The sequence below is a fragment of the Dipodomys merriami genome, unplaced genomic scaffold (genome assembly GCF_024711535.1).
Source record: "Dipodomys merriami isolate MVZ:Mamm:240054 unplaced genomic scaffold, mDipMer1.0.p SCAF_845, whole genome shotgun sequence".
Taxonomy (NCBI): domain Eukaryota; kingdom Metazoa; phylum Chordata; class Mammalia; order Rodentia; family Heteromyidae; genus Dipodomys; species Dipodomys merriami.
Window position 1 is genome coordinate 211,834 of NW_027206452.1, and position 66,111 is coordinate 277,944.

Below are 66,111 nucleotides of genomic sequence, written 5' to 3' on the forward strand. Positions count from 1 at the left end.
CCGCTGTGTCCCCCGCTCTGTCCCCCCCTGTGTCCAGCTCTCTCCCCCGCTGTGTCCCTCTGTGTCCCGTTGTGTCACCCGCTGTGTCCCACTGTGTCCAGCTGTGTTCCCCGCTGTGTCCCGCTGTGTCGCCGCTATCCCCCGCTATGTCCCCGCTGTGTAATGCTGTGTCCCGCTGTGTCGCCGCTGTGTCCCACCTGTGTCCCGCTGTGTCCTGCTGTGTCCCCCGCTGTGTCCCCGGCTGTGTCTCCGCTGAGTCCCACTGTGTCCCGCTGTGTCCCCTCTGTGTCCCGCTGAGTCCCGCTATGTCCCCGCTGTGTCCCGCTGTGTCCCCCGCTGTGTCACGCTGTGTCCCGTTGTGTCCTCGCTGTTTCCCCCGCTGTGTCCCACTGTGTCCCCTCGGTGTCCCACTGTGTCCTCGCTGTGTTCCGCTGTGTCCCGCTGTGTCCTCGCTGTGTTTGCCGCTGTGTAGCGCTGTGTCCCCCGCTGTGTCCCGCTGTGTCCCGCTGTGTCCACGATGTGTCACACAGTGTCCTGCTGTGTCCCCGCTGTTTCCCTTTGTGTCCCCAGCTGTATACCCCGTTGTGTCCCGCTGTGTCCATGCTGTATCGACGCAGTGTCCCGCTGTGTCCCCGCTGTGTCCCTCTGTGTCCCGCTGTGTCCCTGCTGTGTCACGCTGTGTCCCTGCTGTGTCCCGCTGTGTCCCTCTGTGTCCCCCGCTGTGTCCCGCTGTGTGCCGCTGTGTCCACGCTGTTTCCCCCGCTGTGTCCCGCTGTGTTCCCCGCTGTGTAGCGCTGTGTCCCCCACTGTGTCCCGCTGTGTCCCACTGTGTCCTCGCTGTGTCCTGCACTGTGTCCCCCGCTGTGTCCCGCTGTGTCCCGCTTTGTCCCGATGTGTCCCCGATGTGGCACGCAGTGTCCTGTGTGTCCCCGCTGTGTCCCCGCTGTGTCACCCTGTATAACCCGCTGTGTCCAGCTGAGTCCCCGCTGTGTCCCGCTGTGTCCCCCGATCTATCCCCCACTGTGTTCCGTTGTGTTCATCGATGAGTCCCATCTCTGTCCCCACTGTGTCCCGCTGTATCCTCGCTGTGACCCCGCTCTCTCCCGCTTTTTCCTCCGCTGTGTCCCGCTGTGTCCCGCTGTGTCCTCGCTGTGTCCCCCGCTGTGTCCCGTGGTGTGCTGCTTTATCCCCCGCTGTATCCTCCAATGAGTCCCCGCTTTGTCCCCGCTGTGTCCTACCTTTGTCCCCTGCTGTGTCCCGCTGTGTCCCCCGCTGTGTCCCCCGCTCTGTCACCGCTGTGTCCCCCTGTGTTCCGCTGTGTCCTCGCTGTGTCCCGCTGTGTCCCGCTGTGTCCCACTTTGTCCCGTGGTGTCCTGCTTTGTCCCCCACTGTGTCCCCCGCTGAGTCCCATCTCTGTCCCCACTGTGTCCCGCTGTATCCTCGCTGTGACCCCGCTCTCTCCCGCTTTTTCCTCCGCTGTGTCCCGCTGTGTCCCGCTGTGTCCTCGCTGTGTCCCCCGCTGTGTCCCGTGGTGTGCTGCTTTATCCCCCGCTGTATCCTCCAATGAGTCCCCGCTTTGTCCCCGCTGTGTCCTACCTTTGTCCCCTGCTGTGTCCTGCTCTGTCCCCCGCTGTGTCCCCCGCTTTGTCCCTGCTGTGTCCCGCTGTGTTCCGCTGTGTCCCGTGGTGTCCTGCTTTGTCCCCCGCTGTGTCCCCCGCTGAGTCCCCGCTGTGTCCCGCTGTGTCGCCCACTGTGTCCCGCTCTATCCCACGCTGTGATTCCCGCTTTGTCACCGCTGTGATTCCCGCTTTGTCACCGCTGTGTCCCGCTGTGTCCCCCACTGTGTCCCGCTGTGTCCCCGCTGTGTGCCGCTGTGTTCCCGCAGTTTTCCCACTGTGTCCCGCTGTGTTCAGCTGTGACCTGTGGTGTCCTGCTTTGTCCCCGCTGTGTCCCACTGTGTCCCACTGTGTCCCCCACTGTGTCCTGAGCTATCCCCCGCTTTGATACCCGCTGTGTCCCCGCTGTGTCCCGCTGTGTCCCTGCTGTGTCCCGCTGTGTCCCCGCAGTTTCCCCACTGTGTCCCGCTGTGTTCTGCTGTGTCCCATGGTGTCCTGCTTTGTCCCCCGCTGTGTCCCCCGCTGAGTCCCCGCTGTGTCCCGCTGTGTCCCCCACTGTGTCCTGAGCTATCCCCCGCTTTGATACCCGCTTTGTCACCGCTGTGTCCCGCTGTGTCCCCCACTGTGTCCCGCTGTGTCCCCGCTGTGTCCTGCTTTGTACCCGCTGTGTCCTACTGTGTCCCGTTGTGTCCCGCTGTGTCCTGCTTTGTCCCGCTGTGTCCCTGCTGTGTCCCTGCTGTGTCCCGTGCTGTGTCCCGTTGTGTCCCCGCTGTGTCTCCTGCTGTATCCCGCTGTGTCCAGCTGTGTCCCCGCTGTGTCTCGCTGTGTCTGCTGTGTTCTCGAGTTGTCCCCCGCTTTGTCACGCTGTGTCCTGGCTGTGTCCCCAGCTATGTCCCGCTGTGTCCCCACAGTGTCCAGGCTGTGTCCCGCTGTGTCCCGTGGTGTCCCGCTTTGTCCCCCGCTGTATCCACCGCTGAGTCCCCACTTTGTCCGTGCTGTGTCCTGCTGTGTCCCGCTGTGTCCCGCAGTGTCCCGCTGTGTCCCCTCTCTGTCCCGCTCTACCCCCCGCTGTGATTACCGCTTTGTCACCGCTGTGTCCCGCTGTGTCCCGCTGTGTCCCCCACTGTGTCCCGCTGTGTCCCCTCTGTGTGTCCCCCGCTGTGTCCCCCGCTGTGTTCCTCTGTGTCCCGCTGTGTCCCCGCTTAGTCCCCCGCTGTGTCCCGATGTGTCCTCGTTGTGTCCCGCAGTGTCCCACGCTGTGTCCCGCTGTGTCCAGCTGTGTCCCCCGCTGTGTCCCTGCTGTGTCCCCCCTGTGTCCCGCTGTGTCCCCTCTGTGTCCCCGCTGTGTCCCGCTCTGTCCCGCTGTGTCCCCTGCTGTGTCCCGCTGTGTCCCGCTGTTTCCCCACTGTGTCCTGCTGTGTCCTCCCCTCTCTCCCGCTTTGTCCCCCGCTGTGTCCCGCTGTGTCCCGCTGTGTCCTCGCTGTGTCCCCTGCTGTGTCCCCGCTGTGTCCCCTGCTCTATCCCCCGCTGTGTCTCCGCTGTGTATCCCGCTGTGTCTCTCGCTGTGTCCCGCTGTGTCCCCGATGTGTCCCGCTGTGTCCCGCTATGTCCCTGCTCTGTCCCCGCTGTGTCCCGCTGTGTCTGCTGTGTTCTCGAGTTGTCCCCCGCTTTGTCCCGCTGTGTCCTGGCTGTGTCCCCAGCTGTGTCCCGCTGTGTCCCCACAGTGTCCAGGCTGTGTCCCGCTGTGTCCCGTGGTGTCCCGCTTTGTCCCCCGCTGTATCCACCGCTGAGTCCCCGCTTTGTCCATGCTGTGTCCCGCTGTTTCCTCGCTGTGTCCCGCAGTGTCCCGCTGTGTCCCCTCTCTGTCCCGCTCTACCCCCCGCTGTGATTACCGCTTTGTCACCGCTGTGTCCCGCTGTGTCCCGCTGTGTCACCCACTGTGTCCCGCTGTGTCCCCTCTGTGTCCTGCTTTGTCCCCGCTGTATCCTACTGTGTCCCGTTGTGTCCCGCTGTGTCCTGCTGTGTCCCGCTGTGTCCCCGCTGTGTCCCGCTGTTTCCCCGCTGTGTCCCGCTGTGTCCTCTCTGTGTCCCCCGCTGTGTCCCGCTGTGTCCCTCGCTGTGTCCCGCTCTATCCACCGCTGTGATTCCCGCTTTGTCCCTGCTGTGTCCCGCTGTGTCCCCCTCGTTGTCCCCTTGTGTCCCTCTGCGTCCTCGCTGTATCCCCCACTGTGTCCCTCTGTGTCCCCAGCTGTTACCCCTGCTGTGTCCCGCTGTGTCCCGCTATGTCCCGAGGTGTGCCCCGCTGTGTCCTGCTGTGTCCCTGCTCTGTCCCGCTGTGTCCCCCTGTGTACCCACTGTGTCTTGCTCTGTCCCCGCTGTGTCCTGCTGTGTCCGCGCTGTTCCCCGGTGTGTCCCTGCTGTTCCCCGCTATGTACCCCATGTGTCCCGCTGTGTCCCGTTGTGTCCTCGCTGGGTCCCCTTCTATGTCCCCGCTGTGTAGCGCTGTGTCCCGCTGTGACCCCGCTGTGTCACGCTGTGTCACCCGCTATGTCCAGCTGAGTCCCCATTGTGTCCCGCTCTGTCCCCCGCTCTGTCCCCCGCTCTGTTCCGCTGTGTTCCCCGCTGAGTCCCGCTGTGTCCCGCTGTGTCCTCCGCTGTGTCCCGCTGTGACCCCGCAGTTTCACCACTGTGTCCCGCTGTGTTCCGCTATGTCCCGTGGTGTCCTGCTTTGTCCCCCGATGTGTCCCCCGCTGTGACCTCCCTGTGTCCCCCGCTTTGTCCCGCTCTATCCCCCGCTGTGATTCCCGCTTTGTCCTCGCTGTGTCCCGCTGTGTCGCGCTGTGTCCCCCACTGTGTCCCGCTGTGTCCCCGCTGTGTCGTGCTGTGTCCCCGCTGTGTCCCACTGTGTCCCCGCTCTGTCCTGTTGTGTCCCGCTGTGGCCCCACTGTGTCCCCCTGTGTCCCCGTTCTGTCCCCGTTCTGTCCCCCGCTGAGTCCCCGCTGTGTCCACGCTCTGTCCCGCTGTGTCCTCCCTGTGTCCCCTGCTGCTTCCCCCTCTATCCCCCATTGTGATCCCCGCTTTGTGCCTGCTGTTTCCCGCTGTGTCCCGCTGTGTCCCCCTCTGTGTCCCGTTTTGTCCCCAGCTGTGTACCCCGCTGTGTCCCGCTGTGTCCCCGCTGTATCGACGCTGTGGTCTGCTGGGTTCCGCATTGTCCTCGCTGTGTCCCCCGCTGGGTCCCACTGTGTCCCCCGCTGTGTCCCCCTTTGTGACCCCCGCTGTGTCCCTCTGTGTCCCGCTGTGTCCCCGCTTTGTCCCCCGCTGTGTCCAGATGTGTCCTCGCTGTGTTCCGCTGTGTCTCCCGCTGTGCCCCGCTGTGTCCCGCTGTGTCCCCCACTGTGTCCCTGCTGTGTCCCCCCTGTGTCCCGCTGTTTCCCGCTGTGTCCCCTCTGTATCCCCACTGTATCCCCTCTGTGTCCCGCTCTGTCCCGCTGTGTCCTCTGTTGTGTCCCGTTTGTCCCGCTGTGTCCCCGCTGAGTCCTTCTGTGTCCCCCGCTCTCTCCCGCTTTGTCACCCGCTGTGTCCCGCTGTGTCCCGCTGTGTCCTCGCTGTGTCCCCCGCTGTGTACCGCTTTGACCCCACTGTGTCCCTCTGTGTCCCAGCTGTGTCCCTGCTATGTCCCCCACTGTGTCCCGATGTGCACCCCGCTTTGTCCCCGCTGTGTGCCCGCTGTGTCCCGCTGTGTCACGCTGTTTCCCGCTGTGTCCCCCGCTGTGTCCCGCTGTGTCCCGCTGTGTCACCCACTGTGTCCCCCTGTGTCCCCGCTGTGTCCCGCTGTGTCTCTGCTGTGTCCCCGCTGTTTCCCGCTGATTCCCTGCTGTGTCCCGATGTGTCCCGCGCTGTGTCCCGTTGTGTCCCCGCTGTGTCTCCTGCTGTATCCCGCTGTGTCCAGCTGTGTCCCCGCTGTGTCCCGCTGTGTCCGCTGTGTCCTCGTTGTGTCCCTGCTTTGTCCCGGCTGTGTCCCCGCGCTGTCCCGCTCTGTCCCCGGCTGTGTCCCAGCTGTGTCCCCGATGTGTACCGCTGTGTCCTCGCTATGATCCCCGCTGTGTCCCGCTGTGTCTCCGGCTGTGTCATGCTGTGTCCCCCGCTGTGTCCCTCTGTGTCCCGCTATGTCCCGCCCTGTCCTCGCTCTGTCCCCGCTGTATCCCGCTGAGTACCCTGCTGTGTCCCGCTGTGTCCCTGCTGTGTCTCGCAGTGTCCGGCTGTGTCACTCTGTGTCCTCGCTGTGTAACCGCTTGTCCCGCTGTTTATCCCGCTGTGTCCAGATGGGTCCCCGCTGTGTCCCCGCTCTGTCCCCGCTGTGGCCCAGGTTGTGTCACCGCTGTGTCCCCGATGTGTCCCTCTGTGTCCCGCTGTTCCTCGCTGTGTCCCTGCTGTATCCCGGCTGTGTCCCGCTGTGTCCCGCTGTTTCCCTTGGTGTCCCGGTATGTCCCCTGCAGTGTCCCCCGCTGAGTCCCCGCTGTGTCTCTGCTGTGTCCCGCTGTGTCCTCGCTGTGTCCCACGTTGTGTCCCGCTGTGTCCCCCACTGTGTCCCCCGCTGTGTCCCCGCTGTGTCCCGCTGTGTCCTCGCTGTGTCCCACGTTGTGTCCCGCTGTGTCCCCCACTGTGTCCCCCGCTGTGTCCCCGCTGTGTCCCGCTGTGTCCCCGCTGTGTCCCGTTGTGTTGCACGCTGTGAACCCGCTGTGTCCCCCTGTGTCCTGCTGTGTCCTCGCTGTGTTCCCCGCTGTGTCCCGCTGTCCCGATGTGTCCCGCTGTGTCCTCACTGTGGCCCCGCTGTGGCCCGCTCTGTATCAGCCTTTGTCCAGCTGTGTCCCTGCTGTGTACCCGCTGTGTCCCTGCTTTGTCCCTCTGTGTCCCCCCATGTGTGCCCGTGTGTCCCCGATGTGTCCCGCTGTGTCCCGCTGAGTCTTCGCTGTGTCCCCCACTGTGTCCCGCTGTGTCCCCCGCTGTGTCCTGCTTTGTCCCCCCTTCTGTCCCACTGTGTCCCCTGCTGTGTCCTCCGCTGTGTCCTGCTGTGTCCTCGTTGTGTCCCCACTGTGTCCTGCTTTGTCCCCGCTGTGTCCCGTTGTGTACGCCGCTGTGTCCAGCTGTGTCCCTGCTGTCCACCCGTGTGTCCCCCTGTCCCCAGCAGTGTCCCCCGCTGTGTCGCGCTGTCCCCGCTGTGTCCCCGATGTGTCCCGCTGTGTCCCCCGTTGTGTCCCAATGTGACACCCGCTCTGTCCCCCGCTGTTTCCCTTTGTGTCCACAGCTCTGTGGAGGCTGTGCCTCCTGCAGTGTCCTGCTGTGTCCTCGCTGTGTCCCCCGCTGTGTCCCGCTGTGTCCCCGCTGTGTCCCACTGAGTCCCGCTGTGTCCCGCTGTGTCCCCGCTGTGACCAACTGTGTCCAGCTGTGTCCCCGCTGAGTCCCACTGTGTTCTAGCTGTGACCCCCGCTGTGTCCCCCGCTGTGTCCCGCTGTGTATCAAGCTGTGTCCAGCTGTGTTCCCGCTGTGTCCTGCTCTGTCCCGCTGTGTCCCGCTGTGTCCCGCTGTGTACCCGCTGTGTCCCAGCTGTGTCCCGCTGTGTACCCGCTGTGTCCCACGCTGTGTCCCCGCTTTGTCACGCTGTGTCCCGCTGTGTCCCGCTGTGTCCCCCGTTGTGTTCCACTGTGTCTCCCGCTGTTTCCCCCGCTGTGTCACCCGCTGTGGCCGCCGCTGTGTCCCCAATGTGTCACCGCTGTGTCCCGTTGTATCCCGCTGTGTCCCCTCTGCCCACCTTTGTGTCTCTGCTGTGTCCCGCGGTGTCCCCGCTGTCCCTTGCTGTATCCCTGCTGTATCCCGCTGTGTCAAGCTGTGTCCTGCTGTGTACCCACTGTCCCCCGCTGTGTCACGATGTGTCCCCGCTGTGTCCCCCGCTGTGTCCCACCGTGTCCCCGCTATCCCCCGCTGTTTCCCGCTGTGTACTGCTGTGACCTGCTGTGTCCCTGCTGTCTCCCGCTGAGTCCTGTTATGTTCCCGTTGTCCCCTGGATTGTTCTTGCTGTTTCCCCGATGTGTCCCGCTGTGTATCCCGCTGTGTCCATCTGTGTCCCTGCTATGTCCCGCTGAGTCCCCGCTGTGTCCCCGCCGTGTCCCGCTGTGTCCCCTGGTGTGACCATGCTGTGTCCCCGATATGTCCCGCTGTGTCCCATTGTGTCCCCGCTGTCCCCCACTGTGTCCCCGCTATGTCCCGCTGTGTCCCTACTGTCCCCCGCTGTGTTCCGTTGTGTCCCGCTGTGACCCGCTGTGTCCCTGCTGTCCCCCACTGTGTCCCGCTGTGTCCCCGCTGTCCCCTGGAGTGTCCCCGCAGTGTCCCCGCAGTGTCTCGCTGTGTCCTCCTGTGTCCCGCTGTGTCTTCACTGTGTCCCCCGCTGTGTCCCCGCTGTGTACCGCTGTGTCACCCTGTGTCCTGCTGTGTACCCGCTTTGTTCCAGCTGTGTCCCGCTGTGTCCCCGGCTGTGTCCTGCTGTGTCCCCCGCTGTGTCCCGCTGTGTCCCGCGCTCTATCCCTCTGTGTCCCGCTGTGTCCCGCGGTGTCCTCACTCTATCCCCGCTGTGTCCCGCTGTGTATCCTGCTGTGTCCAGCTGTGTTCCCTCTGTGTCGCCGCTGTGTCCCTCTGTGTCCCGCTGTGTCCCGCTGTGTCCCGCTGTGTCCTCACTCTGTCCCCGCTGTGTCCCGCTGTGTATCCCGCTGGGTCCAGCTGTGTTCCCTCTGTGTCGCCACTGTGTCCTGCTGTGTCCCCGCTGTGTCCCGTTGTGTCCCCCGCTCTGTCCCGACGTGTCCCGCTGTGTCCTCGCTGTGTCCCCCTCTGTGTCCCGCTGTGTATCCCTCTGTGTCCAGCTGTGTCCCTGCTGTGTCCCTGCTGTGTCCCCGCTGTTTCCCGCTGTGTCCCCTGCTGTGTCCCAGCTCTTTCCCCGATGTGTCCCGCTGTGTCCTCACTATTTCCCCCTCTGTGTCCCTCTGTGTGCCCCGCTGTGTCCCTTTGTTTCCCGGGGTGTGTCCCCGCTGTGTCCCCAATGTGTCCCCCAGATTGTCCCCGATGTGTCCCGCTCTGTACCCCGCTGTGTCCAACTGTGTCCCCGCTGTGTCCAGCTGTGTTCCCTACTTTTTCCCCAGCTGTGTCCCACGCTGTGTCCCCGCTATGCCCAGCTATGGACCCACTGTTTCCCCGCTGTGTCCGGCTGTGTCCCCCGCTGTGACCCCTCTGTGTCCCCGATGTGTCTCTCTATGTACCGTTGTGTCCACGCTGTCCCCCGCTGTGTCCCTCTGTGTCCTGCTATGATCCGCTGTGTCCCTGCTGTCCCCCACTGTGTCCCGCTGTGTCCCAGCTGTCCCCTGGAGTGTCCCCGCTTTTTCCCTGCTGTGTCCTCGCTGTGTCCCCCGCTGTGTCCCCACTGTGTCCCGCTGTGTCCTGCTGTGTCCTCGCTGTGTCCACGCTGTGTCCCCACTGTGTCCCGCTGTGTGCCCCGCTGTGTCCCCGATGTGTTCCACTGTGTCTCGCTGTGTCCTCGCTGTTTCCCCCACTGTGGGCCGCTGTGTCCCCTGTTGTGTTCCACTGTGTCCCCCGCTCTGTCCCGCTGTGTCCCTCTGTGTCTGGCTGTGTCCCCCGCTTTGTCCCACTGTGTCCCCTGCTGTGTCATGCTGTGTACCCGCTGTGTTCCGCTGTGTCCTGCTGTGTCCTGATGTGTCCGGCTGTGTCCTCGCTGTGTCCCCGCCATGGCCACGCTGTATCCTGCTGTGTCTCCGCTTAGTCCCCACTGTGTCCTGCTGTGTCCCTGTTGTGTCCCCGCTGTATTCCACCGTGTATCCCGCTGTGTCCAACTATGGACCCCGCTGTGTCCCCTGCTGTGTCCCCCGCTGTGTCCCCCGCTGTGTCCCCGATATGTCCCGCTGTGTATCCCGCTGTGTCCAACTGTGTCCATGTTGTGTCCCGCTGTGTTCCCCACTGATTCCCCTGCTGTGTACCCTCTGTGTCCAACTCTGTCCCCACTGTGTCCTGCTTTGTCCCCAATGTGTCCCTCTCTGTGCCCCGCTGTGTCCTCCGCTGTGTCCCGCTGTGTCCCGCTGTGTCACTGCTGTGTCTCTCTCTATGTCCCCGCTGTGGTCAGCTGTGTCCCGCTGTGTCCCGCTGTGTCCCCTGCTGTGTCCCTGCTGTGTCCCGCTGTATCCCGCTGGGTCCTCGCTGTGTCCCCGCTGTGTACCGGTGATTATCCCGCTGTGTCCAGCTGTGTCCCCGCTGTGTCCCCGCTGTTTCCAGCTATTTCCCCCGCTGGGTCCCCTCTGCGTCTCCTATGTGTCCTGCTGTGTCCCGCTGTGTCCCCTGCTGTGTCCCCCATTGTGTTCCACTGTGTCCCCCACTGTGTCCTGCTGTTTCCCACGCTGTGTCCCGCTGGCTGCCTGTTGTGTCCCGCTGTGTCCCGCTTTGACCTCCGCTCTATCCTGCTGTGTCACGCTGTGTCCCCCACTGTGTCCCACTGTGTCCCCCGCAGTGTCCCTGCTGTGTCCCGCAGTTTCCCTGCAGTGTCCCCGCTGTATCCCGCTGTGTCCCGCTGTGTCCCCCACTGTGTCCCTCTTTGTCTCCCGCTGTGTCCCGCTGTGTCCCCCGCTGTGTCCGCGGTGTGTCCCCACTGTGTCCCCACTGTGTCCCCGCTATGTCCCCTGCTGTGTCACGCTGTGTCCCCTGCTGTGTCCCCACTGTGTCCCCGCTGTTTCCCGCTGTGTCCCGCTGTGTCCTGCTGTGTCCTCGCTGTGTCCCCGCTGTGTCCCCGCTGTGTCCCGATGTCTCCCCCGCTGTGTTCCCGCTGTGTCCCCGCTCTGTCCCGCTTAGTCCCAATATTTCCCGTGGTGTCCCGCTTTGTCCCCCGCTGTGTCCCCATCTGAGTGCCTGTGTGTCCCCGCTGTGTCCCGCTGTGTCCTCTCTGTGTCCCCCGCTGTTACCCGCTGTGTCCCCCGCTGTGTCACGCTCTGTCCCTGCTGTGTCCAGCTGTGTCCCGTTGTGTCCCCCGCACTGTCCCCGCTGTGTCCTGCTGTGTCCCCGCTCTGTCCCAGCTGTGTTCCCGTTGTGTCCCCGCTGTGTCCCGCTGTGTCCTGCTGTGTCCTCGCTGTGTCCCCGCTGTGTCCCTGCTGTGTCCCCGAAATGTCCCGCTGTGTATCCCACTGTGTCCAGCTGTGTCCCTGCTTTGTCCCACGCTATGTCCCCCGCTGTGTCCCTGCTGTGTCCCGCTGTGTCCCTGATATGTCCCGATTTGTCCCGCTATGTACTCGCAGTGTCCCCCGCTGTGTCCCGCTGTTTCTTGCTGTGTCCACGCTTATCCCGCTGGGTCCCCGATGTGTCCCTGCTGTGTCCCCTCTGTGTCAACCCTGTGTCCCTCTCTGTACCACGCTGTGTCCACGGTGTGTCCCGCTGTGTCCCCGATGTGTCTCGCTGTGTCCCGCTGTGTCCCGCTGTGTACTCGCTGTGTCCCCCGATGTGTCCCATTGTGTCCCTGCTGTGTCCCCGGTGTGTCCCGCTGTGTATTGCGCTGTGTCCAGCTGTGTCGCTGCTGTGTCCCCGCTATGTCCCACGCCTTGTCCCGCTTTGTACCCACTGTGTCGCGCTGTGTACCCGCTGTGTCCCGCTGTGTCCAGCTGTGTCCTCCGCTGTACCCTGTTGTGTCCCCGCTGTGTCCCGTTGTGTCCCGCTGTGTCCCACTGTGTCCCCCGCTGTGTCCCCGCTCTTTCCCCCCCTGTGTCCACGATGTGTCCTGCTGTGTCCCGCTATGTGTCCCGCTGTGTCCCCGCTGTGTCCCACTGTGTCCCCGCTGTGTCCCGCTGTGTACCCTCTGTGTCCCCGCTGTTTCCCCAACTCTGTCCCCCCCTGTGTCCCGCTGTATCCCTCTGTGTCCTGGCTGTGTCCCCCGCTGTGTCCCGCTGGGTCCACACTGTGTCCCCTGCTATGTCCTCGCTGTGTCCCACTCTTTCCCCCGCTGTGTCCTGCTGTGTCCCGCTGTGTCCTCGCTGTGTTTCCCGCTGTGAAGCGCTGTATCCCCCGCTGTGTCCCGCTGTGTCCCGTTGTGTCCCGCTTTGTCCCCCGCTGTGTCCGCTGCTGAGTTCCGCTGTGTCCCAGCTGTGTCCCGCTGTGTCCTCGCTTGTCCCCCGCTGTGTTTTGCTCTGTCCTCTTCTGTGTCCCCCGCTTTGTCCCGCTGTGTCCCGCTTTGTCCCCCACTGTGTCCCGTTGTGTCCCACTGTGTCCCCTGCTGTGTCCCCCGCTTTGTCCCGTTGTGTCTCGCTGTGTCCCCGGCTGTGTCCCCGGCTGTGTCCCGCTGTGTCCCCAGCTGTGTCCCACTGTGTCCTGCTGTGTCCCCCGCTGTGTCCCTGCTATGTCCCCGCTGTGTCCCGCTGTGTCCCGCTGTGTCCCACTGTGTCCCCTGCTGAGTCCCGCTGTGTCCTGCTGTGTCCCACTGTGTCCTCTCTGTGTCCTGTGTCCTGCTGTGTCCCCCGCTGTGTCCCTGCTGTGTCCCCGCTGTGTCCCGCTGTGTCCCCCTGTATCCCTCTGTGTCCTCGCTGTGTCCCCCGCTGTGTCCCACTGTGTCCTGCTGTGTCCCCCGCTGTGTCCCGCTGTGTAGCCCCTGTGTCCCCCGCTGTGTCCCGCTGTGTCCTCGCTGTGTTTCCTGCTGTGAAGCGCTGTATCCTCCGCTGTGTCCCGCTGTGTCCCGTTGTGTCCCGCTTTGTCCCCCGCTGTGTCCGCTGCTGAGTTCCGCTGTGTCCCAGCTGTGTCCCGCTGTGTCCTCGCTTGTCCCCCGCTGTGTTTCGCTCTGTCCTCTGCTGTGTACCCGCTTTGTCCCGCTGTGTCCCGCTTTGTCCCCCACTGTGTCCCGTTGTGTCCCACTGTGTCCCCTGCTGTGTCCCCCGCTTTGTCCCGTTGTGTCTCGCTGTGTCCCCGGCTGTGTCCCCGGCTGTGTCCCGCTGTGTCCCCCGCTGTGTCCCACTGTGTCCTGCTGTGTCCCCCGCTGTGTCCCTGCTATGTCCCCGCTGTGTCCCGCTGTGTCCCGCTATGTCCCACTGTGTCCCCTGCTGAGTCCCGCTGTGTCCTGCTGTGTCCCACTGTGTCTTTGCTGTGTCCTGTGTCCTGCTGTGTCCCCCGCTGTGTCCCCCGCTGTGTCCCACTGTGTCCTGCTGTTTCCCCCGCTGTGTCCCTGCTGTGTCCCCGCTGTGTCCCGCTGTGTCCCGCTGTGTCCTGCTGTGTCCCCTGCTGAGTCCCGCTGTGTCCTGCTGTGTCCCACTGTGTCCTCGCTGTGTCCTGTGTCCTGCTGTGTCCCCCCCTGTGTCCCTGCTGTGTCCCCGCTGTGTCCCGCTGTGTCCCGCTGTGTCCCCAGCTGAGTCCCGCTGTGTCCTGCTGTGTCCCACTGTGTCCCGTTGTGTCCCTCTGTGTCCTCGCTGTGTCTCCCGCTGTGTCCCGCTGTGTCCTCGCTGTGTCCCTCGCTGTGTCCCGCTGTGTCCCCCGCTGTGTCCCGCTGTGTCCCGCTGTGTCCCGCTCCGTCCTCACTGTGTCCGCCGCTTTCTCCAGGCTGAGACACGATGTGTCTCGCTGTGTCCCATTGTGTCCCCTGCCGTGTCCCGTTGTGTCCCCAGCTGTGTCTCTCGCTGTGTCCCTCTGTGTCCTCGCTGTTTCGACGCTGTGTCCCGCTGGGTCCTGCTGGGTAATCGCTGTGTCCCCCGCTGTATCCCGCTGTGTCCCCCGCTGTGTCCCGCTGTGTCCCCGCTATGTCCCACGCTGTGTCCCGCTTTGTACCCACTGTGTCGCCCTGTGTACCTGCTGTGTCCCGCTGTGTCCAGCTGTGTCCTCCGCTGTACCCTGTTGTGTCCCCGCTATGTCCCGTTGTGTCCCGCTGTGTCCCACTGTGTCCTGCTGTGTCCCTGCTTTGTCCCCGCTGTGTCCCGCTTTGTACCCACTGTGTCCCGTTGTGTCCCCCGCTCTCTCCCCGCTGTGTCCCGCTGTGTCCCCGCGCTGTCCCCTGCTGTCTCACAGCTGTGTCCCCAGGTGTGTCCCGGTGTGTCCCTGCTGTGTCCCACGCTATGTACCCGCTGTGTGCCCGCTGTGTCCCGCTGTGTCCCCCGCTGTGTCCCGCTGTTTCCCCGATGTCTCCCGCTGTGTCCCCGCTGTGTCCCACTGTGTCTCCGCTGTCCCCTGCTATGTCCACCTGTGTCCCGCTGTGTCTCCGCTGTCCCCTGCTATGTCCACCTGTGTCCCCCGCTGTGTCCCCCTGTTTCCCCAATGTCCCCTGCTGTGTCGCCGCTGTCCCCCTGTGAAGCTGCTGTTTCCCCTCTGTGTAATGCTGTGTCCCCCGCTGTGTCCCCCACTGTGTCCCACGCTGTGTCCCACTGTGTCCCCGCTGTCCCCTGCTGTGTCCCGCTGTGTCCACGTTGTCCCCCGGTGTGTCACCACTGTCCCCCTCTGTGTCCCCCGCTGTGTCCCATTGTGTCCCGCTGTGTCCCACTTTGTCCCCCGCTGTATCCCCCGCTGTGTCCCCGCTGTTTCCCACCCTGTGTCCATGATGTGTCCCGCTGTGGCCCCCTATGTGTCTCGCTGTGTCCCCAGCGTTGTCCCCAGCAGTGTCACGCTGTGTACCCCGTGGTGTCCCGCTGTGTCCCCCGCTGTTTCCCTATGTGTCCGCAGCTGTATATCCCGCTGTGTCCCTCTGTGTCCCGCTGTGTCCCGCTGTGTCCTCGCTTCGTCCCCCACTGTGTCACGCTGTGTCCCCAGCGATGTCCCCAGCTGTGTCACGCTGTGTCCCACGCGGTGTCCCGCTGTGTCCCAGTGTGTCCCCCTCTGTGTCCCCGCTGTGTCCTGTTGTGTCCCCGCTGTGTCCTGTTGTGTCCCGCTGTGTCGCCGCTCAGTCCCCCTGTGTCCCGCTGTGTCCTGCTGTGTCCACCGCTGTGTCCCCCGCTGTGTTTCCGCTGTGTCCCTGCTGTGTCCCGCTGTGTCCCCCACTGTGTCCCGCTGTGTCCCGCTGTGTCCCCCTCTGTGTTCCCCGCTGTGTCCCGCTGTGTCCTCGCTGTGTCCTGCTGTGTCCCGCTGTGTCGCCGCTCTGTCCCCCCTGTGTCCCGCTGTGTCCTGCTGTGTCCCCCGCTGTTTCCCCCGCTGTGTCTCCGCTGTGTCCCCGCTGTGTCCCGCTGTGTCCCCCACTGTGTCCCTGCTGTTTCCCCCCCTGTGTCCCGATGTGTCATCGCGCTGTCCCTCGCTGTGTCCCGCTGTGTCCCCGCTGTGTCCCGCTGTGTCCCCGCTGTGTCCTGCTTTGTACCCGCTGTGTCCCGTTGTGTCCCCCGCTGTCTCCCTGATGTGTCCCGCTGTGTCGCCGCGCTGTCCCCTGCTGTGTCCTCGCTGTGTCCCCAGCTGTGTCCCGGTGTGTCCCTGCTGTGTCCCATGCTATGTACCCGCTGTGTCCCCGCTTTGTCCCCCTGTGTCCCCGCTGTCCCCCGCTATGTCCACCTGTGTCCCCTGCTGTGTCCCCCTGTTTCCCCAATGTCCCCCGCTGTGTCGCCGCTGTGTCCCCTGTGAAGCTGCTGTTTCCCCGCTGTGTAACGCTGTGTCCCACGCTGTGTCCCACTCTGTGTCCAGTTTTGTCCCCAGCTGTGTACACCGCTCTGTAGCGTTGTGTCCCCGCTGTGTCCCGCTGTGTCCCGCTGTGTCCCGCTGTGTCCCCCGCTTTGCCCCGCTGTGTCCTGCTATGTCCCGCGGTGTCCACCGCTGTGTCCCTCTGTGACCCCGCTGTGTCCCGCTGTGTCCCGCTGTGTCCCCCGCTGTGTCCCCCGCTGTGTCACCGCTGTGTCCCCCTGTGTTCCGCTGTGTCCTCGCTGTGTCGCGCTGTGTACCTCGCTGTGTCCCCCACTGTGTTCCGCTGTGTTCCGCTGTGTCCCGTGGTATCTTGCTTTGTCCTCCGCAATGTCCCTGGCTGAGTCCCCGCTGTGTCCCTGCTGTGTCCCGCTGTGTCCTCCCTGTGTCCCCCGATGTGTCCCCTGCTCTGTCCCTCAGTGTCCCCCGCAGTGTCCCACTGTGTCCCGCTGTTTCCCTGCTGTGTCGTCCGCTGTGTCCCGCTGTGTCCTCGCTGTGTCCCAGCTGTGTCCCCCGTGTGTCCCGCTGTGTCCCCAGCTGTGTCCCCTGCTTGTCCCACTGTGTTCCGCTTGTCCCGCTGTGTGCCCCGCTGTGCCCCGCTGTGTCCCCGCTCTGTCCCCGCTGTGTCCCGCTGTGTTCCCCACTGTGTACCCGCTGTGTCCCCCACTGAGTCCCCGCTGTGTCCCCGCTGTGTCCCGCTGTGTCCTCCCTGTGATCCCTGCTGTGTCCCGCTCTATCCCCCGCTGTGATTCCCGCTTTGTCCCTGTTGTGTCCCGCTGTGTCACCGCTGTGTCCCGCTGTGTCCCGCTGTGTACCCGCTGTGTCCCGCTCTGTCCCCGCTGTGTCCTGCTGTGTCCCCGCTGTCCCCCGGTGTGTCCCGCTGTGTAACGCTGTGTCCTGCTCAATCTCCGCTGTGTCCGCGCTGTGTGCCGCTGTGTCCTCCGCTGTGTCCCGCTGCGTCCTCGCTTTGTCCCTGCTGTGCCCCCCTGTGTCCCGCTGTGTCCCCCGCATTGTCCCGCTGTGCTCCCCGCTGTGTCGCCGCTATGTCTCTCGCTGTGTCCCACTGTGTCCCCGCTGTGTCCTGCTGTGTCCCAATGTGTCCCGCTGTGTCCCCAGCTGTGTACACCGCTATGTCCCGCTGTGTCACCGCTGTGTCCCGTTGTGTCCCGCTGTGTCCCACTGTGTCCCACGCTTTGTCCCGCTTTGTCCTGCTATGTCCCGCTGTGTCCCCCGCTGTGTCCCGCTGTGACCCCGCTATGTCCCGCTGTGTCCCAGCTGTGTCCATGCTGTGTCTCTCGCTGTGTCCCACTGTGTCCCCGCTGTGTCCCGCTGTGTCCCGCTGTGACCCCGCTGTGTCCCCCGCTGTGTCCCGCTGGGTCCCGCTGTGTCCGCTGCTTTGTCCCGCTGTTTCCCTGCAGTGTCACTGCTGTGTCCCCCTGTTTCCCGCTGTGACCAGTGGTGTCCAGCTTTGTCCCCCACTGTGACCTGCGCTGAATCCTCTCTGTGTCCTCGCTGTGTCCCTCTGTGTCTTCGCTGTGTCCGTGGCTGTCCCCCGCTTTGTTCCCCGCTGTGTCCCGCTGTGTCCCCCGCTGTGTCCCGCTGTGTCCTCGCGGTTTCCCCCGCTGTGTTCCCCGCTGTGTAATGCTGTGTCCCCCGATGTGTCCTGCTGTGTCCTCGCTGTGTCCCCCACTGTGAACCCCGCTGTGTCCCCACTGTGTCTCCGCTGTGTCCCGCTGTGTCCCGCTGTTTCCAGCTGTGTCCTCGCTGTGTCCCCAGCTGTGTCCCCCGCTGTGTCCCGCTGTGTCCCCGATGTGTCACACAGTGTCTCGCTGTGTCCCCGCTGTGTCCCCGCTCTGTCACGCTGTATACCCCGCTGTGTCCAGCTGAGTCCCCGCTGTGTCCCGCTGTGTCCCCCGCTGTGTCCCCCTCTGTGTTCCGTTGTGTTCACCAATGAGTCCCGCTGTGTCCAGCTGTTTCCCCCGCTGTGTCCCGCTGTGTCCCTGAAGTGTACCCACTGTGTTCCGCTGTGTTCCGCTGTGTCCCCTGGTGTCCTGCTTTGTCCCCCGCTATGTCCCCCGCTGAGTCCCCGCTGTGTCCCCGCTGTGTCCCGCTGGTTCCTCCCTGTGTCCCCCACTGTGTCCCGCTCTGTCCCCCGCTGTGTCTCCCGCTTTGTCCCAACTGTGTCCCGCTTTGTCCTGCTGTGTCCCGCACTGTGTCCCGCTGTGTCCCGCTGGGTCACCGATGTGTCACGCTGTGTCCCCAATGTATCCCCGCTGTGTTACACTGTGTCCCCCGCTGTGTCCAGCTGAGTCCCCACTGTGTCCCGCTGTGTCCCCCACTCTGTCCCTCGCTGTGTTCCGCTGTATTCCCCGCTGAGTCCCGCTGTGTCCCGCTGTGTCCTCCGCTGTGTCCTGCTGTGTCCCCGCAGTTTCCCCACTGTGTCCCGCTGTGTTCCGCTGTATTCCGTGGTGTCCTGCTTTCTCCCCCGCTGTGTCCCCCGCTGAGTCCCCGCTGTGTCCCCGCTGTGTCCCGCTGGGTCCTCCCTGTGTCCCCCACTGTGTCCCGCTCTGTCCCCCGCTTTGTCTCCCGCTTTGTCCCAACTGTGTCCGGCTTTGTCCTGCTGTGTCCCGCTGTGTCCCACTCTGTGTCCCGTTGTGTCCCCAGCTGTGTACACCGCTGTGTCCCGCTGTGTCCCGGCTGTGTCCCACTGTGTCCCCGCTGTGTCCCGATGAAGCCCAGCTGTGTCCCCGCTGTGTCCACTTCTATGTCCCCCGCTGTGTCCCCGCTGTGTCCCATGCTGTGTCTCTCGCTATGTCCTGCTGTGTCCCCGCTGTGTCCCACTGTTTCCCGCTGTGTCCCTGCTTTGTCCCGCTGTGACCCGCTGTGTCCCCGCTGTGTCCCGCTGTGTACCCGCTGTTTCCCAGCTGTGTCCCCCAACTGTGTCCCCCGCTGTGTCCCGCTGTATCCCGCTGTGTCCTCACTGTGTCCGCCCTGTGTCCCGCTGTGTCCCCACTGTGTGCCCCCGCTCTCCCTTCTGTGTCCCACTGTTTTCCCCCGCTGTGTCCCGATGTGTCCCGCTGTGTCCTCGCTGTGTTTCCTGCTGTGTAGCGCTGTGTCCTCCGCTGTGTCCCGCTGTGTCCGGCTGTGTCCCGCTGTGTCCCCGATGTGTCACACAGTGTCCCCGCTGTGTCCCCGCTCTGTCACGCTGTATACCCCGCTGTGTCCAGCTGAGTCCAAGCTGTGTCCCGCTATTTCCCCCGCAGTGTCCCCCCTCTGTGTTCCGTTGTGTTCACCGATGAGTCCCGTTGTGTCCCGCTGTGTCCCCGCAGTGTCCCCACTGTGTTCCGCTGTGTTCCGTTGTCTCCCGTGGTGTCCAGCTTTGTCCCCCGCTATGTCCCCGGCTGGGTCCTCCCTGTGTACCCCGCTGTGCCCCGCTCTGTCCCCCGCTGTGTCTCCTCTTTGTCTCCACTGTGTCCCGCTGTGTCCCGCTGTGTACCGCTATGTCCCACTCTGTGTCCCGTTGTGTCCCCAGCTGTGTAAACCGCTGAGACCTGCACTGCCCCGCTGGGTCCCGCTGTGACCCTGCTGTGTCCCGTTGTGTGCCAGCTCTGTTCCCCATATGTCCCCCGCTGTGACCCACTGTGTCGCCGCTGTGTCCCGCTGTGTCCCGCTGTGACCCCGATGTGTCCCCCGCAAGGTCCCGATGAGTCCCGCTGTGTCCCCTGCTTTGTCCCGCTGTGTCCCCGCAGTGTCAATGCTGTGTCCCCCTGTTTCCCGCTTTGTACCGTGGTGTACAGCTTTGTCCCCCGCTGTGTCCCCCGCTGAGTCCCCTCTGTGACCTCGCTGTGTCCGGCTGTGTCCGCGGCTGTCCCCCGCTTTGTCCCCCACTGTGTCCCGCTGTGTCCTCACTGTGTCCCCCGCTGTGTCCCCCGCTGTGTCCCGCTGTGTCCCGGCTCTGTGCTCGTTGTATACCGCTGTGTACCCCGCTGTGTCCCGCTCTGTCCCCGCTGTGTCCCGCTGTGTCCCCCACTCTGTCCCCCGCTTTGTCCCGCTCTGTCCCCTGCTGTGTCCCTTTGTGTCCCGCTGTGTCCCATTGTGTCCCCAGCTGTGTACCCCGCTGTGTCCTGCTGTGTCCCCAGCTGTGTCCCGTTGTGTCCCTGCTCTGTCCCCCGCTGTGTCTCCGCTGTGTCCCGCTGTGTCCCCCGCTTTGTCCTGCTGTGTCCCGCTGTGTCCCGGCTGTGTCCCCACTGTGTCCCAAAGTGTCCCCGCTGTGTCCCGCTGTGTCCCGTGGTGTCCCGCTTTGTCCCCCGCTGTGTCCCCTGCTGAGTTCCACTGTTTCCCGGCTGTGTCCCGCTGTGTCCTCGCTTGTGACCCGCTGTGTTTCGCTCTGTCCTCTGCTGTGTCCCCCGCTTTGTCCCGCTGTGTCCCGCTTTGTCCCCCACTGTGTCCCGTTGTGTCCCGCTGTGTCCCCTGCTGTGTCCCCCACTTTGTCCCGTTGTGTCTTGCTGTGTCCCCGGCTGTTTCCCCGGCTGTGTCCCACTGTGTCCTGCTGTGTCCCCCGCTGGGTCCCTGCTGGGTCCCCGCTGTGTCCCGCTGTGTCCCCCGCTGAGTCCTGCTGTGTCCTGCTGTGTCCCACTGTGTCCTCGCTGTGTCCCCCACTGTGTCCCGCTTTGTCCCCCCTGTCCCCCACTGTGTCCCCGCTCTTTCCCCCCCTGTGTCCACGATGTGTCCCGCTGTTTCCCGCTATGTGTCTCGCTGTGTCCCCAGCGCTGTCCCTAGCTGTGTCACGCTTTGTCCCCCGTGGTGTCCCTCTGTATCCCCAGTACTGTCCCCAGCTGTGTCACGCTGTGTCCCCCGCTGTATTCCCCGCTGTGTCCCCGCTCTGTCACGCTGTATACCCTGCTGTGTCCAGCTGAGTCCCCGCAGTGTCCCGCTGTGTCCCCCGCTGTGTCCCCCGCTGTGTTCCGTTGTGTTCACCGATGAGTCCCACTGTGTCCCGCTGTGTCCCCCGCTGTGTCTCTCTCTGTCCCAGCCGTGTACCCACTGTGTTCCGCTGTGTTCCGCTGTGTCCCGTGGTGTCCTGCTTTGTCCCCCGCTATGCCCCCTGCTGAGTCCCCGTTGTGTCCCCGCTGGGTCCTCCCTGTGTCCCCCGCTGTGTCCCGCTCTGTCCCCCGCTGTGTCTCCCGCTTTGTCCCCACTGTGTCCCCCTGTGTCCTGCTGTGTCCCGCTGTGTCCCACTCTGTGTCCCGTTGTGTCCCCAGCTGTGTACACCGCTGTGTCCCTCTGTGTCCCCGCTGTGTCCCCGCTGGGTCCCCTTCTGTGTCCCCCGCTGTGTCCCCGCTGTGTCCAACGCTGTGTCTCTCGCTGTGTCCCGCTGTGTCCCCGCTGTGTCCCACTGTGTCCCGCTGTGTCCCCGCTGTGTCCCCGCTGTGTACCGCTGTGATCCGCTGTGTCCCCGCTGTGTCCCGCTGTGTCCCGGCTGTGTCCCGCTGTGTACCCGCTGTGTCCCCGCTGTTTCCCCAACTGTGTCCCCCCCTGTGTCCCGCTGTATCCCTCTGTGTCCTCGCTGTGTCCCCCGCTGTGTCCTGCTGGGTCCACACTGTGTTCCCCGCTATGTCCTCGCTGTGTCCCACTCTTTCCCTCGCTGTGTCCTGCTGTGTCCCGCTGTGTCCTCGCTGTGTTTCCAGCTGTGTAGCGCTGTGTCCACCGCTGTGTCCCGCTGTGTCCGGTTGTGTCCCGCTTTGTCCCCCGCTGTGTCCCATGCTGAGTTCCGCTGTGTTCCCAGCTGTGACCCGCTGTGTCCTCGCTTGTCCCTCGCTGGGTTTCGCTCTGTCCTCTGCTGTGTCCCCCGCGTTGTCCCACTGTGTCCCCCTTTGTCCCCCACTGTGTCCCGTTGTGTACCGCTGTGTCCCCTGCTGTGTCCCCCGCTTTGTCCTGTTGTGTCTCGCTGTGTCCCCGGCTGTGTCCCCGGCTGTGTCCCGCTGTGTCCCCCGCTGTGTCCCACTGTGTCCTGCTCTGTCCCCCGCTGTGTCCCTGCTGTGTCCCCGCTGTGTCCCGCTGTGTCCCGCTGTGTCCCCTGCTGAGTCCCGCTGTGTCCTGCTGTGTCCCGCTGTGTTCAACCGATATGTCCCGTTGTGTCCCCAGCTGTGTACCCTGCTGTGTCCCGCTGTGTCCCCGTTGTATCGACGCTGTGTCCCGCTGGGACCCGCTGTGTTCTCCCTGTGTCCCACGCTGTGTCCCGCTGTGTCCCCCGCTGTGTCCCCCGATGTGTCCCGCTGTTTCCCGCTGTGTCCATGCTGTGTCCAGCTGTGTCCCCCGCTGTGTCCCGCTGTGTCGCGCTGTGTCCCCCGCTGTGTCCCTGCTGTGTCCCCTCTGTGTCCCGCTGTGTCCTGCTGTGTCACTCTGTGTCCCGCTCTGTCCCCGCTATGTCCCGCTGTGACCCACTTTGTCCCAGCTGTGTCCCGCTGTGTCCTACGCTCTGTCCCCCGCTTTGTCCGGCTGTGTCCCCTGCTGTGTCCCGCTGTGTCCCGCTGTGTCCCCCGATTTGTCCCGCTGTGTTCCCGCAGTGTCCTCTCTGTGTCCCGCTGTGTCCCACTGTGTCCCGTGGTGTCCCTCTTTGTCCCCCGCTGTATCCCCCGCTGAGTCCCCTCTGTGTCCCCGCTGTGTCCCGCTGTATCCTCACTATGTCCCCCGCTCTCTCCCGCTTTGTCCCCCGGTGTGTCCCTCTGTGTCCAGCTATGTCCTCGCTGTGTCCCCCGCTCTGTCCCGCTGTCACCCCGCTGTGTCCCGCTGTGTCCCAGGTGTGTCCGTGCTATGTCCCCCACTGTGTCCTGCTGTGCTCCCCGCTGTGTCCCCGCTGTGTCCCCGCTGTGTTGCGCTGTGTCCTGCTGTGTCCCGCTGTGTCGCGCTGTGTCCTGCTGTATCCCCAGCTGTGTTCCCTGCTGTGTCCCGCTGTGTCCCTCGCTGTGTCCCGCTGTGTCCCCCGCTGTGTCCCGCTGTGTCCCGCTGTGTCCCGCTGTGTTCAATCGATATGTCCCGTTCTGTCCCCAGCTGTGTACCCTGCTGTGTCCCGCTGTGTCCCCGTTGTATCGACGCTGTGTCCCGCTGTTTTCCCCGCTGTGTACCCGCTGTGTCTCTCCCTGTGTGCCGCTGTGTCACCGCTGTGTCCCTCTGTGTCCCGCTGTGTCCCCCCTTTGTTCCCCGCTGTGTCACGCTCTGTCCCCACTGTGTCCTGCTGTGTCCCCGCTGTCCCGGGTGTGTCCCTGCTCTTCCCCGCTATGTACCCCACTGTGTCCCGCTGTGTCCCGTTGTGTCCTCGCTGGGTCTCCCTCTATGTCCCCACTGTGTCCCCCGTTGTGTCCCTTTGTGTCTCGCTGTGGCCCCTCTGTGTCCCGCTGTGTCTCTGCTGTGTCCCCGCCGTGTCCCGCTTTGTCCCTGCTGTGTCCCGTTGTGTCCCAGCTGTGTCTCCTGCTGTATCCCGCTGTGTCCAGCTGTGTACCCCGCTGTGTCCCGCTGTGTCTCGCTGTGTCCCGATATGTCCGCTGCTGTGTCCCGCTTTGTCCCGCTGTGTCCCGCTCTGTCCTCGCTGTGACCCCGATGTGTCCCGCTGTGTATCCCGCTGTGTCCAACTGTGTCCTGCTGTGATACCCACTGATTCCCTTGGTGTGTCCCCCACTGTGTCCCGCTGTGTCCAGCTGTGGCCCCCCTGTGTCCCGATGTGTCCCCGCTGTGTCCCCCTGTGTCCCCGCTGTATCCCGCTGTGTCATAGCTGTGTCCCCACTTTGTCCTGCTGTGTCCCCGCTGTGTCCCGCTGTGTCACCCGCTGTGTCCCCCGCTGTGTCCCCCGCTGTGTCCCACTGTGTCCTGCTGTGTCCCGCTGTGTCTGCTGCTGTGTCCCCGCTGTGTTCCCACTGTGTTCCCCTTGTGTCCCCCACTGTTTCCCACACAGTGTCCCCCGCTCTGTCCCTGCTGTGTCCTGCTGTGTCCCACTGTGTATCTCGCTGTGTCCCCGCTGTGTCCCCACTGTGTCCTGCTGTGTCCCCGCTGTGTCCCGCTTTGTTCTCCGCTGTGTCCCGCTGTGTCCCCCGCTGTGTCCTGCTGTGTCCCGCTGTGTCCCGCTGTGTCCGTTGCTATGTCCCTGCTATGTCCCCGCTGTGTCCCGCTTTGTTCTCCGCTGTGTCCCGCTGTGTCCCCCGCTGTGTCCTGCTGTGTCCCGCTGTGTCCCGCTGTGTCCGTTGCTGTGTCCCTGCTATGTCCCCGCTGTGTCCCCGCTGTGTCCCGCCGTGTCCCGTTGTGTCCCCCTGTGTCCTGCAGTGTCTTCGCTATGTCCAAATGTGTCCCCGCTGTGTCCCGCTCTGTTCCCCACTGTTTCCCCCGCTGTGTCCCCCGCTGTATCCCCGCTGTGTCCCCGCTGTGTCCCCGCTGAGTCCCCCGCTGTGTACCGCTGTGTCCCCCGCTGTGAGCCACGCTGTGTCCTGCTGTGTCCGCGCTGTGTCCCGCTGTGTATCCTGCTGTGTCCAGGTGTGTCCTCGCTGTGTCCTGCTGTGTTCTCCGCTATGTCCCCTGCTGTGTCCCCCGCTGTGTGCCCTGCTGTGTCCTCCGCTGTGTCCCGCTGTATACCCCGCTGTGTCCCGCTGTGTCTCGCTGTGTCCCGATGTGTCCGCTGCTGTGTCCCCGGTGTGTCCACCTTGTGTCTCGCTGTGTCCCCCTTTGTCCCGCTGTGTCCCGCTGTGTCCTCGCTGTGTCCCCGAAGTGTCCCGCTGTGTATCCCGCTGTGTCCAACTGTGTCCCCACTGTGTCCCGCTGTGTTCCCCACTGATTCCCCCGCTGTGTCCTCGCTAGGTCCCTGCTGTGTCCCGCTGTGTATCCCGCTGTGTCCAGCTGTGTCCCTGCTGTGTCCCGCTGTGTTCCCCTCAGTTTCCCCCACTGTGTCCCCATCTGTGTCCCCCGCTGTGTCCCCTTTTTTTCCCGCTGTATCCCTCTGTGTCCCCGCTGTGTCCCCACAGTGTCCTGTTGTGTCCCCGCTGTGGCCTGCTGTGTTCTCCTCTATGTCACCTGCTGTGTCCCCCACTGTGTGTCCCGCTGTGTACCCCGCTGTGTCCCGCTGTCTCGCTGTGTCCTGATGTGTCCGCTGCTGTGTCCCCGGTGTGTCCACCTTGTGTCTCGCTGTGTCCCGCTGTGTCCCGCTGTGTTACGCTGTGTCCCCGCTGTCCCCCAATGTTTCCCCAATTTGTGCCGCTGTGTCCCCGCTCTCCCCCTCTGTGTCCCTGCTGTGTCCCGCTGTGTCCCTTCTCTCCCCCGCTGTGTCCTCACTGTGTCCAGCTGTGTCACCACTGTGTCCCGCTGTGTTCCGCTGTGTCCCGCTGTGTCCTCGCTGTGTCCCCGCTGTGACCCGCTGTGTATTCCGCTGTGTCCAGCTGTGTCCTGCTGTATCCCCGCTGTGGCCCACTATGTCCCTGATGTGTCCTGCTGTGTCCCTCTGTGTCCCCGCTGTATCCTGCTGTGTCCCCGCTGTGTTCCCTCTGTGTCCTGCTGTGTCCCCGCTGTGTCCCGCTGTGTCCTCTGCTATGTCCCGCTGTGTACCCCGCTGTGTCCCGCTGTGTCTCGCTGTGTCCCGATGTGTCCGCTGCTGTTTCCCCGTTGTGTCTCCATTGTGACTTGCTGTGTCCCGCTTTGTCCTGCTGTGTATCGCTGTGTCCTCGCTGTGTCCCCGATGTGTCCTGCTGTGTATCCCGCTGTGTCCACCTGTGTCCCGCTGTGTTCCCCACTGATTCCCCCGCTGAGTCCCCCGCTGTGTACCGCTGTGTCCCTCGCTGTATCCCCTTCTGTGTCATCGCTCTGTCCCTGCTGTGTCCCGCTGGGTATCCCGCTGTGTCCAGGTGTGTCCCCCATGTGTCCTGCTGTGTTCCCCGCTCTGTCCCCTGCTGTGTCCCCTGCTGTGTTCCCCGCTGTGTCCTCTGCTGTGTCCCGCGGTGTACCCCGCTGTGTCCCGCTGTGTCCTCGCTGTCTCCCCGAAGTGTCCCGCTGTGTATCCCGCTGTGTCCCCCGCTGTGTCCCCTGCTGTGTCCCGCTGTGTCCTGCTGTGTCCCGCTGTGTCCACTGCTGTGTCCCCGCTGTGTTCCCGCTGTGTTCCGCTGTGTCCTGCTGTGTCCCGATGTGTCCCGCTGTGTCGTCGCTCTGTCCCCGCTGTGTCCCGTTGTGTATCTCATTGTGTCCCGCTGTGTCCTCGCTGTGTCCCTCTGTGTCCCCCGCTGTGTCCCGCTGTGTCCCCCGCTGTGTCCCACTGTGTACAGCTGTGTCCCTGCTGTGTCCTGCTCTGTCTAGTTGTGTCCCGCTGTGTCCCGCTGTGTCCTCGCTGTGTGTCCCGCTGTGTCCAGGTGTGTCCCTGCTGTGTCCCCGCTGTGTTCCCCCTGTGTCCCGCTGTGTCCCCCACTCTGTTCCCGCTGTGTCCTGCTGTGTCCCCGCTCTGTCCCCGCTGTATCCCGCTGTGTCGGCGATGTGTCCCGCTGTGTCCCGCTGTGTTCTCCGCTGTGTACCACTGTGTCTCCCGCTGTGTCCTGCTGTGTCCCGCTGTGCCCCCCGCAGTTTCCCAGTGTGTCCCCACTGTGTCCCCCGCTGTGTCCCGCTGTGTCCCCGCTCTGTCCCCCGCACTGTCCCCCGCTGGATCCCGCTGTGTCCTCAGCTGTGTCCCGCTGTGTCCCCTCTGTGTCCCCCGCTGTGTCCCGCTGGGTCCACGCTGTGTCCCGCTGTGTCCCACGCTGTGTCCCGCTCTGTCCCCCGCTTTGTCACGCTGTGTCCCGCTGTGTCCCCGCTGTGTCCCCGTTGTCTCCAGCTGTGACACCCGTTGTCTCGCTGTGTCCCGCTGTGTCCCCCACTTTGTACCCCGCTGTGTCCCGCTGTGTCCCTGCTGTGTCCCGCTTTGTCCCACTGTGCCCCTCTGTGTCCTCGCTGTGTCCCCCGCAATTTCCCGCAGTGTCCCCACTGTGTCACCGCTCTGTTCCACTGTGTCCCGCAGTGTCAACACTGTGTCCCGCTGTGTCCCGCTGTGTCCCCGCTGTGTCCCCGTTGTGTCCCCGCTGTGTCCGTGCTGTGTCCCACTGTGTCCGCCGCTCTGTCCCGCTGTGTCCCGCTGTGTCCTCGATGTTTCCCCCGCTGTGTCCCGCTGTGTCCCCCGCTGTGTCCCCTCGGTGTCCCGCTGTGTCCTCACTGTGTTGCGCTGTCTCCCGCTTTGTTCTCGCTGTGTCCGCCGCTGTGTCCCGCTGTGTCCCCCGCTGTGTCCCCTCGGTGTCCCTCTGTGTCCTCGCTGTGTTGCGCTGTGTCCCGCTTTGTTCTCGCTGTGTCCCCCGCAATGTCCCGCTGTGTCCTTGCTGTGTTCCCCGCTGTGTAGCGCTGTGTCCCCAGCTGTGTCCCGCTGTGTCCATGATGTGTCACGCAGTGTCCTGCTGTGTCCCCGCTGTTTCCCTTTGTATCCACAGCTCTGTACCCCGCTGTGTCCTCGCTGTGCCTCCTGCAGTGTCCCGCTGTGTCCTCGCTGTGTCCCCCGCTGTGTCCCGCTGTGTCCCGCTGTGTCCCACTGAGTCCCGCTGTGTCCCGCTGTGTCCCCGCTGTGACCCACTGTGTCGCGCTGTGTCCCCGCTGTGTTCCCGATGTGTCCCGCTGTGTCCCGCTGTGGCCCGCTGTATCCCCCACTGTGTCCCGCTGTGTCCCCAGCTGTGTCCCCTGCTTGTCCCACTGTGTTCCGCTATGTCCCGCTGTGGGCCCCGCTGTGTCCCGCTGTGTCCCCGCTCTGTCCCGTGTGTTCCCCGCTGTGTACCCGCTGTGTCTCTCGCTGTGTCCCGCTGTGTCACCGCTGTGTCCCGCTGTGTCCCGCTGTGTCCCCGCTGTGTCCCCCGCTGTGTCCTGCTCTGTCCCTCTGTGTCCTGCTGTGTCCCCGCTGTCCCCCGGTGTGTCCCTGCTGTTCCCCGCTATGTACCCCACTGTGTCCCGCTGTGTCCCACTGTGTCCCGCTCTGTCTCCGCTGTGTCCCCGCTGTGTGCCGCTGTGTCCCTGCTGTGTCCCGCTGTGTCCCGCGCTGTGTCCCGTTGTGTCCCCGCTGTGTCCCCGCTGTGTCGCGCTGTGTCCTGCTGTGTCCCCGCTGTGTCCCGCTGTGTCCCCGCTGTGTCCCGCTGTGTCCCGCTTTGTCCCCGCTGTGTCCCAAGCTCTGTCCCCCGCTGTGTGCAGCTTTGTCCCCCGCTGTGTCCTGCTGTGGCCCGCTGTGTCCCCAGATTTGTCCCGCTGTGTCCCCGCAGTGTCCCTTCTGTGTCCCCGCTGTGTCCCGCTGTATCCTCGCTGTGTGGCCCGCTCTCTCCCGCTTTGTCCCCCGCTGTGTCCCGCTGTGTCTCGCTGTGTCCTCGCTGTGTCCTCCGCTGTGACCCGCTGTGATCCCGCTGTGTCCCGCTGCGTCCCTGGTGTGTCCGCGCTATGTCCCCCACTGTGTCTTGCTGAGCTCCCCGCTGTGTCCCCGCTGTGTCCACGCTGTGTCGCGCTGTGTCCTGCTGTGTTCCCAGCTGTGTCCACTGTTGTGTCCCGCTGTGTCCCGCTATGACCCGCTGTGTGCCCCGCACTGTCCCGCTGTGTCCCCGCTCTGTCCCGCTGTGTCCCGCTTTGTTCCCCGCTGTGTACCCGCTGTGTCTCTCGATGTGTCATGCTGTGTCACCGCTGTGTCCCGCTGTGTCCCGCTGTGTCCCCGCTGTGTCCCCCGCTGTGTCCCGCTCTGTCCACGCTTTGTCCTGCTGTGTCCCCGCTGTCCCCCGGTGTGTCCCTGCTGTTCCCTGCTATGCACCCCACTGTGTCCCGCTGTGTCCCCCTGTGTCCCGTTGTGTCCTCGCTGGGTCCCCCTCTATGTCCCCACTGTGCCCCTGCTGTGTCCTGTTGTGTCCCCCTGTGTCCATGCTTTGTCCCGCTGTGTCCCGCGCTGTGTCCCGTTGTGTCACCGCTGTGTCTCCTGCTTTATCCCGCTGTGACCAGCTGTGTCCGCTGTGTCCTCACTTTGTCCCCCGCTGTGTCCTGCTTTGTCCTGGCTGTGTCCCCAGCTGTGTCCTGCTGTGTCCCGCGTTGTGTCCCGCTGTGTCCCCGGCTGTTTCCCCCACTCTGTACCGCTGTGTCCCTGCTGTGTCCCCACTGTGTCCTTCTCTGTCCCCGCTGTGTCCTGCTGTGTCCTCTGCTGTGTTCCGCTGTGTCCCCCGCTGTGTCACGCTGTGTCTCGCTGTGTCCCCGATGTGTCCGCTGCTGTGTCCCCGTTGTGTCCCCGCTGTGTCCTGCTGTGTCCCGCTTAGTCCCACTGTGTCCCACTGTGTATCTCGCTGTGTCCAACTGTGTCCCCGCTGTGTCCCGCTGTGTTCCCCACTGTTTGCCCTGCTGTGTCCCCCGCTGTGTCCCCGCTGTGTCCACGCTGTGTCCCTGCAGTGTTGAGCTGTGACCCCGCTGTGACCCTGCTGTGTCCCCGATGTGTCCCGCTGTGTCCCATTGTGTCCCTGCTGTCACCCACTGTGTCCCCGCTGTGTCCCGCTGTGTTCCCGCTGTGTGCACTCTGTGTCCCGCTGTTTCCACACTGTCCCCCTCTGTGTCCCCGCTGTGTCCTGCTGTGACCCGCTGTGTCCCTGCTGTCCCCAGCTTTGTCCCGCTGTGTCCCGGCTGCCCCCTGGAGTGTCCCCGCTGTGTCCCGTTGTATCCTGCTGTGTCCTCACTGTGTCCCCGCTGTGTCCCGCTGTGTATCTCGCTGTGTCCGGCTGTGTTCCCGCTGTGTCGCCGCTGTGTCCTGCTGTGTCCCTCTGTGTCATAGCTGTGACCCTGCTATGTCCCGCTGTGTATCCAGCTGTGACCCTGCTGTGTCCCCGATGTGTCCCGCTGTGTCCCGTTTTGTCCTTGCTGTCCTCCACTGTGTTCCCGCTGTGTCCCGCTGTGTCCCCGCTGTCCCCCGCTGTGTTCTGCTGTGTCCCGCTGTGACCCGCTGTGTCCCTGCTGTCCCCCACTGTGTCCCGCTATGTCCCCGCTGTCCCATGGAATGTCCCCGCAGTGTCCCCGCTCTGTCTCGCTGTGTCCTGCTATGTCCCGCAGTGTCCTCGCAGTGTCCCCCGCTGTGCCCCTACTGTGTCCCGCTGTGTCACCCTGTGTCCTGCTGTTTCCCCGCTGTGTCCCCTAGGTGTCTCACTGTGTCCCGGGCTGTGTCCCGCTGTGTATCACGCTGTGTCCAGCTGTGTCCCCGCTATTTCCCCGCTGTGTCCCCACTGTTTCTCACTGTGTCCCAGGCTGTGTCCTCGCTGTGTCCCCGATGTGTCAGGCTGTGTCCCGCTGTGTCCTCGCTGTGTCCCTCTGTGTCCATCTGTGTCCCGGGCTGTGTCCCCCACTTTGTCCCCGCTGTGTCCCCGCTGTGTCCTGCTGTTTCCCGTGGTGTCCCGGTTTGTCCCCCTCTGTGTCCCCCGCTGAGTCTCCGCTGTGTCCCCGCTGTGTCCCACTGTGTCCTCGCTGTGTCCCCCGTTGTGTTCCCCTGGGTCCCCCGCTGTGTCCCCCGCTGTGTCCGCGCTGTGTCCCGCTGTGTCCCCGGCTCTGTCCCACGCTCTGTTCTGCTGTGTCCCTGCTGTGTCCCGCTATGTCTTGCTGTGTCCCCCTCTCTGTCTCTGCTGGGTCCTTCTGTGTCCTCCCTCTGTACTCGCTGTGTACCCGCTGTGTCCCGCTGTGTCCTCGCTGTGTCCCCCGCTGTCCCCCGCTTTGTCCTGCTGTGTCCCGCTGTTTCCTCGCAGTGTCGCCTCTGTGGCCCCTTGTGTATCCGCCTGTGTTCAGCTGTGTCCCCGCTGTGTACCCACTGTGTCCCTGCTGTGTCCCCGATGTGTCCTGCTGTGTCTCCCGCTGTGTCCCGCTGTGTCCCGTTGTGTCCCACTGTGTCCCCCGCTCTGTCCCGCTGTTTCCCGCTGTGTCCGCTGTGTCCTCGCTGTTTCCCCTGCTGTGACCAGGTGTGTCCCGCTGTGTCCTGCTGTGTCCCTCTCTGTCCCCGCTGTGTCCTGCTGTGTCCCCCGCTGTGTCCCTGCTTTGTCCCTCTGTGTCCCGCTGTGTACCGCTATGTCCCGCTGTGTCCCACGCTGTGTCTCCCGCTGTGTCCCACGCTGTGTCCCCCACAGTGTCCCATGCTGTGTCCCCCGCTGTGTCCGGATGTGTCCCCCGCTGTGTCCACAGCTGTGTCCCCGCTGTGTCCCGCTGTGTCCCCGATGTGTCCTGCTGTGTCTCCCGCTGTGTCCCGCTGTGTCCCGCTGTGTCCCACTGTGTCCCCCGCTCTGTCCCGCTGTTTCCTGCTGTGTCCTGCTGTGTCCTCGCTGTTTCCCCTGCTGTGACCAGGTGTGTCCCGCTGTGTCCTGCTGTGTCCCGCTCTGTCCCCGCTGTGTCCTGCTGTGTCCCCCGCTGTGTCCCTGCTTTGTCCCTCTGTGTCACGCTGTGTACCGCTATGTCCCGCTGTGTCCCACCCTGTGTCTCCCGCTGTGTCCCACGCTGTGTCCCCCACTGTGTCCCACGCTGTGTCCCCCGCTGTGTCCGGATGTGTCCCCCGCTGTGTCCCGCTGTGTCCACAGCTGTGTCCCCGCTGTGTCCCGCTGTGTCCCCGCTATATTCCGCAATGTGCTGCTGTGTTCTCGCTGTGTCCCCCGCTTTGTCCACCACTGTGTCCCCCACTGTGTCCCGCTGTGTCCCGCTGTGTCCCGGTGTGTCCTCTGTTGTGACCCTCTGTGTCCTCCCCTGTGTCGCCTGCTGTGTCCAGCTGTGTCCCGCTGTGTCCCCGCTGTGTCCCGCTGTGTCCCAATGTGTCCCATGGTTTCCCACTCTGTCCCGCTGTGTCCATCGCTTTGTCCCGCTGTGTCCACTCTGTGTCCCGCTGTGTTGCACGCTGGGTCCCTGCTGTGTCCCCGCTGTGTCCCGCTGTGTCCTCGCTGTGTCCCCTGCTGTGTCCCGCTGTGTCCCGATGTGTCCCGCTGTGTTCTCGCTGTGGCCCCGCTGTGGCCCGCTGTGTATCCGCCTGTGTCCAGCTGTGTCCCCGCTGTGTACCCACTGTGTCCCTGCTTTGTCCCTCTGTGTCCCCCCATGTGTCCCTGCTGTGTCCCCGCTGTGTCCCGCTGTGTCCCGCTGAGTCCTCGCTGTTTCCCCCACTGTGTCTCGCTGTTTCCCCCGCTGTGTCCTGCTTTGTCTCCCGCTGTGTCCCGCTTTGTCCCAATCTGTCCCCCACTCTGTTGGGCAATGTCAGGCTGTGTCACCGCTGTGTTCCACTGTGTCTCATGCTGTGTCCCACTGTGTCCCGCTGTGTCCCCCGTTGTGTCCCACTGTTTCCCCTGCTGTGTCCCCCGCTGTGTCCCGCTGTGTCCCCATTGTGTCCCCACTGTTTCCCGCTGTGTCCAGCTGTGTCCCTGCTGTCCCCCCATGTGTCCCCGCTCTACCCAGCTATGTCCCCGCTGTGTCCTGCTGTGTCCCCGCTGTGTCCCCGTTGTGTCCCGCTGTGTCCCCCGTTGTGTCCCAATGTGACACCCGCTGTGTCCCCCGCTGTGTTCCCGCTGTGTCCCGCTGTGTCCCCCACTCTGTACCCGCTGTGTCCTGCTGTGTCCCCGCTCTTTCCCCGCTGTGTCTCGCTGTGTCCTGCTTTGTCCCCCGTTGTGTCCCGCTGTATACCACGCTGTGACCCCCGCTCTGTCCCACTGTGTTCCTGCTGTGTCCTGCTGTGTCTCGCTGTGTCCCCGCTTTCCCACGGTGTGTCCCTTCTGTCCCCCTCTGTGTCTGGCTGTGTCCCGCTGGGTCCCCCGCTGTGGCCTGCTGTGTCCCACGGTGTGTGCCTCTGTCCCGCTGTGTTCCCTCTGTGTCCCCCTCTGTGTCCTGCTCTGTCCCCGCTGTGTCCTCCGCTGTGGCGTCGCTGTGTCCCGTTGTGTCCCGCTGTGTCCTGCTGTGTCCCCAATTGTATCCAACTGTCTCCCTCACTGTGTCCCCCGCTGTGTCCCGCGGTGTCCCACTGTGTCCCAAAGTGTCCCCTGCTGTGTCCCCGCTGTGTCCCCGCTGTGTCCCGCTTTGTCCCGATGTGTCCCGCTGTATCCCGCTCTGTCCTCGCTGTGTCCTTGCTTTATCCCGCTATGTATCCCGCTGTGTCCAGCTGTGTCCCCACTGTTTCCCGCTGTGTTCCCCTCTGTGTCCCCCGCTGTGTCCCCACTGTGTCCCGCTGTGTCCCACGCTGTGCCCCGCTGTGTCCCACTGTGTCACCTGCTGTATACACGCTGTGTCCCCGCTGTGTCCTGATCTGTCCCACTGTGTCTCACTGTGTCCCGGTGTGTCCCGCTGTGTTCCCGGTGTGTCCTCTGTGTCCCCCGTTGGGTCCCGTTGTGTCTCTCCCTGTGTCCCCCGCTGTGTCCCCTCTGTCACCCTTTGTGTCTTCGCTGTGTCCCGCTGTGTCCCCGCTGTCCCCTGCTGTATCCCTGCTGTATCCCGCTGTGTCAAGCTGTGTCCGGCTGTGTATCCGCTGTCCCCCGCTGTGTCCCAATGTATCATCGCTGTCCCCCGGAGTGTCCCCACTGTGTCCCCGCTGTGTCCCGCTGCGTCCTGCTGTGACCCACTGTGTCCCATGCTGTGTCCCACTGTCTTCCCCGCTGTGTCCCCCACTGTGTCCCCCTGGGTCCCGCTGGGTCCCGCTGTGTCCCCTGCTGTGTCCCCACTCTTTCCCGCTGTGTCCCGATGTGTCCTGCTGTGTACCCGCTGTTACCCGCTGTGTCCCGCTGTGTCCTCGCTGTCCCCCGGAGTGTCTCCACTCTGTCCCCGCTGTGTCCCCTGCTGTGTCCCCGCTGTGTCCCCGCTGTGTCCCGCTATGTCCCGATGTGTCCTTCTGTGTACCTGTTGTCCCCCGCTGTGTCCTGCTGTGTCCCCACTGTTCCCCGGAGTGTCCCCACTGTGTCCCCGCTGTGTCCCGCTGTGTCTTGCTGTGTCAAGCTGTGTAACCCGCTGTGTCCTACTGTCTCCCCTGCTGTGTCCTCCGCTCTGTCCCGCTGTGTCCCGCTCTGTCCCGATGTGTCCCCTGCTGTGTCCCCACTGTGTCACCGCTGTGTCCCGCTTTGTCCCGAAGTGTCCCGCTGTGTCCCGCTTTGTCATCGCTGTGTCCCCGATGTGTGCTGCTGTGTAACCCGCTGTGTCCAGCTGTGTCCCCGCTGTGTCCCGCTGTGTTCCCCGCTGTGTCCCCCGCTGTGTCCCCCTCTGTGTCCCTGCTGTGGCCCCCACTGTGTCCCCCGCTGTGTCCCCGCTGTGTCCCACTGTGTCCCTGCTGAATCCCGCTGTGTCCCCACTGTGTCCCCACTGTGTCCCGTTGTTTCCCATGCTGTGTCCCGCTGTGTCCCCACTGAATCCTGCTGTGTCCCTGCTGTGTCCCGCTGTGTTCCCCGCTGAGTCCCCCGCTGTGTCCCCCACTGTGTCCCCTGCTGTGTCCCCCGCTGTGTCCCCCTCTGTATCCTGCTGGGTCCCCGCTGTGTCCACCGCTGTGTTCCCCACTGTGTCCCGCTGTGTCCTGCTGTGTCCCGCTATGTCCCGCTTTGTCCCCGCTGTATCCCCGCTGTTTCCCCCGCTGTGTCCCGCTGTGTCCCTGCTGTGTCCCGCTTGTTCCGCTGTGTCCCTGCTGTGTCCCTGCTCTGTCCCACTGTGTCCCTCGTTGTGTCCCGCTGTAACAGCCGCTGTGTCCCATGCTGTGTCCCGCTGTGTCCCTGATGTGTCCCGCTGTGTCCCTGCTCTGTCCCAACTGTGTCCCGCTGTGTCCCCGCTGTGTCCCGCTGTGTCCCGTTGTGTCCCACTGTGTCCCTCTGTGTCCTCGCTGTGTCCTCGCTGTGTCACCGATGTGTCCCCCTGTGTATCCCGCTTCCAACTGTGTCCCCGCTGTGTCCCGCTGTGTTCCCCACTGTTTCCATCGCTGTGTCCCCTACTGTGTCCACGCTGAGTCCCCACTGTGTCCTGCTGTGTCCCCGCTGAGTCCCCGCTGAGTCCCCGCTGTGTCCCGCTGTGTCCCCGCTGTGTCCCCCGCTCTGTCCACGCTGTGTCCTGCTGTGTCCCGGCTCTGTCCCCAGCTCTGTCCACGCTGTGTCCTGCTGTGTCCCGGCTCTGTCCCGCTGTGTCCCCGCTGTGTCCCGCTGTGTACCCCGCTGTGTCCTACTGTCTCCCCTGCTGTGTCCTCCGTCCCGCTGTGTCCCGCTCTGTCCCGATGTGTCCCCTGCTGTGTCCCCACTGTGTCACCGCTGTGTCCCGCTTTGTCCCGAAGTGTCCCGCTGTGTCCCGCTTTGTCATCGCTGTGTCCCCGATGTGTGCTGCTGTGTAACCCGCTGTGTCCAGCTGTGTCCCCGCTGTGTCCCGCTGTGTTCCCCGCTGTGTCCCCCGCTGTGTCCCCCACTGTGTCCCCTGCTGTGGCCCCCACTGTGTCCCCCGCTGTGTCCCCGCTGTGTCCCACTGTGTCCCTGCTGAATCCCGCTGTGTCCCCGCTGTGTCCCCACTGTGTCCCGCTGTGTCCCCGTTGTGTCCCGTTGTGTCCCCACTGTGTCCCGCTGTTTCCCACGCTGTGTCCCGCTGTGTCCCCACTGAATCCTGCTGTGTCCCCGCTGTGTCCCGCTGTGTTCCCTGCTGAGTCCCCCGCTGTGTCCCCCACTGTGTCCCCCGCTGTGTCCCCCGCTGTGTCCCCCTCTGTATCCCGCTGGGTCCCCGCTGTGTCCCCCGCTGTGTTCCCCACTGTGTCCCCTGTGTCCTGCTGTGTCCCGCTGTGTCCCACTTTGTCCCTGCTGTATCCCCGCTGTTTCCCCCGCTGTGTCCCGCTGTGTCCCTGCTGTGTCCCGCTTGTTCTGCTGTGTCCCTGCTGTGTCCCTGCTCTGTCCCACTGTGTCCCTCGTTGTGTCCCGCTGTAACAGCCGCTGTGTCCCATGCTGTGTCCCGCTGTGTCCCTGATGTGTCCCGCTGTGTCCCTGCTCTGTCCCAACTGTGTCCCGCTGTGTCCCCGCTGTGTCCCGCTGTGTCCCGTTGTGTCCCACTGTGTCCCTCTGTGTCCTCGCTGTGTCCTCGCTGTGTCACCGATGTGTCCCCCTGTGTATCCCGCTTCCAACTGTGTCCCCGCTGTGTCCCGCTGTGTTCCCCACTGTTTCCATCGCTGTGTCCCCTACTGTGTCCACGCTGAGTCCCCACTGTGTCCTGCTGTGTCCCCACTGAGTCCCCGCTGAGTCCCCGCTGTGTCCCGCTGTGTCCCCGCTGTGTCCCCCGCTCTGTCCACGCTGTGTCCTGCTGTGTCCCGGCTCTGTCCCCAGCTCTGTCCACGCTGTGTCCTGCTGTGTCCCGGCTCTGTCCCGCTGTGTCCCCGCTGTGTCCCGCTGTGTACCCCGCTGTGTCCTACTGTCTCCCCTGCTGTGTCCTCCGCTCTGTCCCGCTGTGTCCCGCTCTGTCCCGATGTGTCCCCTGCTGTGTCCCCACTGTGTCACCGCTGTGTCCCGCTTTGTCCCGAAGTGTCCCGCTGTGTCTCGCTTTGTCATCGCTGTGCCCCCGATGTGTGCTGCTGTGTAACCCGCTGTGTCCAGCTGTGTCCCCGCTGTGTCCTCGCTGTGTCCTCGCTGTGTCCCCGATGTGTCCCGCTGTATATCCCGCTGTGTCCCTCGCTCTGTCCCCTCTCTGTCCCCGCTGTGTCACCGCTGAGTCCTCCGCTGTATACCTCTGTGTCCCCCGCTGTGTCCCCCACTGTGTCCCCCACTATGTACCCGTTGTGTCCTGCTGTGTCCCCGCTGTATCCCTCTGTGTCCCCGCTGTGTCCACTCTGTGTCCTGCTGTGTCCCCGCTGTGTCCCGCTGTGTCCCCCGCTGTGTCACGCTGTGTCTCGCTGTGTCCCGATGTGTCCGCTTCTGTGTCCCCCGCTGTGTCCCCGCTGTGTCCCGCTGTGTCCCTCATGTGTCCCGCTGTATCCCGCTGTGTCCCGCTGTGTATCCCGCTGCGTCGCCGCTGTGTCCATCCGTGTCCCGCGCTGTTTCTCCGCTCTGTCCCCCATGTGTCCCGATGTGTCCCGTTGTGTCCCTGCTCTCCCCCGCTTTGTCCCCACTGTGTCCCGCTGTGTCTCCGTTGTGTCCCGCTGTGTCCCACTGTGTACTCGCTTTGTCCCCCGCTGTGTCCCCGCGGTGTCCCCGATGTGTCCCGCTATGTCCTCCGCTGTGTCCCGTTGTGTCGCCCGCTGTGTCCCGCTGTGTCACCCACTGTGTCCTGCTGTGTCCGCCGCTGTGTCCTGCTGTGTCCCGCTGTGTTCCGCTGTGTCCTGCTGTGTCCCGTTGTGTCCGCTGCTGTGTCCTCGCTGTGTCCCCGCTGTGTAGGACTGTGTCCCGTTGTGACCCGCTGTGTCCCGCTGTGTCTTCGCTGTGCCCTCGCTGTGTCCCCGATGTGTCCCGCTGTGTATCCCGCTGTGTCCAACTGTGTCCCCGTTGTGTCCCTCTGTCTTCCCCACTGTTTCCCGCGCTGTGTCCCCCGCTGTGTTCCTGCTGTTTCCCCGCTGAGTCAACGGCTGTGTCCCGCTGTGTCCTCCTCTGTGTCCCGCTGTGTACCCCGCTGTGTCCCGCTCTGTCTCGCTATGTCCCGATGTGTCCGCTGCTGTGTCCCCGCTGTGTCCCCGTTGTGTCTCGCTGTGTCCCGCTTTGTCCCGCTGTGTCCCGCTGTGTCCTCGCTGTGTCCCGGATGTGTCCCGCTGTGTCCCCCTGTGTTCCCCACTGATTGTCCCGCTGTGTCCCCCGCTGTGTCACGCTGTGTCCAGCTGTGGCCCCGCTGTGTCCCGATGTGTCCCCGCTGTGTCCTCCTGTGTGCCCGTTGTATCACGCTGTGTCATCGCTGTGTCCCCATTTTGTCCTGCTGTGTCCCCGCTGTGTCCCGCTGTGTCACCCGCTGTGTCCCCCGCTGTGTCCCCCGCTCTGTCCCGCTGTGTCCTGCTGTGTCCCGCTGTGTCCGCTGCTGTGTCCCCGCAGTGTTCCCGCTGCAATCCCCTGTGTCCTGCTTTGTCCTGTTGTGTCCCGCTGTGTCCCCACTCTTTCCCCCTGTGTCCCGCTGTGTATCTCGCTGTGTCCCGCTGTGTCCTCGATGTTTCCCTGTGTCCCCCGCTGTGTCGTGCTGTGTCCCGTGCTGTTTCCCCCTGTGTCCCGCTGTGTCCAGCTGTGTCCACCAGCTGTGTCCCCGCTTTGTCCCTGCTGTGTCCCGCTGTATCTCGCTGTATCCCGCTGTGTCCCGCTGTGTCCTCGCTGTGTATCCTGCTGTGTCCATCTGTGTCCCTGATGTGTCCCCGCAGTGTTACCCTGTGTCCCGCTGTGTCCCCGGCTCTGTCCCTGCTGTGTCCTGTTGTGTCCCCGCTCTGTCCCCGCTGTGTCCCCGCTGTTTCCTGCTGTGTCCGCGACGTGACCCCGCTGTGTCCCCAATGTGTCCTGCTGTGTCCCGTTGTGTCCACGCTGTCCCCCGCTGTGTCCCGCTGTGTCCCACTGTGATCCGCTGTGTCCCTGCTGTCCCACACTGTGTCCCGCTGTGTCCCCGCTTTCTCCTGGATTGTCCCTGCTTTTTCCCCGCTGTGTCTCGCTGTGTCCCGCTGTGTCCTCACTGTGTCCCCCTCTGTGTCCCCGCTGTGTCCCGCTGTGTCCTGCTGTGTCCCCGCTGTGTCCCGGCTGTGTCCCCACTGTGTCCCGCTGTGTGCCCCGCTGTGTCCGCGCTGTGTCCCCGATGTGTCCCACTGTGTCTCACTGTGTCCTCGGTTTTTACCCCACTGTGTCCCGCTGTGTCCCCTGCAGTGTTCTACTGTGTCCCCCGCTGTGTCCTGCTGTGTCCCGCTGTATCCCGCTATGTCCCTGGCTCTGTCCCGCTGTATCCCTGCTGTGTCCCTCTTTGTCCGGCTGTGTTCCCCGCTTTGTCCCGCTGTGTCCCCTGCTGTGTCCCCGCTGTGTTCCGCTGTGTCCTGCTGTGTCCCGATGTGTGGGCTGTGTCCTCGCTGTGTCCCTGCCGTGTCCACGCTGTATCCTGCTGTGTCTCCGCTGTGTCCCCACTGTGTCATCGCTGTGTCCCCACTTTGTCCTGCTGTGTCCCCGCTGTGTCCCGCTGTGTCACCCGCTGTGTCCCCTGCTGTGTCCCCCGCTGTGTCCAGCTGTGTCCTGCTGTGTCCCGCTGTGTCCGCTGCTGTGTCCCTGCAGTGTTCCCGCTGTATTCCGCTTTGTCCTGCTTTGTCCTGATGTGTCCTGCTGTGTCCTCGCTCTGTCCCCGCTCTGTATCTCCCTGTGTCCCGCTGTGTCCTCGCTCTGTCCCCGCTGTGTCCCGCTGTGTTCCCCAGTGATTCCCCCGCTGTGTCCCCTCTGTGTCAAACTCTGTCCCCACTGTGTCCTGCTTTGTCCCCAGTGTATCCCTCGCTGTGCCCCGCTGTGTCCTCCGCTGTGTCCCGCTGTGTCCCGCTGTGTCCCCTGCTATGTCCCCGCTGTGCCCGCTGTGTCCCGCTGTGTCCTCTCTGTGTCCGCGCTGTGTCCCGGTGTCTATCCCACTGTGTCCAGCTGTGTCTCCGCTGTGTCCCCGCTGTGTCCAGCTATGTCCCCCGCTGGATCCCCTCTGTCTCCGATGTGTCCCTCTCTGTTCCGCTGTGTACTCGCTGTGTCCCCCACTGTGTCCCGCTGTGTCCCCCGCTGTGTCCTGCTGTGTCTCCCGGTCTGTCCGGCTGTGTCCCGCTCTGTCCCGCTGTGTCCCGCTGTGTCCTCGCTGTGTCCCCGCTCTGTCCCCGCTGTGTCCTCGCTGTGTCCCGCTGTGTTCCACGCTGTGTCCCGCTGTGTCCCTGCTATGTCCCCAGTGTGTCCCGCTGTGTATCCCACTGTGTCCAGCTGTGTCCCTGCTGTGTTCCCGCTGTGTCCCCCCTGTGTCCCGCTGTGTCCCTGCTATGTCCCCGATGTGTTCCGCTGTTTTCCCCGCTGTGTGCTCCACTGTGTCCCCAGCTGTGTCCCTGCTGTGTCCCGCTTTGTCCCCGCTGTGTCCCGCTGTGTCCCGCTGTGTACTCGCTGTGTCCCCCGCTGTGTCCTGCTGTGTCCCTGCCTTGTCCCCGCTGTGTCCCCCTGTGCATCCCTCTGTGTCCAGCTGTGTTCCTGCTGTGTCGCCACTGTGTCCTCCCTGTGTCCCGCTGTGTCCCCCGCTGTGTCCCCGCTCTCCCACGCTGTGTGCCCGCTGTGTCCTGCTGTGTCCCCGATGTATGCCCGCTGTGTCCCCGCTCTTTCCCATTGTGTCCCCCGCTGTGTCCCCGCTTTGTCCCCCTCTGTATCCCGCTGTGTCCGCCGCTGTGTCCATTCTGTGACCCCCCAGTGTCCCCATTGTGTCCCGCTGTGTCCCGCTGTTTCCCGTGGTGTCCCGCTTTGTCCCCCGCTGTGTTACATGCTGTGTCCCCGCTGTGTTCCGCTTTGTCCCTCTGTGTCCCGCTGTGTCCCCCGTTGTGTCCCGCTGTGTCCCTGCTGTGTCCCCCTGTGTCCCGTTGTGTCCCCCGCTCTGTCCCCACTGTGTCCTGCTGTGTCCCCGCTCTGTCCCCGCTGTGTCTCCGCTGTGTCCCCGCTGTTTCACCTTGTGTCCCGCTTTGTCCCCCGCTCTGTCCCCGCTGTGTCCTGCTCTGTCCCTTCTGTGTCCCTGCTCTGTCCCCGCTGTGTCCCGCTGTGTCCCTGCTGTGTCCCCACTGTGACCCGCTGTGTATCCCGCTGTGTCCAGCTGTGTCCCCCGCTGTGTCCCGCGGTGTCCCCGCTGTATCCCTCTGTGTCCCCGCTGTGTCCCCACTGTGTCTTGCTGTGTTCCCCGCTGTGCCCCGCTGTGTCCCCCGCTGTGTCCTGCTGTGTCCCCTGCTGTGTCCCGCTGTGTCCCTGCTGTCCCCCTCTGTGTCCTGTGTACCCGCAGTCCCCTCGAGTGTCCCCGCTGTGTCTCGCTGTGTCCCGCAGTTTCCCGCTGTGTCCTCGCTGTGTCTCCCGCTGTGTCCCTGCTGTGTCTCGGCGTGTCCTCGCTGTGTCCCCACTGTGTCCTGCTGTGTATCCCGCTGTGTCCAGCTGTGTCCCGGCTGTGTCCCCTCTGTGTCCCTCTGTGTCCAGCTGTGTCCCCCGCTGTGTCCCGCTGTGTCCACTGTTGTGTCCGGCTGTGTCCCCCTTGTGTCCCGCTGAGTCCCGCTGTGTCCCATTGTATCCCCGCGTGTCCCCCGCTGTGTCCAGCTGTGTCCGACGCTGTGTCCTGCTGTGTCCCGCAGTCTGTACCGCTGTGTCCCGCTGTGTCCTGCAGTGTCCTCTCTGTGTCCTCTCTGTGTCCCCGCTGTGTCCCGCTTTGTATCCCACTGTGTTCCCCGCTGTGTCCCGCTGTGTCCCCACTGTCTCCCGCTGTGTCCCGCTGTGTACTGATGTGACCCGCTGTGTCCCTGCTGTCTCCCGCTGTGTCCTGCTTTGTTCCCGCTGTCCCCGGGATTGTCCCCGCTGTTTCCCCGATGTGTCCCGCTGTGTATCCCGCTGTGTCCAACTGTGTCCCCGCTGTGTCCCGCTGTGTCCCTCTGTGTCCCGCTGTGTCCTGCTGTGTCCTTGCTCTGTCACCGATGTGTCCTGCTCTCTATCTCGTTGTGTCCAACTGTGTCCCCGCTGTATTCCGCTGTATTTCCCCCAGTTTCCCCCGCTGTGTCGATCGCTGTGTCCCTGCTTTGTCCCTCTGTGTCCCCGCTGTGTCCCCGCTGTGTCCCGCTGTGTCCCCCGCTGTGACCCCGCTGTGTCCTCATTGTGTCCCGCTGTGTCCCGTTGTGTCCCCGCTGTCCCCCTCTTTGTTCCCGCTGTGTCCCCGCTGTGTCCCCCCTGTGTCCCGCTGTGTCCTGCTGTGTCCCACTGTATCCTCGCGTGTCCCCCGCTGTGTCCCGCTGTGTATACCGGGGTGTCCAGCTGTGTCCCGCTGTGTCCCCGCTGTGTCCCCTCTGTGTAAGGCTGTGTTCCCCGCTCTATCCCTGCTGTGTCCCGCTGTGTCCTCGCTGTGTAACCGCTTGTCCCGCTATTTATCATGTTGTGTCCAGCTGTGTCCCCGCTGTGTCCCCGCTGTGTCCCCGCTGTTTCTCGCTGTGTCCCGGCTGTGTCCTGCTGTGTCCAGCTGTGTCCCGGCTGTGTCCCGGCTTTGTCCCGCTGTGTCCCCGCTGTGTCCCCCGCTGTGTCCCGCTGTGTCCCGCTGTGTCGCCCATTGTGTTCCGCTGTGTCACCCGCTGTGTCCCCCTCTGTGTCCCCGCTGGGTCCCCGCTGGGTCCCGTTGTGTCCCGCTGTGTCCCCTCTTTCCCCCTTTGTGTCTCCGCCCGTCCCGCGGTGTCCCTGCTGTCCCTCGCTGTATCCCTGCTGTATCCCGCTGTGTCAAACTGTGTCCTGCTCTGTACCCGCTGTCCCCCGCTGTCCCCCGCTGTGTCCCCGCTGTCCCCCGGAGTGTCCCCGCTGTGTCCCGCTGTGTTCCCCCTGTGTCCTGCTGTGTGCCACTGTATCCCATGCTGTGTCCCGCTGTGTCTCCCGCTGTGTCCCGCTGTGTCCCGCTGTGTCCCCGCTGTGTCCCCCGCTGTGTCCCGCTGTATCCCCGCTGTCCCCCGCTGTGTCCCGCTCTGTACTGCGGTGACCCGCTGTGTCCCTGCTGTCTCCCGCTGTGTCCTGCTGTGTTCCCGCTGTCCCCTGTATTGTCCCCGCTTTTTCCCCGCTGTTTCCCGCTGTGTATCCCGCTGTGTCCAACTGTGTCCCCGCTGTGTCCCGCTGAGTTCCCCACTGAATCCGGCGCTGTGTCCCCTGCTTTGTCCCCGCTGTGTCCCGGGCTGTGTGCCCGCTGAGTCCCCGATTTGTCCCGCTGTGCCCGCTCTTTCCTCGCTGTGTCCCCCGCTGTGTCCCGCTGTGTCCCACGCTGTGTACCCGCTGTGTCCCTGCTGTGTCCCGCTGTGTCCCGCTGTTTCCCGTGGTGTCCCGGTATGTCCCCCGCTGTGTCCCCAGCTGAGTCCCCGCTGGGTCTCTGCTATGTCCCGCTGTGTCCTCGCTGTGTCCCCCGTTGTGTCCTGCCGTGTCCCCGGCTTTTTCCTCCGCTGTGTACTGCTGTGTCCCTGCCGTGTCCCCACTTTGTCCTTCTGTGTCCCTGCTGTGTCCCGCTGTGTCCTCCGCTGTGTCCCTCTGTGTCCCCTGCTATGTCACGCTGTGTCTCGCTGTGTCCCGATGTGTCCTCTGCTGTGTCCCCGTTGTGTATCCCGCTGTGTCCCGCTGTGTCCCGCTTAGTCCCACTATGTCCCTCTGTGTCCTCGCTGTGTTCCCGATGTGGCCCGCTGTGTCCTCGCTGTGTCCCCCGCTGTGTCCCCGCTGTGTCCCGCTGTGTCACCCTGTGTCCTGCTGTGTCCCCGCTTTGTCCCGGCTGTGTCCCCGAGGTGTCTCGCTTTGTCCCCGGCTGTGTCCCCGCTGTGTCCCCGATGTGTCACCCCTGTGTCCTCGCTGTGAACCCCGCTGTGTCCCGCTGTGTCCCCTGCTGTGTCACGCTGTGTCCCCCGCTGTGTGGCGCTGTGTCCCCCGCTCTGTCCCGCTGTGTCACGCTATGTCCCGCTGTGTCCTCGCTCTGTCCCCGCTGTGTCCCGCTGTGTATCCCACTGTGTCCAGCTGTGTTCCCTCTGTGTCACCGCTGTGTCACTCTATGTCGCGCTGTGTTCCTCGATGTGTCCCGCTGAGTACCCTGCTATGTCCCGCTGTGTCCTTGCAGTGTCCCGCTGTGTCCCGCTGTGTCCTCGCTGTGTAACCGCTTGTCCCGCTGTTTATCACGCTGTGTCCAGCTGTGTCCCCGCTGTGTCCCCGCTGTGTCCCCGCTGTTTCTCGCTGTGTCCCGGGCTGTGTCCCCGCTGTGTCCCCGATGTGTCCCGCTGTGAGCCGCTTTATCCTCGCTGTGTCCCCCGCTGTGTCCCTCTGTGTCCCGGGCTGTGTCCCCGCTGTGCCGCCGCTGTGTCCCGCTGTGTCCCGCTGTTTCCTCGCTCTGTCCCCCGCTGTGTCCCGCTGTTTCCAAGCTGTGTCCCCGCTGTATCCCCGCTGTGTCCTGGTGTGTCCCACTGTTTCCCGTGGTGTCCTGGTTTTTCCCCCGCTGTGTCCCCCGCTGAGTCCCCGCTGTGTCCCCGCCGTGTCCCGCTGTGTCCCCCGCTGTGTCCCGCTGTATCCCTGGCTGTGTCCCCGCTGTGTCCCCGATGTGTCCCGCTGTGTGTCGCTCTTTCCTCTCTGTTTCCCTCGCTGTGTCCCGCTGTGTCCCTCGCTGTGTCCCTGCTGTGTCCCTTCTGTGTCCCGCTGTGTCCTGCTGTTTCCCGTGGTCTCCCTGTAGGTCCCCCGCTGTGTCCCCAGCTGAGTCCCTGCTGTGTCTCTGCTGTGTCCCGCTGTGTCCTCGCTGTGTCCCCCGTTGTGTCCTGACGTGTCCCCGGCTTTTTCCCCCGCTGTGTAACGCTGTGTCCCTGCTGTGTCCCCACTGAGACCTTCTGTGTCCCCGCTGTGTCTTGCTGTGTCCTCTGCTGTGTCCCGCTGTGTCCCCCGCTGTGTCACTCTGTGTCTTGCTGTGTCCCGATGTGTCCGCTTCTGTGTCCCCGTTGTGTCCCCACTGTGTCCCGCTGTGTCCCGCTTAGTCCCACTGTTTCCCTCTGTGTCCTCGCTGTATCCCCGATGTGTCCCGCTGTGTATCCCGCTGTGTCCAACTGTGTGCCCAATGTGTCCCGCTGTGTTCCCCACTGATTCCCCCACTGTGTCCCCCGCTGTGTCCCCGCTGGGTCCCCGGTGTGTCGAGATGTGTCCTCGCTGTGACCCTGCTGAGTCACCGATGTGTCCCGCTGTGTCCCGTTGTGTACCCGCTGTCACCCACTGTGTCCCAGCTGTGTCCCGCTGTGTCCCCACTGTGTTCCGTCTGTGTCCCGCTGTTTCCCCACTGTCCCCCGCTGTGTCCCCCCTGTCTTCCACTGTGACCCGCTGTGTCCCTGCTGTCCCCCGCTGTGTCCCGGCTGTCCCCTGGATGTCCCCGCTGTGTCCCGTTGTGTCCCGCTGTGTCCCCGTTGTGTCCTCACTGTGTCCCGCTGTGTCGCCACTGTGTCGTCTATGTCCCCCTCTTTGTCCCGCTGTGTCCTGCTGTGTCCCGCTCTGTCCCGTTGTGTCCCACGCTCTGTCCCACTGTGTCCTGCTGTGTCCCGCTGTGTCATAGCTGTGTCCCGCTATGTCCCTACTGTATCCCCCTGTGTCCCGTTGTATCCTCCGCTCTGTCGCCGCTGTGTCCTGCTATGTCCCCGCTGTGGACCCGCTGTGGACCAGCTGTGTCCCCGCTGTGTCCCGCTGTGTTCCGCAGTGTCCCCGCTGTCCCCCACTGTGTCCCTCTGTGTCCAGATATGTCCGCTGCTGTGTCCCCGTTGTGTCCCCGCTGTGTCCCGCTGTGTCCCGCTTAGTCCCACTGTGTCCCTCTGTGTCCTCGCTGTGTCCCCGATGTGTCCCGCTTTGTATCCCGCTGTGTCCAACTGTGTCCCCGCTGTGTCCCGCTGTGTTTCCCACTGATTCCCCCGCTGTGTCCCCCGCTGTGTCCCCGCTGTGTCCCCGCTGTGACCCCGCTGTGTCGAGCTGTGTCCCCGCTGTGACCCTGCTGTGTCCCCGATGTGTCCCGCTGTGTCCCGTTGTGTACCCGCTGTCACCCACTGTGTCGACACTGTGTCCCGCTGTGTCCCTGCTGTGGCCCCCCTGTGGCCCGCTGTTTCCCCACTGACCCCCGCTGTGTCCCCGCTGTGTCCCGCTGTGACCCGGCTGTCCCCTGGAGTGTCCCCGCTGTGTCCCGTTGTGTCCTGCTGTGTCCTCGCTGTGTCCCCACTGTGTCCCGCTGTTTCCGCTGTGTTGGCGCTGTGTCCCGTTGTGTCCCGCTGTGTCCCCCGCTGTGCCCTGCTGTGTCCCGCTGTGTCCCGGTGTGACCCCAGTTGTGTCCCGCTGTGTCCCCCCTTGTGTCCCCCGCTGTGTCCCGCCGTGTCCCCACTGTGGCCCGCTGTGTCTCGCTTTGTCCCCCGCTGTGTCCCCGCTGTGTCCCGCTGTGTCCCGCTGTGTCTCACTGTGTCCCCTGGTTTCCCACTCTGTCCCGGTATGTCTCCCGCTGTGTCCCGCTGTGTCCCCTCTGTGTCCTGCTGTGTTGCCCGCTGTGTCCCCGCTGTGTCCACGTTGTGTCCCCACTGTGTCCCCGTTGTGTCCCCATTGTGTCCTGCTGTGTCCCCTCTGTGTCCCGCTGTGTCCATCTGTGTCCCTGCTGTCCCCCCGTGTGTCCCCGCTGTCCCCAGCAGTGTCCCCCGCTGTGTCCCCCTGTGTCCCCGCTCTGTCGCCTCTGTGTCCCGCTGTGTCCCCGGTTGAGTCCCAATGTGACACCCTCTGTGTCCCCCGCTGTGTCCCGCTGTGTCCACCGCTTTGTTCCCCGCTGTGTCCTCCGCTCTGTCCACGCTGTGTCCCGCTTTGTCCCCGCTGTATCCCCGCAGTGTCCCGCTGTGTCCCCGCTGTGTCCTCACTCTGTCCCGCTGTGTCGCCGCTGTGTCGTCTGTGTCCCCCACTGTGTCCCGCTGTGTCCCGCTGTGTCCTGCTGTGTCCCGTTGTGTCCCACGCTCTGTCCCGCTGTGTCCTGCTGTGTCCCGCTGTGTCATAGCTGTGTCCCCGCTATGTCCCGCTGTGTATCCCGCTGTGTCCAGCTGTGTCCCCGCTGCCCCCATCAGTGTCCCCGCTGTGTCCCCCGCTGTGTTTCGCTGTTTCCTGCTGTGTCCCGCTGTGTCCTCGCTGTGTCCCCCGCTGTCCCCCGCTGTGCCTCGCTGTGTCCTGCTATGTCCTCTCTGTGTCCCCGCTGTGGCCCGTTGTGAATCCGCCTGTGTCCAGCTGTGTCCCCGCTATGTACCTGCTGTGTCCCCGCTGTGTCCCCCTGTGTCCCCCGCTGTGTCGCCGCTGTGCCCTGATGTGTCCCGCTGTGTCCCGCTGTGTCCTCGCTGTGTCCCGCTGTGTCCTCGCTGTGTCCCCGCTGTGACCGGTGTGTCCCACTGTGTCCCGTGTGTCCCGCTCTGTCCCCGCTGTGTCCTGCTGTGTCCCCCGCTGTGACCCGGTGTGTCCCACTGTGTCCCGCTGTGTCCCGCTCTGTCCCCGCTGTGTCCAGCTGTGTCCCCGCTTTGTCCCGCTGTGTCCCGCTGTGTACCCCTATGTCCCCCTGTGTCCCACGCTGTGTCTCCCGCTGTGTCCCAAGCTGTGTCCCCCGCTGTGTCCGGATTTGTCCCCCGCTGTTTCCCGCTGTGTCCACCGCGGTGTCCCTGCTGTGTCCCTCTGTGTCCCCACTATGTCCCGCTGTGTCCTGCTGTGTCCTCGCTTTGTCCCCCGTTGTGTCCACCACTGTGTCCCCCGCTGTGTCCCGCTGTGTCCTGCTGTGTCCTGGTGTGTCCCCCGTTGTGTCCCGCTGTGTCCCCCCCTGTGTCACCCGCTGTTTCCCGCTGTGTCCCAACTGTGTCCCACTGTGTCCCGCTGTGTCCCCCCTGTGACCCCGCAGTGTCCCGCTGTGTCCTGCTGTGTGCCACTGTGTCCCCTGGTTTCCCACTCTGTCCAGCTGTGTCTGCTGTGTCCCGCTGTGTCCCCAACTGTGTCCCGATGTGTTGCCCGCTGTGTAACCGCTGTGTCCCTGCTGTGTCCCGTTGTGTCCCCAATGTCCCCTGGAGTGTCCGCGCTGTGTCCCGCTCTGTCCCCCTTTGTCCTTGCTGTGTCCCCGCTGTGTCCCGTTGTGTATCACGCTGTGTCCAGCTGTGTCCCCGCTGTGTCCCAGCTGTGTCTCGCTGTGTCTCTCGCTGTGTCCCACTGTGTCCCCGCTGTGTCCAGCTGTGTCCCGCTGTGTCCTTGCTGTGTCCCCCGCTGTGTCCCGCTGTGTCCCCCCATGTGTCCCCACTGTGTCCCCGATATGTGCCGCTGTGTCCCGCTGAGTCCTCACTGTGTCCCCCGCTTTGTCTCTCTGTGTCCCCCGCTGTGTCCTGCTTTGTCCCACGTTGTGTCCCACTGTGTCCCCTGCTGTGTCCCCCGCTGTGTCCCGCTGTGTCCCCGTTGTGTCCCCACTGTGTCCTTCTGTGTCCCCGCTGTGTCCTGCTGTGTCCCCTGCTGTGACCAGCTGTGTACCTGCTGTCCCCCCGTGTGTCCCCGCTCTCCCCAGCTGAGACCCCCGCTTTGTCCCGCCGTGTCCCCGCTGTGTCCCCGCTGTGTCCCGCGGTGTCCCCCGTTGTGTCCCAATTTGACACCCACTGTTTCCCCCGCAGTGTCCTGCTGTGTCCCCCACTGTGTTCCCCGATGTGTCCCCCGCTATGTCCCCGCTGTGTCCCGCTTTGCCCTGCTGTATCCCCGCTGTGTCCTGTTGTGTCCCCGCTGTGTCCCGCTGTGTCCCGCTGTGTCCCTGCTGTGTCCCCACTGTGTCCCGCTGTGTCCCCCGTTATTTCCCGCTGTGACCCCCGCTGTGTCCCCCACTGTGTCCCGTTGTGTATCAAGCTGTGTCCAGCTGTGTCCCCGCTGTGTCTCGCTGTGTCCCACGCTGTGCCCCACTGTGTCCCACTGTGTCCCGCTGTGTCACCTGCTGTGTCCACGCTGTGTCCCCGCTGTGCCCTGCTCTGTCCCGCTGTTTCTCGCTGTGTCCCGCTGTGTCCTTGCTGTGTCCCGGCTGTGTCCCGCTGTGTCCCTGCTGCGTCCCCCGCTGTGTCGCCACTGTGTCATGCTGTGTCCCGTTGTGTCCCGCTGTGTCCCCCGTTGTGTCCCGCTGTGTCTCCCGCTGTGTCCCCTGCAGTGTCACCCGCTGTGTCCCCCGCTGTGTCCCCGCTGTGTCACCAATGTGCCCCGTTGTGTCCCGCTTGTGCCTCTCTGTCCCCCTTTGTGTCTCCGCTGTGTCCCGCTGTGTCCCCGCTGTGTCCTGCTGTGTCCCACTGTGTCCTATGCTGTGTCCCGTTTTGTCCCCCTCTGTGTCCCGCTGTGTCCCCACTGTGTCCCTCGCTGTATCCCTGTTGTATCCCGCAGTGTCAAGCTGTGTCCTGCTGTGTACCCGCTGTCCCCCGCTGTGTCCCCGCTGTTCCCCAGAGTGTCCCCGCTGTGTCCTGCTTTGTCCCCGCTGTGTCCTGCTGTGTCCCACTGTGTCCTATGCTGTGTCCCGCTGTGTCCCCGCTGTGTCCCCCGCTGTGTCCCGCTGTGTTCCCGCTGTCCCCCGCTGTGTCCCGCTCTGTACTGCTGTGACCCGCTGTGTCCCTGCTGTCTCCCGCTGTGTCCTGCTGTGTTCCCGCTGTCCCCTGGATTGTCCCCGCTGTTTCCCCGATGTGTCCCGCTGTGTATCCCGCTGTGTCCAACTGTGTCCCCGCTGTGTCCCGCTGTGTTCCCCACTGAATCCCCCGCTGTGTCCCCCGCTTTGTCCCAGCTGTGTCCCGCTGAGTCCCTACTCTGTCCCCACTGTGTCCCACTTTGTCCCGCGCTGTGACCCTGCTGTGTCCCCGATGTGTCCCGCTGTGACCCGTTGTGTCCCCGCTGTCCCCCACTGTGTCCCCGCTGTGTCCCGCTGTGTCCCCTCTGTCCCCCGCTGTGTTCCGCTGTGTCCCGCTGTGACCCGCTGTGTCCCTGCTGTCCACAACGGTGTCCCGCTGTGTCACCCGCTGTTACCCCGCTGTGTCCCCGTTGTGTCCCGCTGTGTCCTGGAGTGTCCCCGCACTTTTCCTGCTGTGTCTCGCTGTGTCCTGCTGTGTCCCGCTGTGTCCAGGCTTTGTCCCCCGCTGTGTCCCCACTGTGTCCCGCTGTGTCACCCTGTGTCCTGCTCTGTCCCCGCTTTGTACCGGCTGTGTCCCGCTGTGTCCCTGGCTGTGTCACGCTGTGTCCCCCGCTGTGTCCCGCTGTGTCCCGCGCTCTGTCCCGCTGTGTCCCGCGCTCTGTACCGCTGTGTCCCGCTGTGTACCGCTGTGTCGTGGCTCTGTCCCTGCTGTGTCCCGCTGTTCATCCCGCTGTGTCCAGCTGTGTTCCCTCTGTGTCGCGGCTGTGTCCCTCTGTGTCCCGCTTTGTCCCCCGATGTGTCCCGCTGAGTACCATGCTGTGTCCCGCTGTGTCCTTGCTGTGTCCCGCTTTGTCCCCTGCTCTGTCCCCGCTTTGTCCTGCTCTGTCCCCGCTCTGTCCCCGCTGTGTCCCTGCTGTGTCCCGCTGTGTTCCACGCTGTGTCCACCTGTGTCCACTGCTGTGTCCGGCTGTGTCCCCCCTTGGTCCCGCTGTGTCCCGGTGTCCCACTGTGTCCCGCTGAGTACCATGCTGTGTAACCCACTGTGTCCAACTGTGTCTCCCGCTGTGTCCCTGCTGTGTCCCGCTGTGTCCTCACTGTATCCCGTTGTGTTCCCGATGTGTCCCCACTGTGTCCTGCTGTGTCCCCGCTGTGTCCCCCTGTGTTCTCCACTGTGTCCCGCTGTGTCCCGATGTGTCCAGTGCTGTGTCCCCGCTGTGTCCCCGCTGTGTCCCGCTGTGTCCCTCTGTGTCCCGCTGTGTCCCGCTGTGTCCTTGCTCTGTCCCCGATGTGTCCCGCTCTCTATCTCATTGTGTCCAACTGTGTCCCCGCTGTATTCCGCTGTGTTCCCCCCCAGTTTCCCCCGCTGTGTCGATCGCTGTGTCCTTGCTTTGTCCCTCTGTGTCCCCGCTGTGTCCCCGCTGTGTCCCGCTGTGTCCCCCGCTGTGACCCCGCTGTGTCGCCGTTGTGTCCCGCTGTGTCCCGTTGTGTCCCCGCTGTCCCCCTCTTTGTTCCCGCTGTGTCCCGCTGTGTCCCCGCTGTCCCCCGCTTTGTCCCCGCGGTGACCCGCTGTGTCCCTGCTGTCCCCTGCTGTGTCCTGTGTACCAGCTGTCCCCTGGAGTGTCTCCGCTGTGTCCCCGCTGTGTCTCGCTTTGTCCTGATGTGTCCCGCTCTGTCCTCGCTGTGTCTCCCGCTGTGTCCGCGCTGTGTCTCGCTGTGTATCCCGCTGTGTCCAGCTGTGTCCCCACTGTGTCCCCGCTGTGTCCCTCTGTGTTCCGCTGTGTCCCCCACTGTGTCCCGCTGTGTACACTGCTGTGTCCGGCTGTGTCCCCCCTTGGTCCCGCTGTGTCCCGCTGTGTCCCACTGTATCCTCGCGTGTCCCCCGCTGTGTCCCGCTGTGTATACTGGGGTGTCCAGCTGTGTCCCGCTGTGTCCCCGCTGTGTCCCCTCTGTGTAAGGCTGTGTTCCCCGCTGTGTGACCGCTGTGTCCCGCTGTGTCCTCGCTGTGTAACCGCTTGTCCCGCTGTTTATCACGCTGTGTCCAGCTGTGTCCCCGCTGTGTCCCCGCTGTGTCCCCGCTGTTTCTCGCTGTGTCCCGAGCTGTGTCCTGCTGTGTCCCGCTGTGTCCCCCGCTGTGTCCCCGCTGTGTCCCGCTGTGTCCCCCGCTGTGTCCCCGCTGTGTCCCGCTGTGTCCCGCTGTGTCCCCCGTTGTGTCCCGCTGTGTCTCCCGCTGTGTTCCCCGCTGTGTCACCCGCTGTGTCCCCCGCTGTGTCCCTGCTGTGTCCCCGCTGTGTCCCGTTGTGTCCCGCTGTGTCCCCTCTTTCCCCCTTTGTGTCTCCGCCGTGTCCCGCGGTGTCCCCGCTGTCCCTTGCTGTATCCCTGCTGTATCCCGCTGTGTCAAACTGTGTCCTGCTCTGTACCCGCTGTCCCCCGCTGTCCCCAGCTGTGTCCCCGCTGTCACCTGGCGTGTCTCCACTGTGTCCCGCTGTGTCCCCGCTGTGTCCTGCTGTGTCCCAGTGTGTCCCATGCTGTGTCCCGCTGTGTCCCCCGCTGTGTCCTGCTGTTTCCCCGCTGTGTCCCCCGCTGTGTCCCCGCTGTCCCCCGCTGTGTCCCGCTGTGTACTGCTGAGACCCGCTGTGTCCCTGCTGTCTCCCGCTGTGTCCTGCTGTGTTCCCGCTGTCCCCTGGATGGTTCCCGCTTTTTCCCCGCTGTTTCCCGCTGTGTATCCCGCTGTGTTCAACTGTGTCCCCGCTGTGTCCCGCTGTGTTCCCCACTGAATCCCCCGCTGTGTCCCCTGCTTTGTCCCCGCTGTGTCCCGCTGAGTCCCCGCTGTGTCCCGGGCTGTGTGCCCGCTGAGTCCCCGATTTGTCCCGCTGTGTCCCGCTCTTTCCTCGCTGTGTCCCCCGCTGTGTCCCGCTGTGTCCCACGCTGTGTACCCGCTGTGTCCCTGCTGTGTCCCGCTGTGTCCCGCTGTTTCCCGTGGTGTCCCGGTATGTCCCCCGCTGTGTCCCCAGCTGAGTCCCCGCTGTGTCTCTGCTATGTCCCGCTGTGTCCTCGCTGTGTCCCCCGTTGTGTACTGCCGTGTCCCCGGCTGTTTCCCCCGCTGTGTACCGCTTTGTCCCTGCCGTGTCCCCACTATGTCCTTCTGTGTTCCCGCTGTGTCCCACTGTGTCCTCCGCTGTGTCCCTCTGTGTCGCCTGCTATGTCACGCTGTGTCTCGCTGTGTCCCGATGTGTCCACTGCTGTGTCCTCGTTGTGTCCCCGCTGTGTCCCGCTGTGTCCCGCTTAGTCCCACTGTGTCCCCCTTTGTCCTCGCTGTGTCCCCGATGTGGCCCGCTGTGTCCTTGCTGTGTCCCCCACTGTGTCCCCGCTGTGTCCCGCTGTGTCACCCTGTGTCCTGCTGTGTCCCCGCTTTGTCCCGGCTGTGTCCCCGAGGTGTCTCGCTTTGTCCCCGGCTGTGTCCCCGCTGTGTCCCCGATGTGTCACCCCTGTGTCCTCGCTGTGAACCCCGCTGTGTCCCGCTGTGTCCCCTGCTGTGTCACGCTGTGTCCCCTGCTGTGTGGCGCTGTGTCCCCCGCTCTGTCCCGCTGTGTCACGCTATGTCCCGCTGTGTCCAGCTATGTTCCCTCTGTGTCACCGCTGTGTCACTCTATGTCGCGCTGTGTCCCTCGATGTGTCCCGCTGAGTACCCTGCTATGTCCCGCTGTGTCCTTGCTGTGTCCCGCTGTGTCCCGCTGTGTCCTCGCTGTGTAACCGCTTGTCCCGCTGTTTATCACGCTGTGTCCAGCTGTGTCCCCGCTGTGTCCCCGCTGTTTCTCGCTGTGTCCCGGGCTGTGTCCCCGCTGTGTCCCCGATGTGTCCCGCTGTGAGCCGCTTTATCCTCGCTGTGTCCCCCGCTGTGTCCCTCTGTGTCCCGGGCTGTGTCCCCGCTGTGCCGCCGCTGTGTCCCGCTGTGTCCCGCTGTATCCTCCCTGTGTCCCCCGCTGTGTCCCGCTGTTTCCAAGCTGTGTACCCGCTGTATCCCTGCTGTGTTCGGGTGTGTCCCGCTGTTTCCCGTGGTGTCCTGGTTTGTCCCCCGCTGTGTCCCCCGCTGAGTCCCGGCTGTGTCCCCGCCGTGTCGCGCTGTGTCCCCCGCTGTGTCCCGCTGTGTCCCGGGCTGTGTCCCCGCTGTGTCCCCGATGTGTCCCGCTGTGTGTCGCTCTTTCCTCGCTGTTTCCCTCGCTGTGTCCCGCTGTGTCCCTCGCTGTGTCCCCGCTGTGTCCCTTCTGTGTCCCGCTGTGTCCCGCTGTTTCCCGTGGTGTCCCGGTATGTCCCCCGCTGTGTCCCCAGCTGAGTCCCCGCTGTGTCTCTGCTGTGTCCCGCTGTGTCCTCGCTGTGTCCCCCGTTGTGTCCCGCCGTGTCCCCGGCTTTTTCCCCCGCTGTGTAACGCTGTGTCCCTGCTGTGTCCCCACTGAGACATTCTGTGTCCCTGCTGTGTCCCGCTGTGTCCCCCGCTGTGTCACGCTGTGTCTCGCTGTGTCCCGATGTGTCCGCTGCTGTGTCCCCGTTGTGTCCCCACAGTGTCCTGCTGTGTCCCGCTTAGTCCCACTGTTTCCCTCTGTGTCCTCGCTGTGTCCCAGATGTGTCCCGCTGTGTATCCCGCTGTGTCCAACTGTGTCCCCTATGTGTCCCGCTGTGTTCCCCACTGATTCCCCCGCTGTGCCCCCGCGGTGTCCCCGCTGGGTCCCCGCTGTGTCGAGCTGTGTCCTCACTGTGACCCTGCTGTGTCACCGATGTGTCCCGCTGTGTCCCGTTGTGTACCCGCTTTCACCCACTGTGTCCCCGCTGTGTCCCGTCTGTGTCACGCTGTTTCCCCACTGTCCCCCGCTGTGTCCCTGCTGTGTCCCGCTGTGACCCGCTGTGTCCCTGCTTTCCCCCGCTGTGTCCCGCTGTGTCCCGGCTGTCGCCTGGAGTGTCCCCGCTGTGTCCTGTTGTGTCCCGCTGTGTCCTCGCTGTGTCCCCGCTGTGTCCTGCTGTGTATACCGCTGTGTCCAGCTGTGTTCCGGCTGTGTTGCCGCTGTGTCATCTGTGTCCCCCCCCTGTGTCCCGCTGTGTCCTACTCTGTCCCGCTGTGTCCAGTTCTGTCCCACGCTCTGTCCCGCTGCGTCCTGCTGTGTCCCGCTGTGTCATAGCTGTGTCCCCGCTATGTCCCGCTGTGTATCTCGCTGTGTCCAGCTGTGTCCCCGCTGTCCCCTTGAGTGTCCCCGCTGTGTCCCTCGCTGTGTTTCGCTGTTTCCTGCTGTGTCCCGCTGTGTCCTCGCTGTGTCCCCCGCTGTTTCCCCCCTGTGTCCCACTCTGTCCCCACTGTGTCCCCCGCTGTGTCCCCCGCTGTGTCCCCGCTGTGTCACGCTGTGTCCCCCTGTGTCCCGCTGTGTCCCGCTGTGTGCCCCGTTGTGTCCTGCTGTGTCCACGGATGTGTCCCCCGCTGTGACCTGCTGTGTCCCTGCTGTGTCCCGCTATGTCTTGCTGTGTCTCCCTCTCTGTCCCTGCTGTGTCCTGCTGTGTCCTCGCTCTGTACCCGCTGTGTCCCACTGTGTCCTCGCTGTGTCCCAGGCTGTCCCCCGCTGTGCCTCGCTGTGTCCCGCTGTGTCCTCTCTGTGTCCACGCTGTGGCCCGTTGTGAATCCGCCTGTGTCCAGCTGTGTCCCCGCTGTGTCCTGCTGTGTCCACCGCGGTGTCCCCGCTGTGTCCCTCTGTGTCCCCGCTATGTCCCGCTGTGTCCTGCTGTGTCCTCGCTTTGTCCCCCGCTGTGTCCACCACTGTGTCCCCCCCTGTGTCCCGCTGTGTCCCGCTGTGTCCCAGTGTGTCCCCCGTTGTGTCCCGCTGTGTCCCCCCTGTGTCACCCGCTGTGTCCCGCTGTGTCCCCACTGTGTCCCACTGTGTCTCGCTTTGTCCCCCGCTGTTACCCTGCTGTGTCCCGCTGTGTCTCGCTGTGTGCCACTGTGTCCCCTGGTTTCTCACTCTGTCCCGCTGTGTCCCCGCTGTGTCCCGCTGTGTCCCCACTGTGTCCCGATGTGTTGCCCGCTGTGTAACCGCTGTGTCCCCGCTGTGTCCCGTTGTGTCCCCACTGTCCCCTGGAGTGTCCGCGCTGTGTCCCGCTCTGTCCCGCTGTGTCCTCTCTGTGTCCCCGCTGTGTCCCGCTGTGAATCACTCTGTGTCCAGCTGTGTCCCCGCTGTGTACCCGCTGTGTCCCGCTCTGTCCCGCTGTGTACTTGCTGTGTCCCCCGCTGTGTCCCGCTGTGTCCCCCCATGTGTCCCAGCTGTGTCCCCGATATGTCCCGCTGTGTCCCAATGAGTCCTCGCTGTGTCCACCGCTGTGTCTCTCTGTGTCCCCCGCTGTGTCCTGCTTTGTCCCACGTTGTGTCCCACTGTGTCCCCTGCTGTGTCCCCCGCTGTGTCCCGCTGTGTCCCCGTTGTGTCCCCACTGTGTCCTGCTGTGTCCCTGCTGTGTCCCGCTGTGTCCCCCGCTGTGACCAGCTGTGTCCCTGCTGTCCCTCCGTGTGTCCCCGCTGTCCCCAACTGTGTCCCTTGCTGTGTCCCGCCGTGTCCCCGCTGTTTCTTCGCTGTGTCCCGCTGTGTCCCCCGTTGTGTCCCAATTTGACACCCGCTGTGTCCCCCGCAGTGTCCTGCTGTGTCCCGCCCTCTGTTCCCCGCTGTGTCCCCTGCTATGTCCCCGCTGTGTCCCGATTTGCCCTGTTGTATCCCCGCTGTGTCCTGTTGTGTCCCGCTGTGTTCCCCGTTGTTTCCCGCTATGACCCCCGCTGTGTCCCCCGCTGTGTCCCGTTGTGTATCAAGCTGGGTCCAGCTGTGTCCCCGCTGTGTCTCACTGTGTCCAACGGTGTGCCCCGCTGTGTCCCGCTGTGTCCCGCTGTGTCACCTGCTGTGTCCACGCTATGTCCCTGCTATGTCCTGCTCTGTCCCTCTGTGTCCCGCTGTGTCCCACTGTGTCCTCGCTGTGTCCCGGCTGTGTCCCGCTGTGTCCCTGCTTCGTCCCCCGCTGTGTCCCCGCTGTGTCACGCTGTGTCCCGCTGTGTCCCGCTGTGTCCCCCGTTGTGTCCCGCTGTGTCTCCCGCTGTGTCCCCCGCAGTGTCACCTGCTGTGTCCGCCGCTGTGTCCCCGCTGTGTCACCGCTGTGTCCCGTTGTGTCCCGCTGTGTCCCCTCTGTCCCCCTTTGTGTCTCCGCTGTGTCCCGCTGTGTCCCCTCTGTGTCCTGCTGTGTCCCACTGTGTCCTATGCTGTGTCCCGCTTTGTCCCCCGCTGTGTCGCGCTGTGTCCCCGCTGTGTCCCTCGCTGTATCCCTGCTGTATCCCGCTGTGTCAAGCTGCGTCCTGCTGTGTTACCGCTGTCCCCCGCTGTGTCCTGCTGTGTCCCCGCTGTCCCCCAGAGTTTCCCCGCTCTGTCCCGCTGTGTCCCCGCTGTGTTCTGCTGTGTCCCACTCTGTCCTATGCTGTGTCCCGCTGTGTCCCCCGCTGTGTCCCGCTGTGTCCCCGCTGTCCCCCGCTGTGTCCCGCTGTGTTCTGATGTGACCTGCTGTGTCCCTGCTGTCTCCCGCTGTGTCCTGCTGTGTTTCGGTTGTCCCCTGGATTGTCCCCGCTGTTTCCCCGATGTGTCCCGCTCTGTATCCCGCTGTGTCCAAATGTGTCCCCGCTGTGTCCCGCTGTGTTCCCCACTGAATCCCCCGCTCTATCCCTCGCTTTGTCCCAGCTGTGTCCCGCTGAGTCCCCGCTGTGTCCTCGCTGTGTCCCGCTGTGTACCCCGCTGTGACCCTGCTGTGTCCCCGATGTGTCCCGCTGTGTCCAGTTGTGTCCCTGCTGTTGCCCACTGTGTCCCTGCTGTGTCCCGCTGTGTTCCCTCTGTCCCCCGCTGTGTTCCGCTGTGTCCCGCTGTGACCCGCTGTGTCCCTGTTGTCCCCCACGGTGTCCCGCTGTGTCCCTGCTGTCCCCTGGAGTGTCCCAGCACTGTCCCCGCTGTGTCTCGCTGTGTCCTGCCGTGTCCCCCTGTGTCCAGGCTTTGTCCCCCGCTGTGTCCCCACTGTGTCCCGCTGTGTCACCCTGTGTCCTGCTGTGTCCCCGCTTTGTCCCGGCTGTGTCCCGCTGTGTCCCCGGCTGTGTCCCGCTGTGTCCTGCGCTCTGTCCCACTGTGTCCCGCGCTCTGTCCCGCTGTGTCCCGCTGTGTACCTCTGTGTCGTCGCTCTGTCCCTGCTGTGTCCCGTTGTTTATCCCGCTGTGTCCAGCTGTGTTCCCTCTGTGTCGCCGCTGTGTCCCTCTGTGTCCCGCTGTGTCCCCCGCTGTGTCCCGCTGTGTCCTTGCTGTGTCCCGCTGTGTCCTTGCTGTGTCCCGCTGTGTCCCGCTGTGTCCCCCACTCTGTCCCCGCTGTGTCCTGCTCTGTCCCCGATCTGTCCCAGCTGTGTCCCTGCTGTGTCCCGCTGTGTTCCACGCTGTGTCCCCCTGTGTCCCTGCTGTGTCCCCACTGTGACCCCCTGTGTAACCCACTGTGTCCAACCTTGTCCCTCACTGTGTCCCTGCTGTGTCCCGCTGTGTCCTCACCATATCCCGTTGTGTTCCCGCTGTGTCCCCACTGTGTCCTGCTGTGTCCCCGCTGTGTCCCCCTGTGTTCTCCGCTGTGTCCCGCTGTGTCCCCCGCTGTGTCCCGCTGTGTCCCCCGCTGTGTCCCCCGCTGTGTCCACGCTGTGTAACGCTGTGTCCCGCTGTGTCCCGCTGTGTCCCCTGCTGTGGCCCCCGCCGTGCCCCGCTGTTTCCCTGCTGTGTTCCGCTGTGTCCCCTTGTGTCCACTGCTCTGTCCGCGCTGTGTCCTGATGTTTCCCCGCTCTGTGCCCGCTTTGTCCCAGGTGAGTCCCCGCTGTGTCCCGCTGTGTCCCGCTGTGTCCCGCTGTGTCCTCGCTGTGTCCCCGCTGTGTTCCACTGTGTATCCCGCTGTGTCCAGCTGTGTCCCCGCTGTGTCCCGATGTGTTCCCCGCTGTTTCCCGCTGTGTACCCCGCTGTGTCCCCGATGTGTCCCGCATTGTCCCACTGTGTCCTTACTGTGTCCCCTGCTGTGTCCTGCTGTGTCCCCCTCTGTGTCTCGCTGTGTCCCCGCTGTGTCCCACTGTGTACAGCTGTGTCCCCGCTGTGTTCCGCTTTGTCTTCGCTGTGTCCCGCTCTGTCCCCGGCTCTGTCCCGCTGTGTACCCGCTGTGTCCCCGCTGTGTACCCAACTGTGTCCCCCGCTGTGTCCCGCTGTATCACGCTGTGTCCTCCGCTGTGTCCCGCTTTGTCCCCACGGTGTCCCACGCTATGTCCTCGCTGTGTCCTACTGTTTCCCCTGCTGTGTCCCGCTGTGTCCTGCTGTGTCCTCGCTGTGTTTCCTGCTGTGTAGCGCTGTGTCCCCCACTGTGTCCCGCTGTGTTCGGCTGTGTCCCCGATGTGTCACGCAGTGTCCCGCTGTGTCCCCGCTGTGTCCCCTCTGTGTCACGCTGTATACCCCGCTGTATTCCAGCTGAGTACCCGCTGTGTCCCGCTGTGTCCCCCGCTGTGTCCCGCTGTGTCCCCGCAGGGTCCCCACTGTGTTCCGCTGTGTTCCGCTGTGTCCCATGGTGTCCTCCTTTATCCCCAGCTATGTCCCCCGCTGAGTCCCCGCTCTTTTCCCGCTGTGTCCCGCTGGGTCCTCACTGTATCCCCCGCTGTGTCCCGCTCTGTCCACCACTGTTTCTCCCTCTTTGTCACCACTGTGTACCGCTGTGTCCCATTGTGTCCCGCTGTGTCCCACTCTGTGTCCCGTTGTGTCCCCAGCTGTGTACACCGCTTTGTCCCGCTGAGTCCTCGCTGTGTCCCGCTGTGTCCAATGCTTTGTCCCGCTGTGACCCCGCTGTGTCCCGCTGTGTCCCAGCTGTGTCCCCGCTATGTCCCTCGCTGTGTCCCGTTGTGCTCCCCGCTGTGTCCCCGCTGTGTCTCTCGCTGTGTCCCACTGTGTCGCCGCTGTGTCCGGCTGTGTCCCGCTGTGTCCTAGCTCTGTCCCCGCTATGTCCCGCTGTGTCTCCGCTGTGTCCCACTGTGCCCCCGCTGTGTCCCGATGTAGCCCCGCTGTGTCCCCGCTGTGTCCCCTTCTGTGTCCCCGGCTGTGTCCCCGCTGTGTCCCACGTGATGTCTCTCGCTGTGTCCCGCTGTGTCCCCGCTGTGTCCCACTGTGTCCCGCTGTGTCCCCGCTGTGTCCCGCTGTGACCCGCTGTGTCCCCGCTGTGTCCCGCTCTGTCCCCGCTGTGTCCCACTGTGTAGCCGCTGTGACCCCCTGTGTCCACAACTGTGTCCCCTGCTGTGTCCCGCTGTATCCCGCTGTGTCCTCGCTGTGTCACCCTCTGTGTCCCGCTGTGTCCTCACTGTATCTCCCGCTATGTCCTCGCTGTGTCCCACTGTGTCCCCCGCTGTGTCCACCTCTGTGTTCCGTTGTGTTCACCGATGAGTCCCGCTGGGTCCTGCTGTGTCCCCCGCTGTGTCCCGCTGTGTTCCCGCAGTGTACCCACTCTCTTCCGCTGTGTTCCGCTGTGTCCTGTGGTGTCCTGCTTTGTACCCCGCTTTGTCCCCCTCTGAGTCCCCGCTGTGTTACCGCTGTGTCCCGCTGGGTCTTCCCTGTGTCCCCCTCTGTGTCCTGCTCTGTCCCCCGCTGTGTCTCCCGCTTTGTCCCCACTGTGTCCCGCTGTGTCCCGCTGTGTCCCACTCTATGTCCTTTTGTGTCCCCAGCTGTGTACACCGCTTTGTCCAGCTGTGTCTCTGCTGTGTCCCGCTGTGTTCAAACGCTTTGTCCCGCTGTAGGCCCGCTGTGTCCCGCTGTGTCCCAGCTGTGTCCCCGCTGTGTCTCTCGCTGTGTCCCGCTGCGTACCTGCTGTGTCCCCGCTGTGTCCCCAACTGTGTCCCCCGCTTTGTCCCGCAGTATCCCGCTGTGTCCTCGCTGTGTCCCCCGCTGTGTCCCGCTGTGTCCTCACTGTGACCCCCGCTATGTCCTCGCTGTTTCCCACTGTTTCCCCCGCTGTGTCCCGCTCTGTCCCGCTGTGTCCTCGCTGTGTTTCCCGCTGTGTGACCCTGTATACCCCGCTGTGGCCAGCTGAGTCCCCGCTGTGTCCCACTGTGTCCTGCTGTGTCCCCGCTGTGTCCCGCTGTGACCCACTGTGTTCCGCTGTGTCCCGTGGTGTCCTGCTTTGTCCCCCGCTATGTCCCCCGTTTAGTCCCGCTATGTCCCCGGCTGCGTCCCCGCTGTGTCCCAGCTGTGTCCCTCTGCGTCCTCCCTGTGTCCCCCGCTGGTTCCCGCTCTGTCCCATGCTGTGTCTCCCGCTTTGTCCCCACTGTTTCCCACTGTGTCCCGCTGTGTCCTGCAGTGTCCCTCTCTGTGTCCCGTTGTGTCCCCAGCTGTGTCCCGCTGTGTCCCCGCTGTATCCCGCTGTGTCCATCGCTTTGTCCCGCTGTGACCCCGCTGTGTCCCGCTGTGTCCAAGCTGTGTCCCCGCTGTGTCCCGGTGTGCTCCCCGCTGTGTCCCTGCTGTGTCTCTCGCTGTGTCCCACTGTGTCCCCGCTGTTTCCCGCTGTGTCCCGCTGTGTCCTCGCTGTGTCCCCGCTGTGTCCCGCTGTGTCCCGCTGTGTCCCCGCTATGTCCCAATGAGTCCCCGCTGTGTCACGATGTAGCCCCGCTGTGTCCCCACTGTGTCCCCTTCTGTGTCCAAAACTGTGTCCCTGCTGTGTCCCACTGTTTCCCCCGCTTTGACCCGCTGTGTCCCGCTGTGTCCTCGCTGAGTTTTCCGATGTGTAGCGCTGTGACCCCCGCTGTGTCCCGCTGTGTGCGGCTGTGTCCCCGATGACACACAGTGTCCCGCTCTGTCCAGCTGAGTCCCCGCTGTGTCCCGCTGTGTCCCCAGTGTGTTCCGCTGTGTTCTGCTGTGTCCCGTGGTGTTCTGCTTTGTCCCCCGCTATGTCCCCCGCTGAGTCCACGCTCTGTCCCCTCTGTGTCCCGCTGGGTCCTCCCTGTGTCCCCCGCTGTGTCCCGCTCTGTCCCCCACTGTGTATCCCGCTTTGTCCACACTGTGACCCGCTGTGTCCCGCTGTGTCACACTCTGTGTCCCGTTGTGTCCCCAGCTGTGTACACCGCTAAGTCCCGCTGTGTCCCGGCTGTGTCCCGCTGTGTCCCCAGCTGTGTCCCGGTGTGTCCCTGCTGTTTCCCACACTATGTACCCGCTGTGTCCCTGCTGTGTCCGGTTGTGTCCCCCGCTGTGTCCCGCTGTTTCCCCGATGTCCTCTGCTGTGTCCCCGCTGTGTCCCACTGTGTCCCCGCTGTCCCCCGCTATGTCCACCTGTGTCACCCGCTATGTCCCCCTGTTTCCCCAATGTCCCCCGCTGTGTCGCCGCTGTGTCCCCTGTGAAGCTGCTGTTTCCCCGCTGTGTAACGCTGTGTCCAACACTGTGTCCCACTCTGTGTCCAGTTTTGTCCCCAGCTGTGTACACCGCTGTGTAGCGCTGTGTCCCCGCTGTGTCCCGCTGTGTCCCCCACTTTGTCACCGCTGTGTCCCCCTTTGTTCTGCTGTGTTCTCGCTGTATCCCGCTGTTTACCTCGCTGTGTCCCCCACTGTGTTCTGCTTTGTTCTGCTGTGTCCCGTGGTGTCTTGCTTTGTCCATCGCAATATCCCTGGCTGAGTCCCGGCTGTGTCCCTGCTGTGTCCCGCTGTGTCCTCCTTGTGTCCCCCGCTGTGTCCCCCTCTCTGTCCCTCAGTGTCCCCTGCTGTGTCCCACTGTGTCCCGCTGTTTGCCCGCTGTGTCGTCCGCTGTGTCCCGCTGTGTCCTCACTGTGTCCCTGCTGTGTCCCCCCGCTGTGTCCTGCTGTTTCCTCGCTGTTTCCCCCGTTATGTCCCGCTGTGTCCTGCTGTTACCTCGCTGTTTCCCCCGTTATGTCCCGCTGTGTCCCCCGCTGTGTCACCGCTATGTCCCGCTGTGCCCTCGCTGTGTCCGGCTGTGTCCCACTGTGTTCTCGCTTTGTCCCCCGCTGTGTCCCACTGTGTCCTCGCTGTGTCGAGATGAGTCCCCGCTGTGTCCCGCTGTGTTCCCCGCTCTGTCCCCCGCTGTGTTCCGCTGTGTTCCCCGCTGAGTCCTGCTGTATCCGGCTGTGTCCTCCGTTGTGTCCGGCTCTGTCCCCGCAGTTTCCCCACTGTGCCTCGCTGTGTTCCTCTGTGTCCCGCTGTGTCCTGCTTTGTCCCCCGCTGTGTCCCCGCTGGGTCCCGCTGTGTCCTCCCTGTGTCCCCCGCTGTGTCCCGCTCTATCCCCCGCTGTGATTTCCGCTTTGTCTCCGCTGTGTCCCGCTGGGTCCATGATGTGTCCCGCAGTGTCCCGCTGTGTACCCGCTGTGTCCCCGCTATGTCCCGCTGTGTCCCGCTGTGTCCCGCTTTGTCCCCGCTGTATCCCGCTGTGTCCCCCGCTCTGTCCCCCAGTGTGTCCGGCTGTGTCCCCCGCTGTGTCCTGTTGTGTCCCCCGATTTGTCCCGCTGGGTCCCCGAAGTGTCACCTCTGTGTCCCGGTGTGTCCCACTGTGTCCCGTGGTTTCCCTCTTTGTCCCCCGCTGTGTCCCCCGTTGAGTCCCTTCTGTGTCACCGCTGTGTCCCGCTGTATCCTCGCTGTGTCACCCGCTCTCTCCCGTTTTGTTCCCCGCTGTGTGCCGCTGTGTCCCGCTGTGTCCCCCGCTGTGCCCCGCTGTGTGCCGCTGTGTCCCGCTGTGTCCCCCGCTGTGCCCCGCTGTGACCCCGCTGTGTCCCGCTGTGTCCCAGCTGTGTCGGCGCTATGTCCCCCACTGTGTCATGCTGTGCTCCCCGCTGTGTCCCAGCTGTGTCCACGCTGTGTCGCGCTGTGTCCTGCTGTGTCCCCCGCTGTGTCAAGCTGTGTCGTGCTGTGTCCCCCACTGTGTCCCGCTGTGTCCCGGCTGTGTCCTGCTGTGTCCCCGCTGTGTCCCACTGTGACCTGCTGTGTCCCTGCTGTGTCCCGCTGTGTACCGCTGTGTCCCCGCTGTTTCCCGCTGTGTCTCCGCTGTGTCCCGCTGTGTCCCGCTAAGTCCCCCACTGTGTCCCGCTGTGTCTCCGCTGTGTCCCTCTGTGTCCCGCTGTGTCCCTGCTGTGTCCCGCTGTGTACTGCTGTGTCCCCGCTGTGTCCCGCTGTGTCTCTGCTGTGTCCCGCTGTGTCCCGCTAAGTCCCCCGCTTTGTCCAGCTGAGTCCCCGCTGTGTCCCGCTGTGTCCCCCGCTGTGTCCCCCTCTGTGTTCCATTGTGTTCACCGATGAGTCCCGCTGTGTCCAGCTGTGTCCCCCGCTGTGTCCCGCTGTGTCCCCGCAGTGTACCCACTGTTTTCCGCTGTGTTCTGCTGTGTCCCGTGGTGTCCTGGTTTGTCCCCCGCTATGTTCCCCGCTGAGTCCCCGCTGTGTCACCGCTGTGTCCCGCTGGGTCCTCCCTGTGTCCCCCGCTGTGTCCTGCTCTGTCCCCCGCTGTGTCTCCCGCTTTGTCCCCACTGTGTCCCGCTATGTCCCGCTGTGTCTCCCGCTTTGTCCCCACTGTGTCCCGCTATGTCCCGTTGTGCCCCAGCTGTGTACACCAATGTGTCCCGCTGTGTCCCCGCTGTGTCCCGCTGTGTCCAACGCTTTGTCCCGCTGTGACCCTGCTGTGTCCCGCTGTGTCCCAGCTGTGTCCCCTCTATGTCCCCAGCTCTGTCCCGCTGTGCTCCCCGCTGTGTCCCCGCTGTGTCTCTCGCTGTGTCTCACTGTGTCCCCGCTGTGTCCCGTTGTGTCCCGCTGTGTACTCGCTGTGTCCCCGCTGTGTTCCGCTGTGTCCCCCGCTATGTCCCCCGCTGAGTCCCTGCTGTGTCTCCGCTGTGTCCCGCTGTGTCCTCGCTGTGTTCCCCGTTGTGTCACGCTTTGTCCCCTGCTGTGTCCCCGGCTGTGTCCCGCTGTGCCCCCCGCTGTGTCCCACTGTGTCCCGCTCTGCCCCCCGCTGTGTCCCACTGTGTCCTGCTGTGTCCCCCGCTGTGTCCCTGCTGTGTCCCCGCTGTGTCCCGCTGTGTCCCCCGCTGAGTCCCCCTTTTTCCTGCTGTGTCCCACTGTGTCCTCGCTGTGTCCCCCGCTGTGTCCCGCTGTGTCCCCCCTGTGTCCCCAGCTGTGTCCCGCTGTGTCCCGCTGTGTCCCCCGCTGAGTCCTCCTTTTGCCTGCTGTGTCACACTTTGTCTTCGCTGTGTCCCCCGCTGTGTCCCTCTGTGTCCCCGCTGTGTCCGTGATGTGTCCCGCTGTGTCCCCCACTGTGTCCCACTCTGTCCCCCGCTGTGTACTGCTGTGTCTCCTGCTGTGTCCGTCTCTGTCATGCTGTGTCCCCGCTGTGTCCCACTGTGTGCCCCCTGTGTCCCCGATGTGTCCTCTGCTGTTTCCCCGCTGTGTCCCCGCTGTGTCCCGCTGTGTCCATGCTCTCCCTGGCTGTGCCCCGCTGTGTCCCGCTGTGTTCCCGTTCTCCCCCCCTGTGTCCTCACTGTGTCCCGCTGTGTTCCGCTGTGTCCACAGCTGTGTCCCCGCTGTGTCCCTCTGTGTCCCCTCTATGTCCCGCTGTGTCCTGCTTTGTCCTCACTTTGTCCCCCGCCGTGTCCCGCTTTGTCCTTGCTGTGTAACCCGCTGTGTCTTGCTTTGTCCCCTGCTGTGTCTTGCTGTGTCTCCCGCTGTGTCCCGCTGTGTCCCACTGTGTCCCCTGCTCTGTCCCGCCTTGTCACGCTGTGTCCCGCTGTGTCCCGCTCTGTCCCCGCTGTGTCCTGCTGTGTCCCCCGCTGTTTCCCCTCTTTGCCCCGCTGTGTCCCGCTTTGTACCGCTATGTCCCGCTGTGTCCCACACTGTGTCCCGCGCAATGTCCCACGCTGTGTCCCCCACTGTGTCTGCATGTGTCCCCCGCTGTGTCCCGCTGTGTACCGGTCTGTGTCCCTGCTGTGTCCCTGATGTGTCCCGCTGTGTCCCCCTGTGACCTCGCTGTGTCCCCCGCTGTGTCCCCACTGTGTCCCGCTGTGTCCTGCTGTGTCCCCCGTTGTGTCCCGCTGTGTACCCGGCTGTGTCCCCCGCTGTGTCCTGCGGTGTCCCTGCTGAGTCCCGCTATGTCTTGCTTTGTCCCCCACTCTATCCCTGCTGTGTCCTGCTGTGTCCTGGCTCTGTACCCGCTGTGTCCCGCTGTGTCCTCGCTGTGTCCCCCGCTGTCCCCCGCTGTGTCCCGCTGTGAACCCCGCTGTGTCCAGTGGTGTCCCGGTTTGTCCTCCGCTGTGTCCCCCGCTGAGTCCCCGCTGTGTCCCCGCTGTGTCCCGCTGTGTCTTCCCTGTGTCCCCCGTTGTGTCCCGCTGTGTCCCCGGCTGTGTCCCCCGCTGTTTCCTGCTGTGTCCCTGCTGTGTCCCGCTATGTCTTGCTGTGTCCCACTCTCTGTCCCTGCTGTGTCCTCCTGTGTCCCCAGCTGTGTCCCGCTGTGTCCCGCTGTGTCCCCCCTGTGTCCCCAGCTGTGTCCCGCTGTGTCCCGCTGTGTCCCCCGCTGAGTCCTCCTTTTGCCTGCTGTGTCACACTTTGTCTTCGCTGTGTCCCCCGCTGTGTCCCTCTGTGTCCCCGCTGTGTCCGTGATGTGTCCCGCTGTGTCCCCCACTGTGTCCCACTCTGTCCCCCGCTGTGTACTGCTGTGTCTCCTGCTGTGTCCGTCTCTGTCATGCTGTGTCCCCGCTGTGTCCCACTGTGTGCCCCCTGTGTCCCCGATGTGTCCTCTGCTGTTTCCCCGCTGTGTCCCCGCTGTGTCCCGCTGTGTCCATGCTCTCCCTGGCTGTGCCCCGCTGTGTCCCGCTGTGTTCCCGTTCTCCCCCCCTGTGTCCTCACTGTGTCCCGCTGTGTTCCGCTGTGTCCACAGCTGTGTCCCCGCTGTGTCCCTCTGTGTCCCCTCTATGTCCCGCTGTGTCCTGCTTTGTCCTCACTTTGTCCCCCGCCGTGTCCCGCTTTGTCCTTGCTGTGTAACCCGCTGTGTCTTGCTTTGTCCCCTGCTGTGTCTTGCTGTGTCTCCCGCTGTGTCCCGCTGTGTCCCACTGTGTCCCCTGCTCTGTCCCGCCTTGTCACGCTGTGTCCCGCTGTGTCCCGCTCTGTCCCCGCTGTGTCCTGCTGTGTCCCCCGCTGTTTCCCCTCTTTGCCCCTCTGTGTCCCGCTTTGTACCGCTATGTCCCGCTGTGTCCCACACTGTGTCCCGCGCAATGTCCCACGCTGTGTCCCCCACTGTGTCTGCATGTGTCCCCCGCTGTGTCCCGCTGTGTACCGGTCTGTGTCCCTGCTGTGTCCCTGATGTGTCCCGCTGTGTCCCCCTGTGACCTCGCTGTGTCCCCCGCTGTGTCCCCACTGTGGTCCGCTGTGTCCTGCTGTGTCCCCCGTTGTGTCCCGCTGTGTACCCGGCTGTGTCCCCCGCTGTGTCCTGCGGTGTCCCTGCTGAGTCCCGCTATGTCTTGCTTTGTCCCCCACTCT